This window comes from Ochotona princeps, chromosome 10 (genome assembly GCF_030435755.1).
Source record: "Ochotona princeps isolate mOchPri1 chromosome 10, mOchPri1.hap1, whole genome shotgun sequence".
Classification (NCBI taxonomy): domain Eukaryota; kingdom Metazoa; phylum Chordata; class Mammalia; order Lagomorpha; family Ochotonidae; genus Ochotona; species Ochotona princeps.
Genome location: NC_080841.1, coordinates 67,397,921 through 67,469,350, shown reverse-complemented (window position 1 = coordinate 67,469,350; position 71,430 = coordinate 67,397,921). Strand labels below are relative to the sequence as shown.

The window sequence follows — 71,430 nt, the reverse complement described above, 5'->3', positions numbered from 1 at the left end:
AAGGCTGCATGCTGGCATCCTGGGAGTAGAAATGGGGAAAAACGTGAGATGGAGCTCGTTATTTACTATGAGGCCTTTCACAAAGTCTTATTTTAAAGGTGTCATTCCCGTCTTCTCAAAACTGATTTCCCGAGGCCTGCCCCCTCTCCAGCTCCCTCTTGAGACAGGAACCTTGTGCTTTGGGGATAGGAAAGGACTGACTCCCACGGGATGGATTAGTGGAAGGAACATACAAGATGTATTGATTGGTACATTGCAGAATTACCCTGAAGACTAGGAACTCAACAGTATAGCACTGTGTGTTCTGAGGCCCACATGTTGGTTCCAGGGAGTGAGGATGCTTGGTCCTACTCTTTGGTTTCTTTGGCTTTTGTGGGGAGGGTCTTGGGGGTGGCTTACCTGGGACCTTGCAGGCATGAGTTACCAATGCACCTGGCTGGCCGTGTGACATGTTATCTGTGTTCCAGGGACAGTGTGCAGACACATACCAGGCAGGTGCTGGGGTGCCCTTTCTGCCCCGTTTGGGGAGCCCCATGGCACCTCTCTTACCCTACTCCTCCCGAGATAGCTGCCAGGAGTTACAAGGGTCTGCCCAGGTTTAGGCACGATGGCTTGGCCCCTGTTCTCAGTGTAATTTGTGTGCGGGCTGGGGTGCTGGTTGGTGCTGGATGTTCAGCTCTGGAGGATCTGGCTGCCTCGTTGTACTCTCTGAAACCACAACTTCCAATCTGGTGCCCTCTCCTCTTAGGCAGTTAGGATTCATCTGATCCAGGTCTTCCAGATTGTTTCTGCCCCTTCATCCACTTTTCTTCTTCCAAAGTTGTGTGAGTGCCTTTTGCCTGATGGCATTGCCACCCTTGCTTTGTCCTTGTATACCTTTCCCCTTCACCTAGTAGAGTTTTGGAAGGACCATAAATGTGTTTTCCATGTACATTTAACTTGAATCTCCCCATTTCTTGTATTCTTATTTTTACTTAAAATTTTTGCATTTATCTGAAAAGTAGAGTTAGACAGACAGAAAGAGACGCAGAGCTCTTTGATTGACTTATTTGCTCCCCAAATGGCCATAACGGCTGAAGCCAGGAGCCTGAAGCTTCCTGCGCGTCTGGAGGATGGCCAGAGACTAGGCACTTGAGCCATCCTCCCTGTTTCCCCAGATGTGATAGCAGGGAGCTGGGCTGCCTACAAGTGGGGCAGCTGAGATCCCCTGTCTCCATTTTTACTTGTTATGTCTTTGTCTTGATCTGATTTTCAAGAGGTTTGTGAATTTGTTTATTCCTCCCTCTACAAATTCTTGGCCCTTTGGATTCATTTTATTGTATGCTTTGTCGGCCCCCTTACCTCCACTTAGTGCCCGAGCCAGTATAGCTGCCAGGTGTGAGATCTGTGACTCCTCTTGGTACAGACTTTGTTGTAGTAGTTGGTGCTGTTAGCCGCGCTCTCCTTCGCTCAGACTCCTTCCTCATGTCTCTTTCTCCTACTCTTTCTAGTTGTCCATCTTGTGTCCCCTCTCAGGTTTTCCTTTCTTGGGCCGCCCGTTAAATAATAGTGTTCCCTGCAGCCTGGCTGCCCATTTCTTCTGGCTCTGTGCTTCCTTGGAGTATCTTGCTGCACATCGGCAAGCTCTGCTTCTGCTTGCTCTCACAACCTTCATCCCTGGTGTAGTTTCTGAGCTGCAGGCTGAGAGGCCGACAGCCTGCCTGCTTGGTTGCTGGAGGAGTATCTCAGGCTCGGGGTGGCATGGGTCTGTGTCAAGGCAGTGTGATGGTCCCCTTCAGGTGGCCGTGGGAGCCAACGTGCTCTTGTCCCTTTGTGCCACCTGGTGTCTGTCCTTCTGAGGGCCTTTGGTGAGAGGCCTCCTCAGCATCTGCTCCCATTGGTCTGATCAGGGTGTGAGGTGGGTCCGCTTCTGATCCCTGTTTGTGTCTACACCCCTGCCAGTGCTGTTTTACTGCCTTGGCCTGTTGATCATTTTGTTTTTGTACCTGGATTTTCTGCCCCACTCTGATCTCACCCTTCCCTCACCTTTTGGAACTAGAGGCTTTGTTCCTAAAATTAGGACCACACTATCATTTTTTAGCTTAAAATCCTTCAGTGAGTGCCTGGCACAATAGTCTGGTGGCTAAAATCCTTACCTTGCATGCATTGGGATTCCATTAGTATGCCAGTTCATATCTTGGCTGCTCCACTTTCCACCCAGCTCCCTGCTTGTGGTCTGGGAAAGCAGTTGAGGGTGGCCCAAAGTCTTGGGACCCTGCACCCATGTGGGAAAACCAGAAGTTCCCGACTCCTAGCTTTGATTCAGCTTAGCTCTGGCTGTTGGTGGCCACTTGGGGAATGAACAAGTGGATGGAAGATCTTTCTCTCTGTTTCTCCTTCTCGCTGTAAATCTGACTTTCCAATTAAAAAAAAATCTGAAAAACTTGAAAAATCCTCCAATAAGTTGTCATCATTTTCAGATAAAATAAACTCCCATGCATTTGGCACACTAAGCCTTAATTTTCTCCATACACTGCTTTGTTCTACCACCTGCATGTAGCTGCCATTCTAAACCATTTATTTATAAAATTTTATGTGAAACCCAGAGTTACAAGAGAGTGGTGGGGTGTGGAAGTGAGTGCACAGGGGGAAAGAGAGATCTTCCATCTGCTGGTTTTCTCCCCAGTTGGCTGCAACTCCATCTGAGTCTCCCACATGGATGGTGAGGACCCAAGTGCTCGGACCCAAGTGCTGCTTTCCCAGGCACCTCATCAGGGAGAAGGATTAGAAGGAGCACCTAGGGCTTGAAAAAGGCACTCATATGGGATGCTGGTGATGCAGGGTACAGCTTAGCTTGCTTGCTGTTAGCTTTCCTGCCCTATGTAGGAGTTCACCCTACCTTAAAGGGAATGAAGAGATGGGCAAGGGAGGAGTCATAACTAAAAGCGGTGTGGGTGGGCATTTGATGCAGCAATGAGGATGCTGGGTGGGGCACCCATATCCTGCATTTGAGTCCTTGGAGTTGAGTCCTTGCTCTGCCTGCATTTCTAACATCTTGATGATGCACACTCTGGGAGGCAGAAGGGGATGGATCGGGTATTTGGATCCTTGACACCCAGGAGGAAAATCTGGATGAGTTCCAGTTCCTGGCTTTGACCCTGGCCCCACCCTGGCCGCTGGGGGTTATTGGGAAATTAAATGAGCAGATGGAAGATCTTTATTTCTGCCTCTAAAACTAATTAAAAATTTTTTTTTCCTTACCAAATAGTTGGGGCAATAGTTTGAGGCTTTGCATTGTAGCCTAGAGTCATCACATCCAACTAAATTCTGCAGAGGGAGAAGGAGCCTTAGGGCCTAAACTCTGGATACTTAGTTGCACAAGGGCTGCTATTCCAGAATGGGAAACACAGACTCATAAAAGGTTTATGTAAAATAACAAAATGTTACTAAAAAACAAAAGATTTGATAAAAGCAAAATAGTGAATGACAAAGTCTGGAAAGGTAGTTAAGAGAGAGATACTTCTACAGAGTGTTTGACTAGGTTCTTCTAATGTGAGATGCTCACCTTGGGCAGCCAAGTGGTTGAGCAGTTTCTTCCCAGTTCCATAGGCAGAGTTTTTGATCTGTTTCTCCCAGGCATTTCTGTTTCCTCTGCGGAGAGCCCTTATCTCTAGCTGGGAACTGCATAACTGTGCACTCAGGGGGGTAACCATGGAAGCCATCCTGGATTGTAATAGAGGGCTTCTCAAAGTACGGTGGCCACCCGGCTCTTGCAAGGAGGAGGATCATAAGGAATGTTTCCCAGCCAAGGAATTCCAATTGAGTAACTTGAAAACCTGCCTTCTGCAACTGCTGGGTGGGGACCAGTCCCAATCCTTCCCTGAAGCAGCGCATGGAGATACTCGGATTTATGGTGGGGGTCTCTGAGAGAGCCATCAAGCCATGGTGCTTTCTGGCTTTTAGCATTTCACTGAAAACTAAATCTCAAGATGACGCAGCAGCTGCCTTTGAATAGGTGTGGTTCAGTCTAGGTGTGTTCCTTGTTGACTTCAAAGTAGAATCAGTGGTTTGAAAATTACTATGCTAACTTGTTTCTATTTCTGCTTTAAGTGAAACTGGAGTCCAGAAGTATGTGAAAATGTTATTGACTCAAAGAAGCATTATGATTGTTCTGCTGAAGTATTTGAAGTGATTACATGTAAATCTGATTTTAAAGTATTTGCATCATTTTCTTTTTCAAAAGCCTTGCCAGCGAAAGACGTAGAAGAAAAACCTGAACAGCAAACCAAAACGAAAGAAACTGACAAGTTACCCACCAGTGTTGTACCCCGACAACAACCAAGTGCCTTATTTGCTAGAGGAAATAGGAAAGCTGCCAAAAGTCCCCAAAGATCAAGTAAAATAAAAGAGAATAGGCACCCATTTGCTCTGTATGGCTGGGGAGAAAAACAGATGGATACAGGAAGCCAGAAGACTCACAATGTCTGTGCCTCCGCTCCTGTGCATGAGGTGTGCCCTGGGCTGCTGTGTTTCCACCTGAGGTTGGGGCTGTGCATCTGGCAGTGAGAGACATCCCACAGCCATTGGGATGCCACGGGCCCAGAGGGATCTCAAGGGATGCTACAGTGTACAAGGAAGGCCCACACTGAGGTTCTGACTGACCAATGGGATTCTGGATGGTGTTTGCATGGAGAGCAGGCTGCCCTGCAAGGAGTTAGATGGTACCCAGAAAGCTCTATGACACTGAGCCAGAAGGTGTAAAGGATGGAGTTAGGGTTCTCAGAGGAGCACAGATGGTCCTGGGAAGCTGTCCGTCTGGATTTGCCACTGGCCTCTTGAGAGGGTTCAGTTTCCTTGTCTTGGACAACCTGTTGTTTTCCTGACTCCTTTGTTCTTGGTTTGATTGTTGATAGCTGCACATCTGCCATAGGCCACCTTTTCACTCTTCCAATTAAATTCAGATTGCCATCTTTCCCATTTGTTTGTAACCAATGCATTTTAGTCCCAGGAGCTCCTCTGACTTAGCCATGGTTTTCCACCCAGTGTCAAGTCCTGAAAATATTTCAGACAAGAAGACTCTCAGGTCTGGTAGTAACAAAACAGTGGTTTCTTTTAACATTAATACTGTTATTATAGCCTAAAGCCATGGATACATTAAAAGATGTATAAACTGCAAGTTATATGAATTGTTTAAATACTGTAATCAGAGTTTGAACAGACTTCTGAACCCTGGCAGATGGTGTTATCTGGAGTGATATTTGAAACAACAAATTTGTTGCTTAACCAAAGATTTCTGACAAGTGCATGGGATTAATTTTAATAGGATTTATCCTGGAAGGAATAGAATGGGGAAGTCCCATGACACTTGTATTTAGTGTACTGCTTTAGAGATTCTTTAATGAAGTATGTATTCATGCTTAATGCCAAGCAGCTCCCACAATTTTCCAGTGTCATTTCTAGAAGCACACACAAATCAGTTGCTTGCCATTTCTGTCTGAAGCTGAAAGTTCTGTTGCTTAGTTTCATGAACATTGATAATGGGTAAGCCACAGCATCACGTGGAAGGAAGTCTACGTGCAGGCAAACTACGCACGTGACAGCTTGATGCTGTTTTGGGTGACGGGGTGGGGGTGGTTGTGATTGTCAGTACACGTGCTGTTGAGAGCACAAAAGCCACGCGAGTGATTAGACTTTTGCTTTTGAACTTCTCTTAGATTCATGAGTCAGCATTGCGAGCCAAGAACAGAAGACAGGTGGAAAAACGGAGACTGGTTGCTCAGAGGCAGCGTGCTCACTCTGTGGATGTGGAGAAGAACTGCAAGGTGAAGCCCGCCTCCTCGGAGAACCCCTGGATGACAGAGTACATGAGATGCTATTCAGCCAGAGCTTAAAGGACAGTAGCCTGGACAGCTTCTCACAGAAAAGTGTAAATGACAGAAAAGAAAAACCATCAAATGAAACTGGACATAGGTTTTAAGAAACCACCTGATTATGCAAGGTTTTTCTTAGGGAATTTCCAAAAGATTGTTTATTTTGATGACTACTGGTCACCTACCTCAGCAGTAGGACAGACAGTTGAAGCCATAGACACTTGATTATTTATGAAGATGATTCCCTAAATCTTTGGTATTCTTACAAGGGTTTTAAGGCATCTTAAATCTTTTAAGATTGACACCAAATGCCTTTAAATGGCTATAGATGCTTACCACTCAGTATTCTTTTCCTAGTGGAGCCCATTTTCATTCCTGTCCTGAATAACTTTTCATATTCCATAGCTGGTACATTCTTCCCACACTGCAGCCTAAGACTCATTTTCCTTTTGTGGAGTTCTCTTTGTGAAAGAATATCAAGTCAGGCATGATGTTCGACACCATTCATGATCCCATTTATGATGCAGCTAGGACTTCCTGAGAAATTAGATGCCTTTCAGTTCAGCATCACCTTCATGTACATTGTGACATTTAAGAACTGCCTGGGCTGGGTGGGGGGGGTCACCCTTTCCCTTGAAATTGTCTTCTAGGCACTTATTATTTAATAGCTCTATAGTTCAGATACATTCCAGTAATTGAAGTGCCAGTACAGTATGTGCTGAGGATAGTAATGAATTCAAGACTTACTTTAAAAAAAAATTTTTTTTTTCAGAATATATAGTATGCAATCAGTCACTTGACAGATTGGCATTTTGTTGTGTGCCCTTGTGGACTTCTGCCCCTTCTAGAATAGCTGGCAATGACATTTAGAATTTACAATCTGAAATTACATTCAGCAAATTCTGTTTAGTCCACTGGGAATGAGGGATTGATACTGATACCCAGTAGGCATTGCTCTCCACTCCCCCCACCCGTTGTCCTTTACAGACTTAGCTGCAGAGTCTGGATGAGGTATAAAATTCAGACTTCAGGTTGGAACTTATTACTGTTGGATTCCTGCTCAGTAGCTCCTCTGCTCAATTTGATGTCACAGTACAGTAGGATGTGTATAATTACAACTGTATTTCAACTGTACTATTTCCCTTGAGCATGTTTGCTTTTGGTGGGTAGAAGAGTGGCTTTATAAAAAACAAACAAAACCCACAGGTTTCCATCAAATGGGTCAAGTCTTGTCTAACCTGAGAAAGATGAGTGGTAAGTTATAACAGAAAGGCCCCTTGGCTGTGCTAGCCTAGCACCTGAGGGAGGAGCACAGGTGAGACATGAGGATGGGCACTGCCCTGATATTGTTATTCTAGGTCTTTGAAGTATGAGATTCAACTTTTACAAAAAAAAAAAAAGCGTGTTTTGTTTCACATAAAATTGCCACACAATGTCATTTTATAGCTCTTAAGCTTTGAAAACATATACTAAAGAGCAGTAATTTAAAAAATAGTTTGAATAAGTGCATAGTTTTGAGGTAAGCGATTTTACTGAGAGCGCTTTCCCAATCATTGAGCTGTGTATTTAATGAGAGGAGAATTCAACAAGTTGTCCAAAACAACTCTGCTGATAATTCTGGTGAGTTTGGGTGTTATCTATTGTTACAGTCTTTAAACATTGCAGGTACCTGAGGGTCACATTAGTGTGGCGATTGTGATGGTGTAGCTGACTGTAAATTGTTCCTTTAAAACCAGTTCTTGCAGGTTTGGTTCTAGCCGTTCATTGTAAGGGTCTGTGTTGCATCTGACAATCTAAGGAAGGATGGCCGTGGGGAGCAGCATAGGCCCCATACTGAGGGATGACTGCCTCTGAAACTCACTTCCTCCAGACCAGGAATAAGCCACAACTCTCCTGTTCAGGAATCAGACTTTATTTCATGTGCTTACCATTGAAAACTTCAGTGATTAAAAACTTAGAAGGCAATCATGGCCATTTTTTCCACCCTTCTTTTTAAAAAGATGACAAATGAGTTCAAAGGCACATGGAAGGTCTGAATCAGTGTGAACTTACTGTGACCGCCAGCCCTTAGTTACTTAGGGTTTTTTCTTTTTTCAAAAGTGTGACAATTACCTTTGCCAAATTTTTTAGATTTCAACCATTTGATGGTTCTACTTCTCCACACCCCCCTTCTAAAGACTAGTGTGGTAATAATCATCTTTCTAAATCTTGGGACAACTTGAAAGACAGTGATAGTTTAAAATTGCTTTTTGTGTTAAAAACAAACAACCTGGAACTGAGAATCCAGTGATACTTAAATGCTACAGAAATCTATAAAAAAATTCTGGTTTTAAGTTTTTAGTCAAAACCATTTGCCATAAACAGGTCTTCTGCAGTTACTTTTATTTCACATTAAAGGCAGAAATGGAAGATTAAAATAATTTCTAGTGCCGTTTTGGACCAAAGTGAATGACAAATAAGAAAGAATCTATTTTGTTATATGTTTGTAGGAGGTGTTGGCATACTTGGCACTTGTAGTTACATGTATGTTCTCCTCCCCCCATGGATCTTCCATGCATATTTTAATACATATATGTATATTAAAATACTAAAATATGTGCTCATAATGTAGTAGGCACATATTTATGTCATTTCAGATGTGCTGTTGTTGTCATGAAATTCCATCCAAGACCAGTCACTGAGGTAATCTGAAAGGTATGCACGCTTAGGTCACCAACAAGGTTGCGAGAAAGAGCAAGTAAAGATGTTGAGTTACTGGAAGTCTTCATTTCCAAAAATGCATTTTGTCTGTGTCTTACAAAAAAATCTTTATGGCCTTTCCTAATCCCTTTAAAATGATTATTCTGTACCAGGCATAAGCTTTGTGAATGGACTGTTAGAGTACTTGAAACTTAAAATGTTCAGAAGCACTACCAGCAAACAGAGAGAAGGAATATACCCTATGTAAAGTAAAAATAATTTTCTTATTGACTGCTTTAAAGAAAAAAAATAGTTTAATGGATAGTTGTACATTTAACTGGACTAGATAAATGGTGCTAATATTTATACAGCTTGATTCTGTAGTTGGTTTGGTATCAGATAACTGCTAGTGCCTGACCCTTAGATGTCTTTATTATAATAGTCTTTGATCAGTTATGTAATATTTTTAAAAAAGTGATCCTAAAAATATGACCAGGTCATTTACAAATGTTTGAATTTGAAGTGGATGTCCTTTACAACAGAATGAATACAGAGTCATTCAGTCTAACTATAGTTAGTGTACCAAACCCTATGCAAGAAACCATGTCTGGATTTTTGTCCCACATTCCTCCCTGGATGTCGGCACTTAGTGTGAGATGGAAAAAACATTGCTGATCCTAGTAATACTTATTTCCACTTTCAAATTCTAGATGTCTGAACGAACACAGTAGAGGCCTCCTTTGAGTTTCTTTTGTGATAACAGAACTAGTTAGGTGAGGTTTCCCCAGGTAATTTTGTTTTGAGCACTATGTTCACTTTACAGTTCTGAAAGAATGAAGGCTGGGCACTAGCTGATCACGGAGCTCAGGCAATGCGAATTTGGGGGTTGTGTTTTCTAAGAACTATGTATTGTTTTTAGCTTATATTTAATACTGCACTTACTTGGAACCATGTAAATAAACTTAATATTAAAGGCCAAGACTTCTATTTTGTGAGAAATAATTCTGATTAGTGTAAACAGACTGAAGATAGTATGAATGACACAGACTCTTAAATGGGTTTTTCATTATATGTTTAACATGTATAGGAAGAGGTGAGTTCTGTGTATGTACTTTGAGTTGAAACATTTTCTCCCTGGTTTTACTATTACACTTTCTTATTGTTTTGAAGGTTATACAGGTAATAGTGTATGATGAACAAATTCAACAGTAAGTATAAAGAAAAAGTTCCCTTCAACACTGCCTCAACAAAATAATCTTGGTCAAAACCAGTGTTATATTTTCCATGTAAAGTTTCAGACTTTTTCTAAGCACTTATCTGTGGAAATAAATTTTTTTTTTTGTATAAAGATGAGATTGTACTATATACACATAATTTTTTCATTTTTTTGGTATAAAGATGAGTGCTATACTCATAATTTTTTCACCTAATAATATAAGATGAAATGTCTGCTCTTTTATCCTCATTCAACACAACTACAATAGCTAGACAGAACATTAAACAGTGGTTTGAGGACTCTGAAAAGTAAATAGTAGTGCATACAATGGGAACAGCAGGATCCCAATACCATTGATGGGGCAGTGAGCTTGTCGCCGTGTCTGAACACAGATCACAGAGAACCACAGGTGAGCACTGCTGCAGTACCAGGAAGCCCAAGGAGCAGGAGAAGGAACAGCTAGAGCTGCTTTGGGGTCAGGGAAAGGACCCTGTTTTCCCTATTTTTTCACACAGAAACTTTCAGGAAATTTGGTTGCCAGTGGGAGCCTGTACAAGACCTGAGTGGGGAACGCCACAGATGTCCATTTGACACACCTGAGGAACCAAGAGGTTGGTCATGAGCGGATTCTTCCCTGGTACACTCACTCCACTCCCATCCCCCACTTTTTTCCTATCTGAAAGTCAAGGCTCAAATACAAAAGTGAACAGTTTCAGGCTGGAGGACCAAAAAGAAGGGACCTCAGGAACTCCACTGTACCTGGATGAAAGCAGAGAAAAATGGCTTACGAAAGTGACTCCACAAAAATTAAGTATGAATTTCTGGCTTTGACATGTTGACATTATGGGATGGTTGACATTATGGTGCACAGCACAGTCACTGAAAACTGACTTTGAAACCAACAAACAGGAGACATCTTGAAACTTACAGGCTGGGCCTGGAGTGATGAGTCAGTGGATAAATCCTCATCTTGCAAGTGCTGGCCTCCCATATGGGTGCTGGTTCAGATACCTGCTGCTTTATTTCCCATTCAGATCCCTGCTTGTGGTCTAGGAAAGGAGTTGAGGAAGACCCAAGGCCTTGGTCCTTTGCAGGGGAGTTTTCAGTAATATTCATTGTGCCTTTGCCTCTTCTTTTGCTCTTGATCATTGTACTTCTGGTTAGCAGAGTTTTCTCCTTGGGGCAGGTTTCTAAGCTGTGTCACCTACAGGTCTACAATGCGATTTTACTTATTGCAGTTGGTACACAACTTTTTGCTTGCAGCCACTTGTGCCACAATCTCCAGCGAGTTCCAGGTCTGGGTTCTTATGTCAGATTTCCACCATAGTCTCCACAGCCCTAGCTCCTGGCTCACCACTCTCCACCTCCTGTGATACCGTGCTGAGGCTGCATCGTTGTCTCTGTAACCTTTCTCCCACTTCCAGTTGGAGCAGGTCCCAGGATTAGAGAGACACCAGGTGTCCTATATAATTAGGTTGTTGGTGGTGCTGATCTTTTCAGAACCTGTTGGATGTTAGGTCTGGGTGCCACGTGGACCTATTTTGGCCAGTACGATGCCACAGTCGGTATTATTTTCTTGCAGGACCAGTGCAATGCACTGAGCTCAGTGAGTTCTCGCGAGCTCAGCACATGTGCAGTTCACTGTTGTCCCCTGCAGTTCCAAAGCTATTGTGACAGTGCCCAAAATGGCGCCTGATGTGCAACCACTACAGTTCTTGATCTGCTGGCCGTCCGATCCGGGGACTACCCAGGCCTGTTCTGGGTGGAACCCGTAGAATGCCACTTCGTTGCAGTTCACCAAGTCAGAAATGAGCTCACTCCCAGCTCAGCGCATGCTCCATCCTTTCCCCTGCCCTTTCCCCCTTACACAAAATGGCGCCCAATTCAGCTCTAGGGGGCTGTCGGGGCTGTAAAATCCGCCCTGTTCTCGCACTGCCTGTCTGTGATCTGCTGCTCTGTCTCTGCTCCTGGTCAAATCAAACGGACCAGCAGGACGGACAGTTCTTTGTCTGGGTTCACCTCCCAAGCTCCCAGTGAAAGTCCCTTCCCACCTGGTTTCTGGTGGAATTCCAGCTGCTGGTGGAGTTCAGATCACCGTGCTGGAGTACCAGTCACTGCAACACCACACTGCTGTGCCTGCTGCTTTCCTGTGTCTGTCAGTCTCCAGGTACCCCTCTGCTGTTGTTCTGTCCTTTCCTATTTCCTGAAATACGTCCTCTCTGCTTCATACTGATTAAATGTGTTTTCGTCCATTTAAACGTGTCCTTACCCTATTCTGCCATCTTGACTCTCCTAAGACCCAAGGCCTTGGGACCCTGCACCTGCTAGGGAGACCCAGAAGAAGCTCCTGGCTGCTGGCTTTGGATTGGTTCAGCTCTGGCTGTTGCTGGTCACTTGGGGAGTGAACTAGCAGATGGAAGATCTTTCTGTCTGTCCTCCATAAATCTCATTTGCTTTTTCAATAAAAATAAATGTAACTCTTAAAAAATAAAGGAAAGAAACTTACAGGCTGAATTTAGCTCATCAACTGCCTGATGAAGCAAACAAACAAAATCAACATTTGTCTACAGGACAAAGCCTGCATCTCACCACGTAACATTCACCATGTTTAGCATACAAACCTGAAACTTTTCCAGTGTGAAGAACCACGAAAATAATACAGAAAAAGACAACAGAAGCCATTAAGATGTGAAAGTAAATATTAAATAGTTCAAAACAATCACAGTGTCTTAAAACATTAAAATAGAAATTGCCAGTAAAGGGAGACATAAAGAACCAAAGGAAAGTATTGGAACTAAGAAATGCTGTAACTGAAAATCACACCAAAGAGGCTGAATGGTAGAATGGAGATGACCAAAGAAAGATAGAAAACATTCAGTCTGAATACCAGAGCAAACAGTTTCATAACACCTAAGGGACAACAGATGATCTCACAATGAAGCTACAGGAAACTTAAAATGGGTAAGACGGTGAAGTGCATTAAAGTCATCTCCCATCCTGGTCTCCCACATGGGTGGCAGGGTCCCAGGTACTTGCTTCATTACCCATTGCCTTGCCAGGTACATTAGCAGAGAGCTGGATCAGAAGCGCAGCAGCCGGATCTGAACCGGGGCTCCAATGGTGAAATTTCAAGAAGTGGCTCCTTAAAGTGTTGAAATAACTGTCAACTAAGAGCTGTACACTCGGTGAAATCTCCGAGAATGAAGCTGAAATGAAGACATTTTCCGATGAAGGAGAACTAAGAAACTTGACCTTTCCTAGAGCAGTTGTTAAAGGAAGTTGTTCTGTTAGAATAGAAACTTGAAACAGGAATAACAAGCAACAGAAATTCTAAGTATTTGTTCTCCCAAGTTCTTTTAAGACATCTGGATGGTTGAAAACCTACAAGAGATAAACCCTGTGATAGAAGGTTTTCAATGAATAGAAATGTAATTACTTGACAGCTGTACTAGAAAAAGGGGCCAGTCAAGGGACTTGATAGACGTAAGGGTTCTAATTTCCAGTTCAAGGTATAAATTGTTCCAAGTAGACTTTTCTATAAAAAAAAAGTTATATATATGAGACATAGTCAAAACCAGAATATTAAATTCAACCCCAAAGAAAGCAGGAAATAACAATCAGCATGCACACACACACACACACAAAGGACAAAACCCTGAACATATTAAATATAAATAGTGTTGATACATCAATTTAAAGATAGCATTAAATTTTTCTAATTTATTTCTAATTTTTTTTAGCTGTTTCTGAAACAAATAAGCTTTATTCTGAATTGGTGATGAGCTACATATGCATTTGACAGTTTGACGTCACAATGATCAGTTCTCTCTTTGGAAGCTTAGATGTAGCCTTTTTCCTAAATATTTTCTAAAAAAACATTTGAAAGCAAATGACTACTCTAAAGACAAGGCCACAGTTCTCTTTACCCACCCTGATTTAACTTTCAGATTACAGCATTTTGATGCAAAACCTCATTTTTCTAAAATGTCTGTAGGAAATAATTTTGAATGCAATCGCAGGTGGAAAAAAAGATGGAAAAGTATGATGCAAAGTTAAAAACAAACAACTATTGTAACAAAGGTGATTTTGGAGCAAATGAAATTACCACTGACAAACAGGGTCGGGGCTGTTTATATGATGGTTTTGCATTTATGCTCAGAAAATGCACATTATGAAAAAAATGTGTGGGTTTCAAATTTCTTTTTACTAGAATAAACCTAACAGTTCTACTTATCCATGAACTTTTGAAGTGCCCATATTGAGTCAATTCACCTTGAAGACAAAGGTATTCTTAGTTATATATGGCTCCTAGGGCTGGCATGGTGGGACAGTACACTAATCCTTTGCCTCCAGCATCGCATATGAGTGCTGGTTTGAGTCCTGCCTACTCCCCCTATGATCCACCTCCCGCTTGTGGCCTGGGAAAGCAGCAGGATCTGGTTCGCTCCACAATGGACATCAGATTTTTAAACATTCACAGGTGGTTTAAATAAAGTCCCTTCAAAAGGACACAAAGATGACAGAAATTTAAGAACCACTATTTGCTGTGTCACAGTATAAGTTACAAATCATGTTGGTTTCTAATTTTAGCATCAAATTCTTTACATAATATTTATCTGTTAAGCATCAATGTTCCCAAAGCTTTCAGCAACTCTTATGAAAGCCACAAGCAATTAAAAAAAATTCCCCAAGTTTCATAATATAATTTTCAATTAAATGCTGAACTGCAAAAAAAAAAAAAAAAAAAAAATCAATTAGTTTTAAAACTAAATGGGTTTATAATCTTTTTTCCAGGAAGACTGAAAATTACTTTTCTGGCAATCTGCATTAAGAGTTTCCTGAAAACTTAGTAAATTCTGGGAACTGAATACATACATTTATCACTAGAGTCAAACTCATTTCAACTTCAAAGCAGAAGCCTTCACTAAACCACCATGACTTGGTTCTCCAGCAACTTTTATTGGTCAGAAGACATGGAATGAGATAGGGTAATCTGTGGTTCAATTAACAGGCTCACTTTTAAAGCAACTTTACATTTATCTTGAGAATTCCTCCCTTTGAATAAACTACTGTGCTAGAATGTACACACTCCTCTCCCATGCCAAAAGCTGTCCAAAAATGAGCAGTCTACAGAACCATCACAGGTGAGACACGGATGAAACATCCTTTTGGCGAAGTCCACCAAGTAATTCAGTCTAAGAATGGCTTCAGGTTGGTTTCAAAATAAAATAATCAAGGCACAAGGAAAACAAAACTTAAAATTATCTAATACAAATACATACTGATGTTTTTATCCAGGTCACTTCTCTGTCTTGTTTGTCTCCGGGCTCTGTCAATTCAAAAAGCACGAGGCGGCTTCCAGTTCCAAGTGACTTAACTGTGTCAGCCTCAGCGACAGTGTCACAGTGGAAGAACACACAGAAGTGAAGAATGCTCAACTTTCAGACTCAAATAATACTGTGTTGCAGCTTTAAACAAAGGTTCCATTGGAGTTTTTTTTTTTTGCATTGGCTTTTTAAAACATAAGAACAAATCTTTGTAGTACAATATACATTATACTTCAATATACCATAGGTGATTAAAAACATGTCAACTTGGTAACTACAGTAAGGCATTTTAAGTATTCGGCAAAAGCTATAAAGAGATTTCCTCTTTGAGTGTTTTTAATATTTTGTAGATTCAGAAGAGTTACTTAAAATGAACACAAAACAATAAAAGATTTCAGAAAGAGGCAGTGATGCCATTATGTTGAATTCCAAGGGAAAAAAAAACATAGTAGCAAATAATGTATTTTCTAGCAGAAGGCAAGGCAGACCAACACAGACCAGCACACTGGAAACACCTGAGCAGCCCAGCCTACGTGGCGGTGGAGGGTACCTCTAGGTGCCTCGGAGCTCAGCATCCTGAACGCTGACTCTGCAGCCTGGACCAGGGCAGGTCCTCCAGGTGTGTCTCCTGGGCTGCCCTGGATAAGATGCTTTAAAAGATCCCTGTGTTCCATTTTATTTTAGGATGTGAGTGCATGACTACTGACCGAGCATTTCAAGTGCAGATCAGGCAGAAACAGTGTAGAATGTGGAAAGCAGAATTCAACAGGAAACACACTGGCTATCAATGCCACAGTCTTTGAACATCAGGTCGTAAGTATAACCAACTGTGCAATAATGACCCACAGGATGAGAAAAGCATACCTCACAACGAACCAATTTTAGTTCTCATGATTAAAAAACATAATAAACCGCATTTAGTGCAACATTCTAGCATATCATACATCAGATACATGCTGTGGAGATGTCCTGGGAGACAGCATATACAGTAGAGGAACATGTGAAACTCAAGGGGAAAGGAAAAACATGGAACAGATGTTTACACATATGTATACATCTAGTGGTGCTGTCCACTGAATTATATTTACTATATAGTTTGCTGTGCCATGTCTACTAGCTTGCATAACACCCCAAATCATGTCCCCCAACAAAGTTCTACTTCTGTAGAGAGTAGAAAAAGATGGTGCTAAAAAAACCCAAAATAATAATAAAAAAACAACAACAACTTCAGATTCTTCAAGCTTCCACAACTGTGTCCCAAGCATCACTGCATGAGCACCTGAAAGATATGAAGGACAACTCAGAAATATGTGCTGCTGTTACAAGAGCAAAAACAAGAACAGCTTCAAGTGCAAAAGGCAATGCGGGAAATACTTTATTTCTCATTTCATGCTCAGATGAGCCTATCAGCTGATGTCGGCTATAAATCACAACGTCTGGTGTGGTAAATGTGGACAGAGAGGCAGCTTTGGGAGTAGGGACAACAGCCAGTTTTATAAAGGAGGCTTCTATTTCGGCAAAGGGCACATTCATTCGGCCGCAGCTCATCCTAGGATGTCTCCTCACAGGTGCTGTCGCTGTGACTGAGGGCGGCAGGACTCCCACGGAAGTGAGGTCCTCCAGGGAGAACGTCCAACTCACACCTGGGAGGTCACTTCCGACTTCCCGGGGCGGACACTCACCGTGTGCTCCTCTGGGGCTCCTAGCAGCCACACTCCTGAGCGCTCGGGGCCTGGGCTCGCCGTGGTGACCTCAGTTGTCTCAAGGCAGCGTCTCCATACTGAATCCCTGAGCCCATTCTTTCTGGGTCCAGCTCACCTGACGACCAAGGAAATCTTCTGTGAAAAAATTCTGTTAGCTTCTGTGACCCTCAAAATACATTAGGTGGGAAAAGCACAGTGAAGACTCCTGTATGCCACCATGTTGAATTCAGAGGAAAACATACATGCATATGTCTCATTGTGCGGGCATAAAATACCTCAAGAAGCACAGATGAAGAACCAATGATAGTGGCTGAGGTAAAGGAGGGCTGGATGGCCAGAGGCCAGGGGAGGATGGACACAGAGGGTGACTACACTGTGCACTCTTCTGTCCTTAATTTGAAATTATGTGAACATACCACACATATAAAAACATACAAAAAACACAGGGGCCTGCGTTCTGATGCAGTGGGCAAACCAGCTGCCTACAATAGCAGTGTCCCATGTCAGAGCATCGGTTTGAGTCCGAGCTGCTCAGCTTCTGATTCAGCTTCCTGCTAATACAGTACGAAGGCAACATGTCCTAGGAACCCTGAGACTCCTGTGGGAGTCCCAGATGGAGTTCTGGGCTCCTGGCTTCAGCCTGGACCAGTCTGGCTGTTGCAGTCATTTGCAGTGTGAACCAATGGATGGAAGATCTCTCCATTACTCTGGCTTTCAAATAAATATATCTTTGAAAAAATTCATATCAAACTAGAGATACCATTTTTCACTTTTACAGGTGTTGAAAATGTAAGTATGATAACACCCCCCCGGCCCCACATGGACATAGCACTACTGAATGAAGCCTTCTGCAAGCCTGTCCTGAAATCCTGTTTCTGTTCTTTAGCCTAGCAATTGCACTTTTGGGAATTGTACACTCCTGCACAAGATCTGTTACTGTAGTACTGATAATAATAGCAGAATCTTAGGAACACCCTAAAGGCACAATGTTAAAAGTCTGGTATTATATAAATGAATTAGGTCACAGTTCACACCCAAGATGAATACAAAGAGAAGCAAAATGTGCTTGTGCATATATATATATATATATATACATAGTATATATATTATATAAATATATAAGTGTTTATACACTGATATGTTGAAGTAAATAGGGGAAAAATAAAGAAAAAACAGGATGCAACAATTTTTTTGAAAAGGGAAAGGGAACAATGGTGTTTGAACCATATGCATGACCCATTTAAAACAAAAGGGTATGACTGGGGCCAGCATAATGCTAAAAGGCTGCTTATCATGGCAGCATCTCATACGGGAGTTCCAGCTGCTCCACTTCCAATCTAGCTTCCTGTTAACGTGCCTGGGAGGTGGTTCAAGTACTTGTGGCCCTGCCATCGCTGTGGGAGAGCGAGATGGAGTTTTTGGCTTATGCCTCTGGCCTGGTACAGTTGAGGTTGTGGCTGCCACTTGGGGATTGAGTCAGTGAATGGAAGACGTCTCTCTGTTACTCTACCATGCAAGCAAATAAATAAATTAATCTTTTTTTTTTTTTTAAAAAAAAAGGTATTGCTTGGGGACCTGAGTTTACACTGGATTTAGCTGTCCGCACCTATGTGGACGTTTAAACCTCGAAGTCTTCTGTTGATGGTTTTAATGGATTAAAGGTGGATTGAAGGTCCGCAGGCAGGGCTTGGATCGGGCTGCCGGGATGGAGCCCCAAGATGGACTCAGTGATGGCTTTGCCCCTCTGCCATTCTCTGGTGCCTAACCAATCCTCCACCACCCCAGGTGTCTAAAGCAACAGGACACCAACGCTTGGATCCTGAGCCTACAAACCACAGCAAAAGCAGACTTTTTAAACTGCTCCCCCTTGTGGTTCTAGTGGAAATAATAAAAAGCTATTGAAGGAACAAAGACCTATTCCTAGATTGCACATGATTTAATTTCATTAATACAAATTACATGTATTCGATAAAACAAATGATTCATTTAGTACATACATAAAATGCCCCACAAGTTTATTATGTTAGAGCAAAGTCCTCAATAACTCGCATGGAATGCTTAAAATTCTGTGATTTGGTCTACCTACATCCCTAAGTTTTAAGAAAATTCATTGCAGTATATGCTTAAATATAGGTAAGTAACTTACAGAGAATGAGGCATTATGAATAAAAACATATCAGTTAATTTACTGGGTACAAATATATATTTAAGGGCCCATCGTGGTAGGCTAGTGGCTAAAGTCCTTGCCTTGCATGCGCTGGGATCCCATATAGGCACTGGTTTGTATCCCAGCTGCTCCACTTCCCTTCCAGCTCCCTGCTTGTGGCCTGGGAAAGCAACAGAGTACAGCCAAGTCTTGCGACCCTGAACCTGCGTGGGAGACCTAGAAGAAGCTCCTGGCTCAGCCCTGGCTGTTATGGCCAAGAAGAAGGAAGATCTTGTGTCTCTCCTCTGTAAATCTTTCCAATCAAAACAAAAGAATTTTTTCAAAAAATAAATATATTTTTAAGTATTTAAAATTAAACATGATTTGCTTTTTTAAAAAAGATTTATTTAATTTTTCTTTTATTGGAAAGTCAGATACACAGAGAGGAGGAGGAGACAGAGAGGAAGATCTTCTGTCTGCTGGTTCACTCCCCAAGTAGCCACAATGGCCAGACCTGAGTCGATCCGATGCCGGGAACCAGGAACCTCTTCCAGGTCTCCCACGCAGGTGTAGGGTCCCAAGGCTTTGGGCCATCCTTGACTGCTTTCCCAAGCCACAAGCAGGGAGCTGGATGGGAAGCAGGCTTGCCGGTATTAGAATCAGTGTCCATATGGGATTCCAGCGTGTGCAAGGTGAGGTCTCCAGTTACTAGGCTATCGCACCAAGTCCCTGATTTGCTTTTTAATAAAGCAGCTAGTTAACACTTTAAAAAAGCTATTGAATACAATGTTTTATCATCTTGATATAATTATCATTTTGGTGATTTAAGATCAAATGTCTTGAATGTTTTAGAAGAGTCAAGTTGTAAACGCCGCAATCATGATACAATATTAAAGAGTGGCAAGATCCTCTAAATAAAACCTCAGGTTGAGCCTCAGAACAGTCAACCCCAAGCCAAACCTAGTGAGAAATATCTATATCAGGAGTACTTAAAGATGACAGTTTGGCAGTAGCTTGGGAATTTTTCTTTCATTTTCTGATTTCAGAAGACAGAAAATGAAGCGACCACTCCTGCTGAGACCCAGCCCTGCTCTCTGAGCCTCAGACCTGCCCTCCTCCCACCCTGCCCAGCATGCTCCTCTTCCCCTTCTCTCCCTTCTGCCGCTCCTCCTCTTTTGACGTGTACCCCTTCCATCACCCAAGCTGGCGATTTTAAACCCTTTGCACTCTACCGTGCACACTCCCTGCTCGAGCGGGGCAGTGGAGCTCATTCTTTCTCACTTCTTTCTCGATTGGTGATTTCTACCTTCAAAATTCTGCTGAAACCCTTGGCAGAGATGCGCTTACGGATCACACGCCCCTACACATTTCCTCATCTCATCCCTCCGCCTGAGACCGCCCTCTCTTTCATCTCACAAGAGCACTTCCTTGACTCCCTCGTATTTTCGGCTTAAATCATCCCCTGGTATTACTCTCACATCTCTGACCAATTCCTGGCTCCTGCAGGACCCTCATCCTCTGCTCGTCCCTTCCCTCCAGGGGTCAGCTTGCCATCATCACTGCTCTCTGGGTGATCTCACCCTGTCTGTGGTTGTAGCTATTCCTATGCACTGAGGGCCCCGAACTTACACTGCCAGCTCAGAACTCTCCTCGTGGCTTCCTGGACACCAGTGTGTGCTAAGACAACAGACCCAAGACAAAATTGCCTCCATTCCCTCGATGCCTTGCTCCCTGAGCTCATGTTGGCTCCCAGCTGAGTGACACAGCACTACTGCCAAATATACTTTAGTCCTATGCTTCCCTATTCTTGTTAAAGCTTTATTCAGCCTTCTTTGACCAAGGTTATCCAAAAAATGTATTAATTAGCCATCCTGACTCCCAGCTCCGTTTTCCTTTCAGTCCGCCCTCAATGCAGCCACCTGCACACAGGATTTCTCTCGGGTGACACCTGGTCCCAGCATTCCCCTGCCGTCCTCCTACCCCCTAAGCAGTGGATCTCACTCCTGAGGACCAGAATCGCAGGAGAGAGCATTATGAAATGCTAACACCTAGACTGTCGTCTTCAGGCTCCAAGTGTGTGTGTGTGTGTGTGTGTGTGTGTTCAGATGTGTTAGGCCTAGAGTGTCTAACACATTCCAGGTGATGCTAGCCACATAGCCGGGGGGAATCAGTGACTTTCCAGAGAGAGTTCCAGTCCTTGATGAGGACCAGTGGCCCGGTTCCTGCCTTTCTTCAATCTTCTTTCTGCCTAGTTCTTTCCTTCTTAGGCTTCTGGCTGTCTCACGCATAGTTATTTATTATTGTTACTGTTATTATTATTTAAGAAGCAGATAGAAGGAAGGAGGGAGAGAGAAGGAAGGGGGAGCAAGCCATCCCCTGGCTCACCCCAACAGCAACACCAGGAACTCAATTGGGGTCTCCCTTTGGGTGAAGGGAGCCACCTGCAGCTGCCTCTCAGGTGCGCATTTGCAGGGAGCCAGAATCAGGAGGAGGAGGGACTCCACCCCAGACACTCCAAGGTGGGATGCTAGACCAAGCACCTGCCCCTTTTCCTTATATTGTAAAACATTAAGCTCAACAATCATCTCCCCTGGGAAGTCCCCACTCCCACCCCAACACCACCTCCTGCCTCTCGCTGAGACAGGTTCTCTTGCTTTGTCTTATCCTGAAAGTCTGAGCAGCTCTCATTACTGCAGCCAACTTACAATATCATAATTATCTTTGGATTGTCTCCAATGAAAGGCTGTGTCTTGAGAGCAAGCGTTATGATTTATTCAGTTTTAGATCCCAACATTGACGCTCAGATATATGAATGAATCGGTTAAAAGGTGAATGTCTCCATTATCATTTTGGTACTATTTAAGCAAAAATCAACCTTAAAAAATGACGACTGCATAGTATGTTTTAGCCGCCTGCCGACATCAGTTATTCTGAATTATTTTTACTAGAGTAGCAAATCTAATGAGGCAGATCACCACTGAGGTATGTTTCATTAGCTTCAGAAATAAAATAACTTCAGTGAGCAGGTATTTGGCCTGCTGGTCAAAATGCCCATGTTCTCTATCCGAATACTGAGGTTCAACCCCTGGCTCTAACTTCACCTCCCTGCCAGCGCAGACCTTGGCAGACAGTGGTGATGACTCAACTAATTGGGGTCCCTAGATTGAGTTCCTGGCCCAGCCCTGGCCGTTGTGGACATCTGGGGTGTAAACCAGCGCATATGGACTCCCTCGATCTCTGCAGTGCCTCTCAGACAATTAATCGGAACTAGTAATTTTTAAACAAGGAAATAAAATGACTCTGGAGTACACAGTTCCATGATACCCAGATGGAAACTACAAACTGTGCTTGTAATCCCTTTTATGTCACAAAGCTGCCACTCTGGCCATCACCAATGCTCACGGGTCGCTCAGTGACACAGTGCATGAAGGTCCTGCTGTAAGTGCTAGGTCCCCATTACTTCAAGGTTCTGAAACCTGACTGTTGTTTGACAGTGAACTCAGGTGGTCTGCCAAGTCTCTCCCCACTGTGGAAACCATCCTGACTAAGGGAGACGTTCCCCTCTGTCACTTGAACCCATTTTCACACCCGCAAGTGGCAATTTCAGGTTGCCAGGTGCCAAGAGGATATTCTCAAAAGCTGATACTATTGAGCTAAACTATGCAGAAAACAGAGTTTATTAATGGAAAAGGTGTTTACCTGACTCGATTTTGTTAAGTATTTTTCTTGCACACTGCACAAAGGCCTCTTCTACATTCTCCCCTGTTAGAGCACTGGTTTCCAAAAACATCAGCTCTGGAATTGACATCAAACAAAATATAAAACCATAGTTAGAAGGCAATCATAATCTCCAATTACCGAAAATCTCTTTCAAACAGCAGGCAAAATATGTTACAAACTGAAATCATGTATTTCTGCATAAGTAAAACCAGTGTATGCCAATGTAACTAAAAATACGAAGAGTTTGATCTTTTCTGAAAAGTAACTTTTGGTGTGGCGCTCACTCTCACTTGGGTGAAGAGACGAGCAAACACATCTGACTGGCACACAGCAGGTAGAGGCAAGTTGGCCCTAACGGCCCCGCTGCCAACAGAAGGTGGAAGACCAGCTTCCTTCTCCAAGGCCAGCCTGCCAGTGTTTACACTCATTAGGGGCCCACACTGCCATCTGTCCTGGGGAAGGTCTTCCAGGGATGACTGCACCTTTCCCAGCACACAGTCCTGCTCTGCTGACTGGCTGGCTCAGGGGGACCACATCTCTCCAGCCTCTTGTGTCTTGGCCAGCCAGAGTGAGTGCATTTTCCACGATCTTTAAAAGCCTTGGGGCTTTCATGTTCTAAGTTTCCGTATTTCTAGGGACTTTCTTTACAAATTCAGGGTTATTTTCTTAGCAGGAGAGAGTATAACTTGGTGTTTCTGGAGTCTACTCAAATATCACTATCAGAATACTCTAATATTTCACTGGTTCCAAAAACTAAAGTTATTTCAGCTGTTTGAATTTCACCATTCTGTTATCCATAAGCAGCTATTATTTTTATGTGACATTCTCAAATACTCCCTATGGAAATTCAGAGAAGTTTCAAAGTCACCTATAACCAAATGACTTAAACTGAGCATAAGTGAAACCAATAAGCCACATATTTCTTCTCTTTCCTTTTCTATTTAGTACTTAGCACTTTATCAAGTTAGCAACATATGCTTAAAAAAAAGGTGTCATAATCTAATTAGGTCCTTTAAAAACCTGTGACCTCTAACAGTCAAATGTCCTAGCCTGAAAATTCATGACAGAATGTTGGTCATTTGCTTTTACCATCGTAGCAACGTCTATACTGAGGGCGACCCATGGAAAATATGAGAAGTCAATCTAAAACTGTAGTAACAACATTTGGAGCTTCTACACTTCCTAAATATCTAACTTTGGGAACTTGGACAGATGTTTTAGACTCCCAAGTCTGCCTTTTGAAGAGCAGGGGGCAGTAGAGAGGTCACTTGCCGTTCTCCTGGGCGAACCTGGAGGCTTCCAGGAAGGTGACCTCGCGGTCGGCGTCCAGGTCCTTCTTGTTTCCGCACAGGATGATCACAATGCTCTGACTCGCTAGCATTCTGGCATCTGTTAACCAATTAGTAAGCGCATTGTAGGTTTCTCGGCTGCGTAATATAAGATTGTGAGAATAATACAAGCATTTTATAAAACTAGCAACTCTTTCCAGTCACTCTCACCACTCACACCACTTCCCAACATATCAGAGAACTGGCAACAAGATCTTTAAGGTAACTCAGGCAACATGAAGGCACCAAGTCTGTACTGTCTCCGTTTGGTTTTGGTCTCAGAAAATGAGATGGCAAATCAGGTATCTATTTGTTTTGTTTGCCCAACCAGCCTGTGCATGGCACAGAAGCTCTCTTGCTTCCCAGATATCTTCTGAGCACTTGGCACATGCAAGGCATTGTTCCTGGCTCTGGGAAGCAAGATTTACTCCTTGGGGTCAGTGCTGCTACACAGCATGGAGAGCCACTGCCTGTGGTGTCCACTTCCAATCCAGCTCATTGCCTATGTGCTTGGAAAAGCAGCAGAACATGGCCCAAGTATTTGGGGTCCTGCTCTCATGTGGGAGATCTGGAAGAGCTTGGGCTCTGGCTTTGGATTGGTCCAGCTCTGGCTATTAAGTCCATTTTGGGAGTAAGCTAGGGACAGATTTCGCTGTCTCTCTTCCTCTTCTTTTTCTGTAGCTCTGCTTATCTAATAAAGAAATCTTAAAAAAAAAAAAGGTTTAATCACAGCTCACTGTGGCCATTTAATATATCCTGGCAAGGTTCCCATTTTTTTTTAGATTTATTTATTTATTTATTTATATTGGAAAGTCAGATTTACAGAGAGAAGGAGAGATAGAATGATCTTCTGTCTGCTGGTTCACTCCCCATGTGGCCACAAAGGCTGCAGGCAAGCTGATCCTAAGCCAGGAGCCAGGAGCTTCTTCTGGGTTCTCCGATACAGATGCAGGGTCCCAAAGCTTTGGACTATCCTCTACTGCTTTCCCAGGCCACAAGCAGGGAGCTGGATGGGAAGTGGAGCATCTGGGTCACAAACTGGTGCCCATGTAGGATCCCGGTATTTGCAAGGTAAGGATTTGGCCACTAGGCCATCGTGCTGGGCGCAGCCTCCTGTTTTATGAGAGATTTATCACGTTGTCCTCCATGGACACAAGAAACCTGGGGCTTGAGAACAATTAGGGCTGTCCAAAGTTATACAGCAGCCAGTGCCAAGGCCATGACTGACCACATAAGTAGGACTGGACTAGGATTGTCTCCCTCCAAGCCTAATTCCTCAGACCTGCTATTTCCAACAACCCTCCCATATCTAGAGACAGACTTCCTCCAAGGCTGCTTTCATTCCCACTGACACCAGCCATTCACAAGCCAGGGCTGGGCAAGTAGAGTGATCACTGCGCCAGAGCTGCCCGCCTCCCTCAGAACACGCAGCTCCAGTTCCACAAGCTAGAGCAAGCAGCTGGGTGACACGATCTCACCCGACAGGTTTTCCCATACGACAGCATCCAGACGACATGTGTTCCTAAGACAATGTTTTAAAACACTGAGACCAGTGCTGTGGGGTGGGATTTCTTCAAGGACAAATGTGGTCTCACAAGGGGTACAAACACATGTTGACTTCTGAGCCCACAACATGTGGCCAGTGCCACGTGTTTCAACTGAACTATGCTATGTGGCTAGTAGCTTCCACAGTAAGTCCTTTATATTACCCTAATTTAAATCTTACCCAAACCTGAGGGTTTTTTCTTCCCCTTACTATTTCATTTTACGTATGATGAAACCAGGGTCCAGAGAGCTAAAGCACCTCGCATGTGGGGTTCACACAGCTAACAACTGGAACTGGGATCTGGGCTGAGGTAATCTCAGGCCAAGTCCGCATCCTTCACCTGTCGGCTCACTTTTAGTGACCTGGCATACAGACAGCTCTAGTGGACCTGAAGGCAAGGGTCCTGGCATCAAGGCCTGGAGCACCATGCTGTTAAAGGACTGTTCCCCCAAGAAGCCAGACCACCAAATGTCTGAGGACCCCGAATCTCAGCTGTTCTTGCTAGACTGAGCATTTTGCAGAAGGCGGACTTTCTGTTGAGACTGCAGGCCACTTTGCCGACACAGCGTGCCTGGAGAGGTGTGAGGCATCCCATCATCTTCCCCTTCCTTTAGTGATTGGACGTATCTGAGTACCAAGTTGTTAGATTTCTTTTCTAGTTAGATCTGTCTGTTTACCAGTATTGGTTCCTGTAACCCATGTTTATTTATCCTGTTGCCTGAGATCTGGTGATGGTTTTCCAGATCCCTTGTGATCTAATGTTAAGAGTTACTTGTATGCTATTGAGTCGTTAGCTACTAACCTTTATTCGACTGCTTGCCCTGCAAGAATTATGGTATAAGTTGCCCAGTAAAATTCAATAATGTGTGCATTGGTTCATCTTGCCTTTGCATCCCATGTGTTCCGAATTTTTCTTGGTACAGATGTCACACCTCAAGTCCCAGTCCCCATTAGAGGGATCCCTGAGACCATGTAACAGGAGGGATAGCTTCTCCCTACCAAGCACCGGGCAAAGGGTCAGGGTCAGAGGCCTCCAAGACCCCACATGGATGGGCTCAGGAGCTTCCTGGAGGCCAGCGAAACTACCCGCCCCCCCCCCCCCCCCCCCGACACACAAAGCACGGACACACTGTGTGGAGGGCACCTTGCCAGATCCGGCCTTCAGGATGCAGGGCACTGTGTGGCCTCCTCTGGGATGGCTGGTGGCATTCATTACCTGGTGATGTCATAGACAAGCAGGGCCCCGGCTGCACCTCTGTAATAGCTTCTGGTCACAGACCTGGAAGAACGAGAATGACAATGGCTTCAAATGGAAGCAGTGGAGGTTCTCCCATGGAAAAACATCTAAACCATGAGACGGGGATGGTCGTTGCTTGACAAGAGAAACTATTTGGAGAGGCCTGCATCTGGGTGGGAGGAGTTGGCCTGCCTAAAATCCTGTCACAGAAACGACAGGAAGTGCGGGTGTCAGGCAAAGACAAGGTGGAGAGGAGGTGCCAGCAGGTGGAAGGTGGTGTTCCTGCCCCCAGGTGAGCACAGAGAAGTGCTCAGAGGAGAACCAGACATGTGGTCCACACTGCCCTGCACGCACCTGCGTTCCCCTCGTCATTGCTTGAAGGGATGCCTGCCTCAGCTGAGCACCTATGCCCCTCGGCCTCTCCCTCTTTGCTAGGTTTTTCTCCACCAGCAAAATAAGACCAGTTCTGGCAATTCCCTGCTCAAAATGAAGGCAAAACAGCCACACAATCCTCCAAGCTCTTGGCGTTCACGATTTGCTTTTCCCCATGCCCAGGTTTCTCAAATTTTCTCTCCTGCTGCCTTTCTGTCACCCCAACCTGATGGGCATCTCTGCACCTGCTCAACAGCCCAGCCAGATGCCCAGCCTCCGTGCAGCAGGGGTGAGGGGGGCCTCTTTGTGCTCTCAGCCCTACCCTGGGCTCCAGTTCACACAGGGTCTGCAGTTGGACCGCCTCCATCTTCCTTCCCTTTCACTGCCATTTTTCCAGCTCTGGATACAGAGCTGGCTGGAGCCTAGGTTTCCTTGTCTGCTAACATTCCAGTGAAACTTACTTTGTAACTCAGACTACTTTTGGAAGATGGCAGCCATGGCTCTAGCATCTGCATAAGGCAACCTAACAAGCATGTCAGGCTTCCTGTCCATGACACAGAACTCTCTCATTCCCTTGGGCCTTGGCCTGGGAAGAGGTAGCACTATCCATCCAGTATCTAAAACAAACCATCCCCACACCCTATCTGCCCTCCACTCCTGTGTCCCCCTGCACACCTGGCTGTCAGCTAAGTCCTGTCGCTCACACCTGACATGGACCATGAGGATCTCTCTCCATCAGCATCTCACACACACACACACACACACACACACAAATTCAGTGAGAGCCACATGGTCAACTATGTGCTCACATGAAAAGGAGCTAGCTTGGGTTGGGTCTGCTTCTTCCAACGCTGACATCTGGATGCTAAAAAAAAAAACCCAAAAACTAAAAAACCACCTCTGGAGCAATGGATTTGTGTGCATTCAAGCTGTGAACTGCTCCCTGCAACTCCTGTACTTGTCTGGGAGAGCTCAGCAGATTCTGGGGTTCTGGTTCTGCCACAGGTTCTGCTAGAAGGCAAAGCCCTTGGGTGTTGGCAGGTGGACAGTCACCTCAAAGCAGTGTATTCTCCCACATCATTTGGAACATTTCCTCTGAGGATGTATCTTTCTCCCATCTTCTCATGCATTCTCTCTGCTTATTTTGCATTTGTACGTCTAGTAATAAACCAATTAATTCAGGATCTGCCTTAGCTTCACTTGGTTTCACATTTGATAAGATGAAAAGGACTTGCATCCCTTGACAAAACTACACTTTTCTGAGGGTGAATTTGTCCCTAGACGTTAGAGGAGCAGATGCCCCTGTGGCCTAGGTGACAAGCTGAGGCCCTGTGTGAAGCTAGAGACTGAGTCTTCCAACTTGTGTGTGCATAAACACTTCAATTTATTCCTTTTGGAACTTGACACTCCACATCCCACCTTTTCTGCGGCTCAGTCATTCGAACAGGGTTCTGAGAAGTGGGTGATCAAAATTAATCTACCATGTTTAATCAGTGCTTGCTGAAGAATGCTGGTGACTTAAAGATGGTTGCAGTATTTTTGGAGACAACTTGAGCATTTTATGTACAACTTTAATTAAGTGAAATGTGTGTGTGGGGGTGCAAATTTCCCTGAGTTTGACTTCCCTGAATCATTAAACTATAGTAACTTTTATGCTTTTTCTTGCGCATCTGTTGCAAAAGACACAGGCCAAAGGTGAGCTGATTTATCTGGTTTATTAGTTGCAGAAGAGTAAGCTGCAGTGATCTGAAGTCACCATTCTAGATTCGTATTATGACCATAATATAGCAAAAGTATGGAGCAAAGCGTTTTAGTGGAACGGATATCAACCTCTAGAATAAATCTGGTTAATGAGCAAACAAACAAAATTCTCAGAGGTTTTAAAAGAATTCTTTAAGAGGGAATGTAAGGGGATTGGCATGGTGATGTAGCAAGCTAACACTGTATACTCTACCTGCGGCACTGGCATCCCATATGGGCACCCGTCTTGCATTCCAGCTGCTCCAATCTAGCTCCCTGATTGTGGGGCCTAGGAAACCAGCAGAGGACGGCCCAAAGCCTTGGGACCATGCGTCCACATGGGAGACCTGGAAGAAGCTCCTGACTGCATTGTTTTGGACTGGCCACACTCTGGCTGTAGAACTGATCAGATGGAAGATCTCTGTCCCTCTTTCTATAATTCTTTCGGATAAAACAGATAAATCTTAAAAAAAAAAAAAAGGTGGTTGGGGAGAATATAGGGTCTGGTGTGGTAGCCTAGTGGCTAAGGTCTTTCTGCCTTGCAACCACTGGCATCCCATATGGGCACCGGTGTGTGTCCTAGCTGATCTACTTCCCTGTCAGCTCCCTGCTTGTGGCCTGGAAAAGCAGTAGAAGAAGGCCCAAAGCCTTGAGACCCTGCATCCATGTGAGAGATCTGGAAGAAGCTTCTGGCTCCTGGCTTCGGATCAGCTCAGCTCTGGCAGTTGCAGCCACTTGGGAAAGTGAACCAGTGGATGGAATAGTTTTCTCCTCTGTCTTTCCTCCTCTCTGTAGATCTGTCTTTCCAATGAAAATAAATAAATCTTTTTTTAAAAGGGGAATATAGACAAATACCTTATACGATTACTTTTATTTTTATCTGAAAGCAGTCAGTACCTTTCACAGTACTGCATCTTCCCATTTCGGAGTTTGTCTCTGAGTAATGACACAGTCACTCTGAGATCATACTGTGGTTTACTGGATCAGTGCTGCATGGCGCTCACTGGCTGCCTTCTCACTGAGAGCTCTGAGAAGTCTCTGATGTCAGTGTGTAGGCGTGTGTTCTGTGTGTGTGGTGGGAGGGGGATGCAGGAGAGGAGGGTATTAGTGGCGTGAGGCTCCATCTGTTGAGACAATAGAATTAGTAATTTAAAATTGAACTTCTCAAACATTTTTTTAATTAGAGAAAAACCTACCTGAATCGTTCTTGTCCTGCTGTATCCCATATCTGTAACTTTACGTATTTGCCACCAACATTAATTATCTTAGAACCGAATTCTACTCCTATTGTATGATTTGAATCATCTTTAACTAAAAAAGAAAAAAAACCCAACACATTTAATTTTTTTTTTAATTGATTACTTTGCATTATGTGACACAGTTTTATAGGCACTGGGGTTCCCCCCACCCCTCCCCAAGCCCTCCCCCCATGGTGGATTCCTCCACCTTTAGTTTTAAAGAATTAATATAACAGGCTTAAAGGTTTAAATTAGTAACACTAAAATCAATGGAAACATAAACGGAAAAGTAATGGCTGTAGCCACTCATTTCTCCAATCGCCCGTTGATACGTAGCATTACTATTTTCAAGAGTACACACAGTACCTAATCTCACAGAGACAACAGAGCTTTTTCTTAGCATCTCCAAACAAATCACGCATCTCAAAGCCTAGGTCTGGAGGTGGCCTGCCCATGTCTGCGCGTTAACCAGCTATCTCCTGATAGAGAATTCACCAATCGCCTAAATTCAGGTGTCTGCTCAGCAGGACTTAACGCCCACCAACAGGCAGGCAGCTATTAAATAATGGGGTGATGACAGGGACGACAACTTGAACAGATGAATACTCCAAGGAAACAAAATAGCATAAAGGGAGGAAAAGCACTATAGCCTACAACAAAGGAAATACCACAGACACCAAGACTGTGAGAAGAGGAGGGAAACAAGGAAGTCCCAAGGCCCCCAAACCAAAGCGCTGTGCATCTTACAGGTATTGAGTTTCCATGGATTTTAGTGTTGTATGGCAGTACTCTGTAATCAGCTCCATTGGCTTGGATGGGCAGGAGATGTGCAAGTAGGTACTCTGTTCAACCCAGTTGGAATACACTGTAAAACATTCCTGTGATGATGAAAGGTCAAGTGAACTCTAGAAGTATGGCTACGGACTAGCTGGTACTTTATAAGCACAAAATAGCTGTTTTCGGAGTCAGGGCTGCCATTCGGCAATGGCGCTCCTAAGGCATGGGTGATGCAATGGCAAACGGACTGCCAGTCTGTCTCACACACAGATGGTGGAGATCTCATATGGGAATTCCACTAGTGTAAGCCACCAGGCAAAACCTGGGGCAAAAATCTTCAAGAGGAATCTACACAATAGCTCAACGGGTTAATCCTCCACCTCCAAGCGTCAGGATTCCACATAGCCACTGGTTTGTGTTCTGGCTGCTCCACTTCCCTTCCAGCTCCCTCCCTGCTTATGGCCTGGGAAAGCAGTGGAGGATGGCCAAAAGCCTTGAGATCCTTCATCCACATAGCAGACTTAGAGGACGCCCCTGGCTCCTGGTTTCAGAGCAGCTTAGCTCTGGCTGTTATGGCCATTTGGAGGGTAAACCAGCGGATGGTGGAAGATCTTTTTCTCTGTTCTCCTTTTCTCAGTAAATCTGCCTTTCCAATAAAAATACATAAATCTTATAAAAAAATGTCTTTAACAGGTGATACCTACAGACCAGGGTGGCCTGATTATAACATGGCCACAAGAGAAATAAAGTGAAGCCTTTTAGTGCCTCCAGGTGTTGTGAGGACTTAGACAGCCGACTTCTCTAGAAGTCTGATGAGGAGAGAATGACTTCCTAGGTTGGGTTTCTGACCTAACCTCTGCTGGATATTCTTTTCAGGATTGGTATAATGCAAAGTCTTGGCAACTTGTAAGGAACTAATACGTTGTGGGTCCACATCATTCAACAGTACCAAGAAGTTCTTGGTTGATGAAATAAACTGCTAGGATTGCATTCTTCCTTAACATTATTTACAGTGTTTTTAAACAGTGACATTTCTTTCCTATAAACAAGTCTGAGAGGCATTCTCACCAGACATGGACAGAGGAACGACTGTGTCAGATCACTTACATTTTTTTTCAATAAACTGATGAAGTAAGCAAGATTTGCCAGTTCCCGCATTTCCAATCACCAAGAACTTAAACAAAAAATCTGAAAGACAAAAGAGAATGTGAAAAATAACTTCAAAGTGGATGTTATGAATCTATTTTTAAACTATGATCATTTCATCTTAATTGCTGATAAGTAAGAGATAACTGAAAAGTTTGTAAACATGCTGACTTACCTTCTCATATCTGAGTATTTTTGATGTTTTGCTTATTAGTGGTTTTCTAAACTATGATCTTGGGACAAGTTTTGAAGTTGAAAAATCGAAAACTACTCTCGTAATGAATAAAATTGTCCCTTTGTTAGCCATTACTCACAATAATAGGCACATTCAGCTACAAGCAAAAACAGCCAAAAATTTTCAAGTGAAATTTGCACAAAAGATAAGCCAGGCACATACTGAAAAGACCACTTTTTTTTTTTTTTTTTAAGGAAAAAGGAAGGGAGAAAGCATTTAGCCCAGAGGCTAAATTTCCAGTGTAGATGCCAGCATTCTGCATTCCACACTGGGGTACATGAATATAAGACCCAGCTCAGACTCCCAGTCCCAGCTTCTTGACAATGTAGAGGCTCAAGGCAGCAGGTGACAGTTTAACTGTGTTTCTGTTACCCATCTGGGAGACCTGGATTGAGTTCTTGGCTCCCATACTGGCCTTGGGTTTGCATTTGGGAAGTGATGGGAGCTCTGTCTGTCTGTCTCTCTGTCGAAGAAGAGGAGGAGGAGGAGGAAGAGGAAGAGAAGGAAGAGAAGGAAGGGGAAGAGGGAAAAGAGGAAGAAGAGGAGGAGGAGGATGAGGAGGAGGAAAAGAGATGTCAGTTTCACCCGTACTTACATATCTGTGTGTGTAATTTTCTTTCTAGTCCTTCTTCCACAACCAGTGGGAAGAAAAAAAAAAACCTAAGCCAAGCTTGGGTCAGCATTTCAACTTTGTTTGATTCAATACAGAGAAGAAATTCTCCATTCTTCTTTATGCATGCTAGCACTTTTAATCTGAGACAATATTTTCCATGACCGGAAATAAAGGATTCCCCAAACTGAGTTTGCTAATTAGCATGACGAAGCATCGCGGCAGCCCATATGTCCCCGGTGATGATTCACTTTGCTTTTTGTGGTAAACAGACAGCTTTAACTGTGCTTGGCTGAGCAGAGCTGGACTTGAGAGGCAGTTCAACATCAACCCCCTCACCCTTTCACTACAGTGCCAAGTCCAACCCTATCCTCTCCAATCCAATGCCTGACTCACTTCACCACCAGCACCTCTCAAAGTGTTACCTCTACATTCCTTTGCCAGATCAGACCAAGCACTCTCCCATCCTGGCTACCTTCTCCAAACTAAGGTCAAGCAGTCTGTTTCTTTGCTTGGTTTGGCCTAGTTCAGTCATGTGTTTCTAAGAGCTACATATTCAGCCCCTTTGAAAGAAGGACATTCTGGAGGAACTCCTAATGTATTCTGTTGAATTATAACCCAATTACAAAAGGACAAATATTGTATAATTCCACTTACATAAAGTTTGTCTAGTGGTTAAACTTAAACAGACAAAAAGTGAAATGACAGCTGCTAGAAACAAGGGAGGAGGGTAGCAAAGAAACACTTCATAGGCAAGAGTGACAGCTTGGAAAGATGAAAAAGTTACAGAGATGGAGCATGTTGTTCATTGTGTACAACAGCGTGAATGCATCTAGTACTGGGAAAAGTACAGATAAAACAGTTTGATATACATATTTTATAATACACAAGTCGCACAAAAATAAAGTGAACATGCATTTCATTGAACAGCTTTTACAAACCAAGAAAGTGAAGGCATAATATTGCCCAGACTAAAAAGACTGGAACTTTTCAATCCTGTTCAATATTTTCTTCTATTTCAAAAAATAAATCTCAATGTATTACATAAGTTATAAATGGAAGATAAGAGAATCAGGTGGAGAGGCTGGCAATAATATGCAGGTAGCGATGTCTTGGGAGAAAAGGTTATGAATAACATGAAGATTCAATGCTTCTTGGACGCAGGGACATGACAGCCAGCTCTTCTAGACCAGCGGGGGATGTCGACTGCCTCATCGGAAAGCAGAACAGATTGGACAGTTCTCCTGGTCAAGCTTTACAGCATGTTCCTGGGTCTGTGGATGCATCATCAGGTGACTGTCTCCCATCCCCAGCTACTGAGGTAGTTTGACATCAAGGAGCAGCCCCCCTCCGTACTCCCCTGTGGACACAGGAGAATAGAAAACAGCAACAAAAACTGGAACTTTAGTCCCATACACCTTCACCCTGCACCTGGACCTCCCCACCCTTATCAGAGGATCTCTCAACTATGCAAATAATGTTAAGAAGAAAATAAAAACAATAAAAAAGGATTTGATGCTTTTATACAGAGGTACACAGAGGAATGTTTTCCAAGCTCACCCATCCTAGACCTTCCTTTCACATAGCCAAGCGAGGACATCAGTTTAATGCTGATGCACCCTCACCTCTTGCTATGGCTGTTTTGCTTAAATGTGCTCTACTACAGTAACTGCTATCCAGCTTGCACTGTAGCCGCAGTTGGCCAGACGGTAGTATCATTTGGACTGTACCTTGCAGGATAAAAGACAAATGATACGTGCAAATTTCATGTCTAATTCTTCCAACAAATACTCATTCTGAATCTTGAAGCTCAAGAAAGACTTTATATACAAGAAACCTTTTTCTTCAAAAATCTTTTCCTAGAACTGTTACAAAAAATAAATCATATTTGTAAAAATGCACAGCTAAATATTTAAGGAAGAACAATTTCCTGATGTTTGGGACTGAAAAACTGAAACCACAAAACCCACCTAGGATTCTGGGTGGGAGATCTTCCGTTTCCAATTGCACACATGTGGGCTTTGATAACTGCGCAGGCTAAGAAGCAGGGGACCTTGTATCAGTGTGAAGGAGACAGCGCATAGCTGGTCTATGCCAAACCTCAGCTTCTTTGCAGAATGGGAAAAACATTTTCCCTTGAAATTTCATGATGAGAGGGCCCAGTGCTGTGGCCTAGTGGCTAAAGTCTTCGTCTTGCAACCACTGGCATCCCATATGGCTGCTGGTTCTAGTCCCGGCAGCTCCACTTCTCATCCAGCTCCCTGCTTGTGGCCTGGGAAAGCAGTAGAGGATGGCCCAAAGCCTTGGGACCCTGCACCCACGTGGGAGACCTGGAGGAAGTTCCTGGCTCCTGGTTTTGGATCAGCGCAGCACCAGCTGTTGCGGTCACTTGGGGTGTGAATCATCGGATGGACGATCTTCCTCTCTGTCTCTCCTCCTCTCTGTATATCTGACTTTGTAATAAAATAAATCTTTAAAAAAAGTTCATGATGAGTTGGTATCACAGGTGAACTTGGCACTCGAATTGTGATGTATCAGGCAAAGCTGAGTTCCACTGCCCCACTTCCCATCCAGCTCCCCATCAATGGTCTGGGAAAGCTGCTGAGGAGAGCCCAAGGGCTTGGGCCCCTCCCAGCACACAGGAAGTCCCGATGAAACTCCTGATTCCTGGCTTCAGCCTGGCCCAACCATAGCCATTGTGGCCATTTGTGCATTAAACCAGTGAATGGAAGATCTCTATCTTTTTGCAACTTTTTCAAACAACTTAAGTAAATGTGTATGTATATATATTTTAAATTTACTTATTTTTATTGGAAAGGCAGATTTACAGAGAGAAGGAGAGACAAAGATCTTCTTCTGCTGGTTTACTCCCCAGAGGCTGCAATAGCCGGAGCTGAGCCAATCTGAAGCCAGGAGCCAGAAGTTTCCTTTGGGTCTCCATGTGGGAGCAGGGACCCAAAGCCTTGGGCCATCCTGCACTGCTTTCCCAGGCCATAAGCAGGAAGCTGGATGGGAAGTGGAGCAGCTAGGACATAAACCGGTGCCTATGTGCATTCTGGAGCTTGCAAGGCAAGGATTAGCCAACTGAGCCATCATGCTGCACAGCCCTTTTAAAAAAGATTTTATATATATATATATATATATATATATATATATATACACACACACACACACACACACATATATATATATTTTAACTTTATTTATTATTTAAGATGATGCTTAGATAGTTGATCAGGGTAGAAAGTATCTGAGGTTAGAGAAAAGTGGGTGTGATCATTGTTTCCATATTTTCTATTTCTTCCCATTTCTGAATGGAGGAGAGAGATAAGGGGAGAGGCCAGACCCAGCCTTCCAACCATCCCAGTACCTGAGGATGGGGAATGGCTACCCAATATCAACCCAGGATCTCAATGTGGCACATGCTCTGAGGGTTCTGGCCAAGTGTTTTAGATAATTCTGAAATGCTGTCAATCTCACTGATCTATGGATGAGGAATCCCTTCCAATGTCCACTGGCCGACACAGTTGACCTCAGAGCCTCCAATCAACCAGATATTTGCTCTTATCATTTGGCTCAAGCAGTTGTCCTTATGTTCTGTTCTCCAATCTCTGCTATGATACCAGATGTCCTCTGCAGGTCTCAGTAGGTTACCATGTCCTCAGTGCGTACCACGGTCTGCCGTCCAGCACTCTATCCTCTATCCTGAGGAGGATCAATTCTCTGAGGTGGGTTCATGGACCTGTGCCATGTGACCTGGGCCCAGCTGGATTCCCAACCCTGTGGCTCATGAACTCAACACCCAACACAGAGTTTGGCTCTAGGACTTGGGCTAGGTGACCTGGGCCCCCTCTGGATCCCCGACCCCTGGGGCTCACAGATCGAGCACCCACCATGCAGGCGAGCCCAAGTACCTGGGCCACCAGACTGGAGATCCACTGGAACCCCCACCCCCGGGGCTCTTGGACCTGACACCCACCACACAGGTGAGCCTAAGAACTTGGGCCAGGTGATCCAGGCTCCACCAGGCTCCCCACCTCTGGGGATAAATATATATTTCTGAAAGATTTATTTATTTATTTATTTATTTTTTATTTAAAGGCAGTTACAGAGAGGAGACACAGGTCTTCCTTCTGCTGGTTTACTCCCCAAATAGTCGCAACCAAATGACTGGAGTTGAACTGATCAGAAACTAGTAGTCAGTCAGTTGCTTATTCCAGGTCTCCACAAGAGTGCTGGGGTCCAAGGACTTGAGCCATCCTCTGTTGCTTTTCTAGGCCATAAGCAGGGAGCTGGATCCAAGAGTGGAACAGCCTACTGTTACTTAGTACCAGCAACAATCGTTTTTATTATTATATTTTTTAAGTGACAAAGGCAAACTTAATTAAAGGAAGGCAGGACTAGGTATACTCACATCGATATCATGCACAGACTTTAGAGCAAAGAAAAAGATCACAGAAAGGAATGTTAAAGGTGTATACATCAAAAACTGACAAGCAAAAACTGAACTGCAAGGATTCTCAGATAACCCTTCAGCTGTAGCTGAGGAATTCAGCATTCAGACGTTAACTGCCACATGACTCAGCAACTCTACTCCTCAGATTTATCTCAGAAAAAGGAAGACAGCTTTACATAAAACCTTAAAATGGATGTTTATGGCAGCTTTACTCTTACTAGTAAAAAGCTAGGAACAACTCAGATGATTTTCAACAGGTGAGTGGTTAAACAAACCATGGTCTATGTTAGTTATTTAAAAAGATTGCAGAGTTCTAGTTCATAGGCTATTACGATATTATTACGATATTATTACGCGCAGCTAATTCCCACAACCTGGTTCTTTACCGTGAGCTGAAACACACCAGACACAACGAGGTATCTTAGGAGGTTTATTCCAACGGGGCAGGAACGGGCAGAGGTGGTGAAAATCAGGAGGAGAAAAGGGGGGAAGGGGAGAGAGAGAGAGAAGAGAGGGATAAGAGCGGGGTAAGAGCGGGGTAAGAGCGGGGTAAGAGCGGGGTAAGAGCGGGGCAAGAGAGAGAGAGATAAGAGAGCGAGCCGCACCTGGGGGGCCTTTTTGTCGGCCAGGTGTAGGGGGCGGGGATTGGGAGGGATTGAGGGCAGGCCCCCAGGGGATTGGCGCCTGCAGGTGAATGCCTAGGGATGATTGGCAAGTGGGCGGAGTTGGGGAGGGGGCTGGAAGATTGGGAGGTGGGATTCAGGTGGAATGCCAGGTTACATCCGATTGGTGGATAGCTAGGCCGGCGCGAACTTCATGAGCTGTGAGGAAGAAGGAATGGCGCCGGGTCTCCCACACAGATTCAGGATCCCAAGGCTTTGGACCATCTTCTACTGCTTTCCCAGGCCACAAGTAGGGAGCTGGGTAGGAAGTAGAGCAGCCAGGACATAAACCGGTACTCATATGGGATGCCGATACTGCAAAGTGATGGATAAGCCTATTGAGCCATCATGACAGCCCCATCTGCTCCTCTTCTTCAAACTATAAGTGTACCCTCAGTCAACGACTGTAAGTTTGTTATGCATAGGCCCCAAACTGAGGGGACTACCACTTCAAGAAAGCAGCAGCATTAGAAGGGGCAGCGGAGAAGCCATGCTGTCCCGTGTATTATTGTGTCAGTGACAGGGATCCAGCTGCATGAGGAGTGGCACTCAGGGCTGGATGACCCAGATGTCACGCCCATTGTTCTGGCTGCAACACCAAGGACTCTGTTTCCCCCTAACAGGGTGTTTGCTGGTTGACAATCACTCCACATGTTGTGCCGCCAAACAGAAGTGGTAGTCATTGCACAGGTTAAGCCTGTTTGTTTTTATAATGCGACTTTCTTCTTTTTCTTTAGTTGAAGGTAGATGATATCATACACTATGTTGTATGCACTAAGTGTACAGTGCTTAACAAACACAGAAAGGTCTAACAGAGGCAGGTGAATGGCCATGTTACAGAGTAATTAATGGAGAAAAAAATCTCTAAACAGACTGCATAACTAAATGTGAACTGGTTAAATAATATGTCTAGTTTAATTGGATTTGGTGTTTATTATGAGTGTTAACTTGAGAGCTTGAAACCACATAAAAATTCCTTCTCCAGTCATAATTACATTCTTTGGATAAGCCTCCAGTCCCAAAACGAATTAAACTTCAAAGCAGGAGGGGGAACCATGTCCAAAACCAGAAAAACTAAAATGGACATATTCCACTAATGTGTTTTTAACTTTTTCATATAAGAAATGGCAAATGAGCTATGATAAGAAAGGCATAAAATAATCAGAAATCCATGTCAGGCAAACATTCTCCATTCAGGAGTCCAGCAGGAGAAGAACTGAGGAAAACCAAGAACAAACAGCCAAGAATTAATTCTGCAGGGGAGCCAGTCCTGGAACAGACCGGCTCGTCTGACATTCGCTTCAAGCAGCTTCTATTTCCTAATTTCCCAGGCCACGGCAAATCAAAGCCTGAATGTACTAAAGTAGGCCAGTGAGCAACGGGTAGAGGCAGCTGCAGACAGCAGCGATGAGAATAGCACGGCACATTTTGTTCAACAATTCGTAGCCAGTGACGGCCTGGAGCCGTGAAGAAAATTAAGCCATATTCAGTAGACAAGATGGCCTCTTTAATCCTAGTCTGTTTCCCTAAGTGGTGGCTTTGCTTTTGGGAAGCACGGACGGGTGGCCTTTTGGGTGCAGGATTCCATTCCCACGTCTCTCCCTAAGTGTAGGGTATTGGTACAGAGTGTGTGTGTGTGTGCGTACGTGTGTGTGTGTGTGTGTGAGATGCAGCCACTCGGGAAAGGACTTCCCAGCTTCTGGCTTAGGGTCTGTGATACCAGGAACAGACACAAGACCCTAAAGGTTCTGAGGAACAGATTTTGAGACCAAATAATGAGTTGCAAATTCAGAAAATAAACTGGAAATACTGAGTCAACATAATGGAGATCCTGGGAAGCGGTGCTCGGAAGGATGGAGTATGAAAAGAGAAGCTGGTCCCGGAGTGATAGCGTAGCTGTTAAAGTCCTCGCCTCGAACACGCCTGGGATCCCATATGGGGGCCGGTTCTAATCCCAGCAGCCCTGCTTCCCATCCAGCTTCCTGCTCTGGCCTGGGAAAGCAGTCAAAGACAGCCTAAAGCTTTGGGACCCTGCACCCACGTGGGAGACCTGGAAGAAGCTCCTGGCTCCTGGCTTCGGATTGGCTCAGCTCCAGCCGTTGCGGGCGCTTGGGGAGTGAATTATCAGACGGAAGATCTTCCTCACTGTCTCTCCTCCTCTCTGTGTATCTGACTTTGCAATAAAAATAAAAGCAGTGGTTTGTCTTAGCCAGGAGGAGCGGCCTCCCTTCCCCAGGGAAAAGGCTGAGGGCGCGCGTGTGACAGACGAGTCTGTGGGCTATAGAAAAGGAGGGGGAGAGTGGCCTTATTTCCTTCCATCTGCTGGTGGTCGTCTACTGGGGCCAAGACAATGGAAAGGTCTGAAACAGCTGACGTGGAGAAACGGGGAGGTCAGGATAAGAACACGGTCTGCTAAGTGCTCCTGAGTATCAAGCTGAGACCATGCTTATCGCAGAAAAACGGCTATGTGGGGCAGCAGACAAGGCAGGTGCTCAGGGGGCCTGGGCTGGAGCTTTAAGCAGGCACGTGCCAGGCCATGGAAGGACAAAGGAGGAAGGGATGCAAGGGAGGGGACAGGTTTCCTGTCTGGAGAGGGTGCAGCTCATCACCCAAAAACAGAACAGGTGGGCAGGTACGGGGAGCCTGGGGCTCTAAAAGGAAGGACTGCATGGACAGTGAGAGTAGTCAAAATGCCTCAGGTGACAGAGCCCAGGGAGTTGCCAGGGAAGCAGCACCCAAAGAGGTGGCAGAAAACAAGGTGAAAACAGAGCTGCATCGAGAACTGCCAAGCCTTGCTGCTGACCGACCCATTTATGTGGCCACTGCATCATCCAGGATCACCTGGGAGCTGGGCAAGGTTAACAACGGAGGACACCAGACAACAGCAACACAGAGGAGTGTGTCTATGTATAAATTATTCCTCTGAGGTGGAAAACTGCCCAGAAAAGGAACCAACTGCAAGCGCAGGACACAGACACAAAGATGAAAACAAGCACCCTGAAATAGGAAACAAGTTTTAGGCACATTTAAGTCATACACAATGGTTAATTTGATACAGAGGTGTGAGAAGCTAAAGCCTGCCAGACCCTCTATAAGGAAGTAAGCAGTCTGTCAAAATGTTTTAGAAAGTGTTCCAAAGTAAAAAGGTGAATTGCCTTATTTTTTATTTGAAGCTACAGCTGGTGAGGGTCTTCCAGTCACATCCCAACACGGAGGAGGGACCCACAGGCAGGCAGGCAGGCAGGCACGCAGGCATGTGGGAGATGGAGAGAGGGGAACGGGACTAAACCTGCCCTTTTGACCAGAAACTCACCCCCTTGACAGTGGTGTGAATTTATCCACGGGGACAGAGTCCCGCCTCCCAACGCTGTGGTGATTCAATTTTAGCGTGAGCTTTGCAGACATTATGACTACAGCAGGCCACAAGGGTAGTCTATGTCCTTCTGAACTGTGACTGTGACAGAATGTATTTGTAGTTTTAGAGATAGACGCAGATCAATGAAATCATCCCTCACTTGCAATCACAAGTGTTTTGCATTAGTTCAGAAGTTGCAAGCCTCAGTGTCCAAACTCCCACTCTCGGTTTTTGTCCCAAATTCCTGGAAAGATTCTGCCTTTGTTTAAAACATCCAGCGATCATGTAGGGTATTCATTAGAGCAGCGGGATTTAGGGGGCATCAATCTGAGTCACCGCCGGCACAGATGTGGTAGACCTGAGCCTCCTTCACTACTTTCCCAAGCCATAAGCAAACATCTGGATCAAAGTAGAGTAGACGGGACTTGAACCGGCACCTACTTGGAATGTAAGTGCCATAGACAGAGGATTAGCCTACTACACCAGCATGCTGATCCCAAAATCTGTTCTTTCAATTTTGTCCATACAGTGCCAAATTATAAAGTTACTAAGTATGCAAGGATTTGGACCAAAGGGAGTTCACTCAACAAAAATTGAATACCTAATCCAGACATCTGAAACTCTAGTAACCACGGATTCAGATCAGTCAACCTGTCAGGCACACTCAGGATGTGACCAACATGCGCTGGGCATGGTGAGTCTCTCCAGATGGACATGACCAAAACCTGCCTCTGGGATTCTTCCACAGCTGACCACCTCCCATGTGGTCAGGTCAGTTACAGTAAGTCCAGCAGCAGTCAAGGACAATGGCTCCCGGAGCCAAGGCATCTCAGCAATTCTTGAGTTCGATGCACAATGACTGATTTCATGTTTGAGATCTCACAAAGGAAATTTATTGTTCTTATCTTTTAAGCTTTTAAAGGGTGTCCTATCCGACCTCTTCAATCCAAACAACGCAGAGCCAGGGTCGTGGTGCAGCGGGGTAAGCCATGCCCTGTATGGGCTCTTGTTCATGTCCCAGCTGCTCCATGTCTGACCCAGCTCCCTGCTAACACCTGGGATGACCCAAGCGCTTGGTCCACAGCCACCGACAGAGGAGACCTGAGTGATCTCATCCGTGGCTTCTGGCTCTGGTCTGGCCAGGAGGTTTGGCCTAGCTCCAGCTATCTGTGCCCATTTGGGAGTGAACCACTGGATGGGAGATTCACAAGTCTCTTGTTCTCTCTCTGCAACCATGTCTTTCAAATAAAAATAAACAACTGCAGTCTAGAGAAGAAATTTAACTAGAGCTTTGTTTATACTGCATGCAAGGTAAAAAATGCTGAAACTCTTAATGCAAAGAAAATAATTAGATTATGCCTTGAAGTTAGGTTTTTATTGATCCTGGCCTTTCTTTTCTTTTTTTTTTCTTCTGTGGCTGAAATGGAAATACATCACTCAGATGGAATGAAATCAAAGGCTTTCTGTGCACTGCCTGAAAGCTGAGTGTACGCAGGAGCAGCTGCGAGCACCAGGGACAGAGCGCAGCCACAGCAAGCTCCTGCTTTCAAAGAACTCACAAGTCGGTCCTGAATCAAAGACTTGCTTTCATCCGGATGGAGAGCTGCCTGCTGCAGCACATGCCTGCACAAGTCCCTGCACGCACTGCAAAGATATGGTTGTTTATTTTACGAACAAGAGAAACAACTGTGCACCTGAATGAGCACACTGCATACGGGTGTGCAGGGTCTTCAAAAAGTTCATTGAAATGCATATCATGCATTTATTTAAAAAAAAAAAAACATTGCGGACCCAGCCTGGTGGCCTAGCGGCTAAAGTCCTCACCTTGCACACTCAGGGATTCCATATGGACACTGGTTCTAATCCCGGCAACCCCGCTTCCCATCCAGCTCCCTGCTTGTGGCCTGGGAAAGCAGTCGAAGACGGCCCAAAGCCTGCACCCATGTGGGAGACCTGGATGAAGCTCCAGGCTCCTGGCTTTGGATCAGTGCAGTTCTGGCTATTGTGGCCACTTGGGGAATGAATCATTGGACAGAAGATCTTCCTCTCTTTCTCTTCTCTCTGTAAATCTGACTTTGCAACAAAAATAAAAGAAACCTTTAAAAAAAGATTACATCAAAATAAGCATCTCTCTTAATTCAGCTCCTTGAACTTCTTCAAGTTTCCCTGCATTGTAGTATATTTAATTATAACAAGAGAAGCTTTAAGCTCTCAAATTCTTTCCTGCATGATAAAACCCTCACACTTGAAATCACAAGGACCCATCCTCTCATCCCTAATTTATAAGCATTTTATGAATGATATCTTTTCCTTCCCCCAAAACTTGAGACTGAAGCAAAAAAAAAAAAAAAAAAGAAAGAAAGAAAGAAAGAAAGAAAGAAAGAAAGAAAGAAAAGACCGAAGCGATGGCGACAGTGCAGCCACGAGAGGGAAGAAACGAGATTACTAAGTGTGGTCCTATATGAGCTGTCACTCTGAGTAGGGTCCAACTACTTCTGCCTGTGACATAGTTATACAAAGCATTATTTCCCTGCACAGCATGCCACCATCCTCATGACGTCATCTGCAATGGTCCAACTTCCTTCAGCAGGAGCTTTGTTTTAAAGGGAGTTTCAAAGGAAAAGCTGTGTGGACACAGAGTGTTTGTTTGATGTATGTTCTAGACTATCATATACTGTCCTTTATGCGTTACTCCTTGTAATCCATCCGTTAGATAACAGGACCCTCTACATCACTTTAGCTATATAGATAACTGAGAAGCAAATGCCAAAGATTCTTCAAACACACAGGAGACAGCCCGGTAATGAATAAAGACTGGCACAGAGAGCAGTGCCATTCAAAGGCAAGTGCTCTGACTGTACTCTTTCGGTCTCAGGTTGCAAAGAGGGTGGGCCTGCTCCTCCTGCGTTGACCCTAGCAGACGCCACCTGCCTTCCTGCTGTCCACCAGGAGCGGAAGCAGGCCCTCAGGGTACCAGGCTCTGGGATTCTCCAGCCTCCACAACCATGAGCCAAAATAAACCTTTTTCTTTATAAATCACCCTGTCTAAGGTATTCTGTTATACAAATAAAAGATGGACTAAGATGTGTAAATCAGAGCACACAGAGCTCAGAAATCTCCCTCAAACTACTTCCACTGGCAAACATCCCAGCAGTCACAGGAACAAAGATCAAGCCTTTCACAGCAATCTGATCAAACTCTAGAAGAGTGCTTAAGAGAAATAATTTCACTAATTAGAAATTCAACTAACAGCTTTCCTCTTGTTCCAAAGAAATATTTACTGTAAAGATCACAAACATGCTTCCCTAGTTACACATGGTAAGACTGAATCTATAGTACTGAATCTTACACATGAATTCTCTTACAGAGAATTGTATAGTAAGGGCCACAAATAGGAAATACTTCTTAAAAAGTCAGGGGTTAACTGGCTTCATACCACCCGTGTGGCTTGAGCTGCAGGCTCCCAGCTGCAGCCTGGCTGACTTCTGCCCATTGCTGTGGGCACTCGGGGGTCTGAATCAGCAAATGGGAGCCCTCTCTCATCACTGTTTTTCAAACAAGCAAACAACAACAACAACAACAAAACCCAGTAAAGTCAGAAAGTGGGCACCTGGCTCTCTGGTTAAGATACATGCATCTACACTGGAGTGCCCGGCTTCAATTCCTCCTTCCCCTTCCTGACTAGCTTCCTGCAAATGCACACCACGGAAGCAACTGTGATGGTTCCAGTAATCAGGATCCTGCCACACACGGTGGGAAGACTGGACTGGCTTCCTGGCTCCCAGTTCTGCCCCTGGCTAAGCCCTGGCTCTTGTTGGCATTTGGGGAGTGAACCAGCAGATGGGAGCTCTTTCTATTTGTTCCTCCGACTTGCAAATAAAATAAGTAAATACTTTTGAAAAAGGTGGTATTGGCATTGGGCCTGGCACGATGGCTCAATTAATTAATAATTCCCTTGCAAGCACTAGGATCCCATATGGACACCAGTTCGTGTCTTGGCTGCTCCACTTTCTTTTTCTTTTTTTAAAATTTATTTATTATTTTTAATTCATTAATTACGTTGTATTATGTGACACAGTTTCATAGGTACTTGGATTCTCCCCACCCCTCCCCAAACCCTCCCACCATGGTGGATTCCTCCACCTTGCTGCATAACCACAGTTCAAGTTCAGTTGAGATTCCCCCATTGTAAGCGTATACCAAACATAGAGTCCAGCTTCTTATTGTCCAGTCAAGTTCAACGGCTTCTTAGGTATACCCTCTCTGGTCTGAAGACAGAGCCAGCAGAGTATCATCTCGATCTCCACTTTCCATCCAGCTCGCTTGTGGCCTGGGAAAGCAGAGGAGGATGACCCAAGTTCTTGGCTCCTTGCATCCATGTAAGACACTAGGAGGAAACTCCTGGCTCCTGGCTTCAGCCTGGCCCAACCCAGGCTGTTGTGGCCATTTAGGGAGTGAGTCAGTGGATGGAATAACTCTCTGTTCTCCTCTCTGTAACGTTGTCTTTCAAATATAAATTAAAAATAAATATTTAAAAGAGAAAATATTCTGATCATTGTCAATATCTGATAAATATTACAACAGTGTGCAGTTTTCAAAATGAAGCACAAAATAAAAACACTAAGAAGACAAGGTAATTAAGGTTAGCATGGACCCAACATGCTCGAGTTGTTTCATAAATTGTTCCCATTGTAGATGTCATGAATTGCACAGAGATTTGCCCTGGATTTTTCCTTAAACTGCTTTAACATTTAATTTTTTTAAAAAAAGAATTTTGGCATTTCCCCACCACTTTACATTTTAGCACTTCCTGAACGCTGTTTCTTGGCACCAGGCATTACCAGGCCAACGTGTGATCCCCTGGGTCTCACAGCTCATGAGGAGTTCCAGGGAAGTCCCAGGCAACACTAGCAGGCCAGCGCTTTCAGTGAATCTGAAAACACTGGGGAGAACCTTGTTTCAGGTGAGTGGGCCTCACAGGGAGCTTTCCAAGCTGCAACCTGTTGAGGTTTTCCATGGCATGACAGTATTATTGAAACGAAAGCATCTTACTCCAGCGGCTGGTGACTTCAGAGTAACACAGCACTGGGTGCTACCCAGTCAATGAAAGTTGAACAGCAGGCCCAGCGTGATAGCGTAGTGGTTAAGGTCCTCGCCTCGAACACGCCTGGGATCCCATATGGGCGCCGGTTCTAATCCTGGAAGCCCTGCTTCCCATCCAGCTCCCTGCTTGTGGTCTGGAAAGCAGTCAAAGACAGCCTAAAGCTTTGGGACCCTGCACCCACGTGGGAGACCTGGAAGAAGCTCCTAGCTCGTGGCTTCGGATTGGCTCAGCTCCAGCCGTTGCGGCCGCTTGGGGAGTTAATCATAGGACGGAAGATCTTCCTCACTGTCTCTCCTCCTCTCTGTATATCTGACTTTGCAATAAAAATAAATAAATCTTAAAAAAAAAGGCCAAGCACTGACCGCTCGATGCGTTCATCAACAGGTTCACCTCGCTCACTGACATTTGCAGCACTGAATCTTTATTTTTCATCACATCCCTGTTAAGCTACAAATGGCCTCCCTTTACAGGAGAGGGAAAATGAGTACAGGATACAAAAGGGATTAGAAGTTAGGCAAACATTCCTTTGCTGGATAAGGTCCAGTAAGAGGGAACCTGTTTGACTTTCAGGTAACAATGCTGGGCAAACATGGCCAATGATAAGTGAAGGTGACAGTCCAGCTCTTAAGTGACTTGTATTTTAGGTTGGGAACCTCAATTTCCATACTTGCTCTTTCTAAAATGAACATTCTCATAATTAGTTTTCACTAGTCTTTTTTAAAACTGAGTTTCCTCTAATTTCTTTTATTGGCAGAAAAAAAAAAAACAAATTCAGAATTAGTAGAAACAAAACATATTGTGTAAGGTGCATGAAATAAACATATAAATGGCCCAAGTCTGATAAAGGAGGGTTAAGTTAATTCATCCGCAGTGCTCAAAACTTATGAGCCATGTGTGAAGTAAGGCCGAGCTAGCAAAGGTGTGCTCTGCTTTATCAGCAGTTACCACTTTACACAACAAAAGTGCAATCTGTATAGGCTGTTTCACGAAGTCACTTTCCACAGCTCCCTAGAATCGCTTACTCAGGTCAAAGAGGAAAAAAGCGGGCTAATTAGCACTAGAAAGCAAACAAGTGCAAAGACATAGCCAGAATTAGAGAGCAGGTTTTCCTTAACACCTTTCTGGAAGCTGGCACTGTGGTGCAGCAGCTGAAGTTACCGCCTGCCATGCTTGTATCCCATTTGGGCACCGGTTCGAGTCCTAGCTGCTCCACTTCTGACACGGCTAGTTCTCTGCTGATGTTCCTGGGAAAGCAGCAGAAGATGGCTCAAGTGCTTGGGCACTTGCACCCACATGGGAGACCCAGATGAAGCTTCCAACTTTGGCATGACTCAGTCCTGGCTGCTGTGGCCAATTGGGGAGAGAAGCAGGGGATGTAAGATCTCTGTGGCTCTCCCTCACCCGCCTCCTTTGTAACTTTGCCTTTCAGATACGCAAATCTTTTTTTTTTTTTTTATAACTATTTTTGACTGTGATTCTCCACACACAGCACTCACAGGCAGACTTGAGACTTTGGCCTCACTGGTCCTACCAAACCCTGCAGACTCCCTGGAGGATTTCCTAAGCTTCTAAGAACAGCGTTCCTGCTCCATTGTCATCAAGAACCTGGCAGTACAGTGACAACAATCGCTGAAGTGGGACCCAATGCACTGTGACCCCAGGGGCAGACTCCCTTGCAAGCTTTCCCACCTCTCCTAGGAGGCAGATGGAGTCCTCCTATAAGGCCCCCTCTCCTTCCAAAGTCCAAATCACAATCCCCCTCCTGAAGCGCCCTTTGCACAAGCCTGGGCATGGGCAGCTACATCCGCCTGGCCACCTGCTCCCTGCCCAGCTTGGGTCAGCTTCAGACCGAATGTGCACACACAGGCACATTCCTTCAGGACTCCTGCCTGGCCTTATTTACTCAACAGCATCCTAACTGGATTAACACTGTGTTTCCTACCAGGCAGCAAAACTCCAAGCCACCAGAGACAGTCCGCTGTGTCTCCCGGAATTTACAGCCTTCCTAGCTGCTGCCTGCTACACTCAGCTACACTCATTATCTGTTGACGGGAAGCAGCAGCATGCCGGGAGAGATGGCGACAGGCTTGGGGTATACATTTTCTTTTGAGCCTCCCTCTGGGGCTGTGAAACTCCAAATCGGTTTTCATCTGATAAAGTACACATTTGAAAGAGTGAAGGACTGACAAACATCTATTCAGCCCCAATAAAAAGTACAGGCTGTACTTTTTCTTCTATGTGGGCAGGGGGAAAAAAGGTAACACAGTATAGGAACTGACAAGCTTTCATTTAAAAATTGTTTCTTGTTGTGTTGCACTTCCAGGTCTGAGTGCTACAAGAGAGGTGTTTATGATATTAAAATGGAGACAAGACCCCTTGTAACTTGCCAAATGTAACCTAGGACAGGCTAAAACCCGGAGACAGGGAAATAAAGAGTTCTCTGGAAGAAGAGAAGATAGTGCTAACTCCTTCTTGTCATCCCAAGGCAAAGAAAGGAATTCCAAACCAGAGAAGGACAAACTGGAATATCCGAGGAACATACTGAAATGCAGCCGTCGCCGCCAGCCCTTTACATCCCTCGCAGCCGCGAAGTGAACCTCAAAATACCCTCTCGAACGTGCAACTATTCAAATCAGATCAAGAAAGGAAAAACGCCGAAAGTGCAAGCGCGGAGAAAACGCCGCCAGAAACTTGGAAAAGCAGATCACATAAATGCACCGTTCACCGCCAGGCCCGCGCCCCCCGCACTCGCGTTCTCATGCCCAAGACCCCGCGCCCAGCGCCCGCGCCCCGCAGGTCCGGGCCCGAGCCCCCAACGCCCCCGAGTCCCCCAGGGCCTAGGCTCGGCTTCCTGCGCCACGAGGCCATCCTGGAACCCCAGCCCACGCCCGCTAGCCCCCCGCGGCCTCCTACCGTAGGTTTCGGACATGGCCGTCTGCGACATCTTGGGAGCGGCACCGCCTCTGGCCGGGTCGGCTGCAGCTGGCGGGAAAGCAGGGCCGGGGTCCGTCTACCGCGTCGTGGTGGGCAGGGGCGTGGAACGGGGAGGGTAGGGTGGGCGGAGGAGAGAGGAGTGGCCGGACCGCTCCTCAAGGCAACCGCTCACCACCCAGCGACTGCGGCCCTGCCGGACTCCGGCTCCGCGCAGGCGCACGGCCCTCGGCCCTCGGCCCTCGGCTCCAGGCCCGTCCGGACCCGGAGGAGGACGACGAGGAGCCCGTGGAGCGAAGAGGTGAGCAAGGCCCGGCCCTGGCCGCGCCCGCGCGTGCGCACGGGAAGGCCGGGAGGAGCGCGGGCGCGCGCGGGTGCACGAGGGGGAGCTGGACCCGTGCGCTTCGCGCTCGCCGAGGGCGCAGGGGCGCGCGTGGAGGCTGGCCAAGTCCGGACTGGGGACGCTGCCAGGTTAGAGGATGACGGAGTCCAGGACTGGGGCGTGCAACCCTTGGGCGGAGGAAGCAAAGTGCTTGCCTTGCGGGTAGAGATGCTGCTGGACGTGGGCGAACAGTTGAGGTTGGCCGTCACTGCGCCTCCTAGCCAGAAAAAAAAGCTTGCTTTAAGCTACCAAGGGCCGTTGTTGTGTGACTACAGAGGGTTTAGGGGTCTGGGATCCCGCTTGAAGAGGGTATTTCTGGGAGCGTGGCATGAGGGAAGGATGGGGCTCCCGACCCTTGACTCAGGATGTATTTCATCCTTTGTAATATTTTCTGCTTTGATTTGTTTAAACTTCTTGAAATGATCGATTTGTGAGGTACACACGGAGATGGCACCCACTGGTTCGCTCTCCAGAGGTCTGCCATGGTGGATGGAGGCTGAGCTGAAGCCGAGAGGGCAGCCAGAAACCCAGTCCAGGCCTCTGTGTGGGTGGCTCCCATGACTGGGACCTGCCCTCACAGGAAGCTGTGGTCAGGAGCCACAACAGCAAATGGAACCTAGGTACTTTCCTATGGGTCCTGAGCATCTTAACCAGCGACTTAACCACGCGGAAAACTGCCTGTGTAGTTGTATTCTTCGCACAGGAATCAGGGTGTTTGGGTTTATGGGGCAAAGCTGAGTTGAAAATCCCTAAGTTCTGTTGGAAATGTAGAGGTAACCGTTTACCGAGGAGGGAACTTTGGTTCTGTCTGAGCCGAACGTGGTGTGTGGTGGTGTTCAACATACACAGAATACTAAAAATATCCTTGGCTGAGCTCCCAAGTGGCCTGGCTTGCTCACTTGGTTCCATCCCCTTGCTAGATTGGCATCCGACTCTGTTTTTTCTCCAGTGGTTACTTGGCACCACATTCTTCTTTTTCTTTCTGATCTTGATGTCAAATAAATGTTTTTGCTGTAAATCACAGGGCCCATGCTGCATAATTGGGAGTTAGAATGTGCTATAACTGGTTTGTGTGTTTTCTTGTCGCTTACTTCTCTGGTGGTCTGGACTTCAGGCTTACACGGGACTTTAGGAGAATGACTGCAGTTAAGGTCGTTTGGGAGGAGAGACAGATAGGAAAGAAGATAGCCTCCCTTGAAGACCATGCCCATTGTCCTGCTAGAAACTGCTGTGCCTGAGAGAGACATTACTGGCTGCAGTGTGTTATCAAAGAAAACTGGACCCTCAGGTCCCCCAAAATGGAGAAGTGAAAATCATGCTGCCATTTCAAAGTTCTGAACAGGGAATATTCAAGGCATGAAGTTTGGAATATCCAAACTTGCTTGAAAGTAATATGAAAACCTGGGCTGCTGTCATGGCTTTATAGGCTACTCCTCCACCTTCAAGCACTGGCATCCCATTGGGACATCAGTTCATGTCCTGGCTGCGCCACTTCCCATTCAGCTCTGCACTCATGGCCTGGGAAGGCAGTAGAGGTTGGTCTAGGTCCTTGGGGCCCTGTACCCACATGGGAGACCCAGAAGAAGCTCCTGGCTTTGGGTTGGTTCAGCTCCAGCCTTTGCAGCCACTTGGGGAGTGAACCATTGGATAGAAGATCTTTCTGTCTCACCTTCTCTCTGTAAATCTGATCTTTCCATAAAATAAATATAAAAATATATAAAATAAATATTTTGTAAAAAAGAGAATATTACAAAAACGTGCTTCATTTTAATGATGTTGGATATTTGAGAAAAAAGTTTCTGCTAAATATTCTTAGAGATTTCTTTGAAGTATTAGGGATTGAATGAAAAGTTATTGTAACATTAATTTGTGTCTTCTCATTTCTCTTCTCTTTGAGGGAAGGCTTATGGCAGAGGAAAAAATAGGTCTCCAAAAGTAGGCACCCTGAAAGTTTGTCCAAGGGAAAAATGAAGAGAGAAGAATTTAGGTCCCACTCATTCCTTCCCAGGTCAGTGGGTCCTTCCGGTGTCTGAAACTTTCCTTCCTGCTCTGTGACAGTGATGTGACAAAATTCAGTGTCAGCAAGGGGCCTCGTAGCTTGGTAAGCTGTGATGCTTGCAAGTGTTGCAGGAAATCCAGAGAGATGAGGTCAGATTCGTGTCATGGTGTTGATGACAATTAACGAGACCAGTGAGCAACGGTGACAAGAGAAGTAGTTTTATTTGAGTAAGAATCAGAGAATCTCTGGGAAAAAATGGAGGGGCTGATAGAGACAGACCAGCATGCTGAGGTCTTACAGTTCAGGAGAATGTGTGTGTCTCACACATCATCTACAAAAAGCAAATGTGGTTATACATTAGCTACTGTGAAGACAGAGGCAGTCTTAATGGAACCTTTTCTCACCTGGTTTTTTTTTTTTTTCAATCAAACCCTAAACTCTGTTGTCCATTGGTAAATATTTGTTACAATGAACTCCCATTCTGATTTGTTTCATGTGTACGTTCTGGCAAGGAGCTGTGGGATGGAGTTTGTCTGCCCTGCTTCCAGGGTAGAACTAGGCTTGGTGGAGGACTCTTATCACAGTCTTCGTGGCGTGGTGAGTTTCCTTGATTCTTGGAGTTAAGAACATTAAGTGGACTCGTTGTGTCCCTGCACCTGGAGACTCAAAAACACCTGGTTAATCCTCTGCCTGTAAGCATTAGCATCTCCTATGGGTGCCACTTCCCATCCAGTTCCCTGTTTGTGGCCTGGAAAAGCAGTCAAGAATGGCCCAAAGCCTTGGGACCCTGCACTCATGTGGGAGACCCTGAAGAAGCTCCTAGCTCTTGGCTCCTGGCTTCAGATCGGCTTAGCTCTGGCATTTGCGGCCACTTGGGGTAGTGAACCACTGGGCAGAAGATCTTTCTCTCTGTCTCTCCGTCTCTAAGTCTTGTTTTCCAATAAAAATAAATAAATCTGGAAAAAAAATCTATCCAAAAAAAAAAAGAAAAGAAATACCTGGGTATTACTTTGGGAATGACCTTTATTCTACACCTGGAAGTATAAGGAGGCTTGAAAATATGAGTTCAGTTAAACACTGATTCCGTATAGCCTGTGGTATGTAATGTCTGTCTTAGAGTTCGAAGAGACTTCAGAGGCCACAGGGCCAGTTTGGCTTTCATTGCCAAAAATTTTGTTATTAAGGAGTTTTTAATAACAAAGGTCACCCAGTTTCACCTTTGACTGACACAGCAGAGTCCATTTTTCACTTAAATGACCTTCACAGTCCCTCTGGTAGAGAGACATGGCTCATGATGGACCCTCATAGCATCAGGTAGGGTAAAATTTCATCCAGGGGCTGGTGTTGTGGTGTAGTGAGCTAAGCTGCCACTTATGATGCTAGCATCCTATATATGAGTGTTGGCTAGAGTCCCAGCTGCTCCATTTCCAATCCAGCAACCCATCCAGTAGACAGTGGCCCAGGTACTTGGACACCTGTACTTGTACAAGAGATCCAGATGAAGCTCTTGGCTTCTGGCTTCAGCCTGGCCCAGTCCAGGCCATTGCAGCCATTTGGGGAGTAAAACAGTGGATGAAATTCCCTCTCTCGCTCTTTCTTTATGTAATGTTGCCTTCAGATAAATGTAAACCTTCAAAAAATCATCTGAGTATCCTTCATATGGAATAAGCATTTAGTTCAGTAGCTAAGATACTGGTTAGGGCACCCTCATCCCATATCAGCATGTTTGGATTCAAGTCTTGTCTTTGCTTCCAAACCCAGACTCCTGCTAACACACACCCTGGAAGGCAGCAGACGATGGCCCCAATCAATGGATCACTGCTGTCCTCTTGGGAAGCTCGGGTGGAATTCATTTCCTGGCTGCAGCTAGACCCAGCCCAGGTGTCACTGGCATTTGGTGAGGGAACAAGAAAATAGAAGTGCTTTCTCCCTCTCTATCTTTGTCTCTCCCTCTCTCCTTCCCTCCCTTCCTTTCAAATAAAAATAGAGATAATGAAAAACAAAGTATCTCTCTCACAGGAAATATAACAGCTGATACATCACCTAGGAAAAAAAATCTCACTTGTAATCTATAGAATGATTTCCATTTGCATGTCCTAATCCAAAACCAGGCACATGGCCATACCCAGTCTCCAAGACGACAGGGAGTATAGCATTGTTATGTCCCCATGGGAAGGTAGAGAATCAGGATGGGAAGACCTTGTGATCACCACCAGAGTTCTCACCTGTCCAGGCAGCTGTTTCTGCTTGTATTTGTAACAACTTTCTTTAGGTGTGATGGACATAGTGGTACACGTTGGAAGTCTATGCTTTGATGCATGTGTTCCCCTTTGCTCAGCGCTTCTGTTTTATCTTTTTGTTTGTTTCTCACTAGGAATAACTCTGGTGAAGTCATTTTTAGTGGTGGTTTTAGGGTTTACAGGTCTTTAGCGTGTCGTGGTCTGCTTCCAAGTGGTATTGCATCAGTTCACGCAGAATATAAGAACCTGTGACAACACACCTCTGTCTACTGCGCCCCCCCCAGCACACTTGTAAATACGCTGTACATCCCACATATGTTGCTGTTATTTTTACTTCCAACCATCATTTTCTCCACTTTTAAACAGTTAGGGTAAAATGTGCATTGCATATATTTACCACCTCAAGCACCTGTACGCCTGCAGTCCTGTGGCATGAAGTGTATTCACATTGCTGTGCCTCCAGCACTACCACCGCTCTCCAGAACCATTCTCATCTAGCAGCTGAGCCTCTGTGACCATTCAGCACCGGCTCCTCATACCTCCTCCCCTACCCCCTGGCAACTAGCACTCTGATCTTTTAACTGTAGGAGCATTCTTCAAAGCTTGACGTATTGACTTTGAAAGTCAGAGTTCTGGAGAGGAGAGGCAGGGAGAGAGAGAGAATGAATGACAGAGAATTCATGTGCTAGTTTACTGCCAGGATGGCTGCAACAGCCAGTGCTGGTCCAGGCTGAAGTCAGAGGTCAGTAGTAGACAGAGCTTCATCTAGGTCTCCCGTGTGAATGGCAGGGGCACAAATGTTTGGGCCATCTTTTGCTGCTTTTCTCAGGCAATTTGCAAGTGGAGCTGCTAGTCCATAAACAGTGCCCTTATAGAATACTGGGGTCACAGGTGGCAGATTTACCTTCTGTGCCGCACTGCCAGTCCCCAAAACTTCTGTTCCTTTGTACATGACATGCCTTTTATCTCTGATTGCTTTTTTAAAAATAGATTTATTTATTCTTATTGGAAAGTTAAATTTACAGAGAGAAGGAGAGTTAGAGAGAAGGATCTTTTGTCCACTGGTTCACTCCTCAAGTGGCCACAATGGCCAGAGCTGAGCCGATCCAAAGCCAGGAGCCAGGAACCAGGAGCTTCTTCTGGGTATCTCATGGTGGTGCAGGGTCCCAAGGCTTTGGGCCATGCTCGACTGCTTTCCCAGGCCACAAGCAGGGAGCTGGATATAAAGTGGAGCAGCTGGAACATAAACCAGCACCCATATGGGATCCCAGTGCATGCAGGGCAAGGACCTTGGCCACTAGCTACCACTTTGGGCCCTCTGATTGCTTTTTTAAAGTTTCTGTGTTTATCACTTCGTTTAGGCAAGCTGATTAGGATGTGCTTTGGTGTAGTTTTTTTTTTTAATGGTTTTTCTTGAGTTTCATTAAGTTTTTTTTGTACTCTGAAGTTATAGTTTATTTTAAATCAGATTTGGAATTTTTCAGCCATTCAAAAACTTCAAAAATTTTTCTGTTCTTCCCTTTCATTTCCTTTGGTGGCCCCCATCATACCTATTAGGTCTGTGGGATTTGCCACACAGCTAAATAACGTGTTGTTCATGTCTTTTTTTCCTCCTGTGTTTTACTTCACATAATGTCTATTGCTGTGTCACAAGTATTTTCTGCAGTGTTTAATCTGCTGTTAATCATACTCTGTGTTTTTCTCCCCAGGCATTATGGTTTCATCCTAATAAGTTCAATTTAGGCATCTCTATCTGTATATGTGAGCATATTGTTTATGTTCAGTACTTAACATTCCAAGTTTCTCTAGGTTCTTAAGCATATAAAACAGATTTAAAAATATTTTCCTTGTCATTTGGCACTAATTTTATCATCTACATAATTTCTTTTTTTAAAAAAGGTTTATTTATTTATTTGAAAGCCAGAGTTACAGAGAGTTGGGCAGGGGGAGAAAAAAACATTTTTGATTGCTGCTTTACTCCACAGATGGCTGCTACAGCCAAATAATGGGAGAGCCTGAAGTCAGGGGCTAGGAACTTCATCTGGGTCTCCCACATGGGTGGCAGCAAACCATGTACTTGGGCTACCTTCTGCTGCTTTTCCCAGGCCATGAGCAGGAAATCCGAGTGAGCCCTGCAGAAATGAGCTGCTGCGGCATGTTAAGCTGGTCTTTGATTCAGACTGATGGGTGGCTTCAGAATCTACGTAAGAACTGGTTTGATTGACCTGTTATGCCGGTTTATTCTGATTCGATTATGGAATCAAACAGACAGTAGAAACCTTCAGTCCTGTGTCTATGGAAAGAGAAAAAAAAATGCCCTTCCCTGTTTAAGGTTGCTTATAGCCTGGAAAGCGGAGTGGTTAACTTTGTACAATCCCAGTTTGCAGGTGAGGAGGTCTTCCGATGGACAGGCAGGTGGATAGGATTACATAGAACAAGAGAGATGTGGCTTCTAACTCATGATCCTGACCTAGCTTCCTGCGTATCCTATTTCATTCCCCCTGCAGAGATTTCCAAACCTTAACTCAAGGATTGTTAAAACAGGTAGATTCCTCACATCTTCTGTAACTACTTCCCTATAAACAATAGTCAGATTTTAAAGATTAGTTTCCTGTGACATACAAGATCTTGGTGTTTTATTAATTTTTGTTTTTATGATACAGTTCCATAGGCTCTTTTTACTCTCCCCATTCTGTCTCCCCCTCCCCCGCATTTTCCCTTATATAATTACAATAGTTTAGTCCTTCAACAAGTCACAAGTCCATCGTTCTGATATTTAAGTGTATCGTGACATTGTAGTCATTGTAGTTATGAACAATGATAGAAAATTCAGCATCTTATTGTCAATATCTAACAGTTTCATTATGTTAGGAAACCTCACTAAGGAGTTCTGCCTAGCCCACATTCCAGAGAAGGCGAAGAGAATAGGTAGGTAAAACACAACTGTCTTAAAGTGTAGCAGCCTTGACATAGTGAAAGCAAAAGCTATACTTATCTTTTTGCCTTTTGAAGAGGTGTTTGAGATTTTCGATTGGTTCAACAGAGTCAGAAGGCGTTTGTGAGCTTGGGTGTGTTCCTCTCTCTCTAACAACAGTCTGTAAGGGGGGTGGGTGGCCCAACGTGGAATGTGTGTACCGATGGCACACACCCCCCGAGCCCTGGTTCCTGAGACAGAGATGCTAAGACGTCTGAAGCCAGCAGAACTGAATGTACTGGCCACTTGCCAATGCCAAAGGTCATCAGAACAATTCTGATAAGGGCTGGGGTTCCTGGAAGGCTCAGGTGACTGGCCTCTAGGACATGTAGGGGACATGGGAAGCAACACCCTAGCCAGGCCCTCTTACTCCCAACAGGGTTGACCATGGTGGTGGGCCAGGACAACTCCTGCCCATGTGGCTGCCCAGGTCCTCTCTAAGGAAAAAAAAAAAGAAAAGAAGAAAGGAAAAATGGAAGGAAGGAAGGAAAGAAAAGGAGAAAAGAAAGGAGAGATAAAAATGTGTATGTGTGTGTGAGAATGATGTAATTTCTGAATGTATTGATAAGTTTTTCTCCTCTTTATGCATTATCATTTGCCATCTTACATGTTATATAATTTTTAAGTTTTAGGACAAGTGTTGAGCAGTTAACTCTCTTTCTCTCACACACATACACAAATATATATGCACTTCAAAAAGTTCAGGGAAAATTGAATTAAGGTGAAAGATGTATATGAGCTGAAGAGAAACCAGAGTATGGGAAAATGGAATTAAAAGATATTGTTTTGGTGCAAAATGATTTTTTAAAAATTTGTTTATTTTTATTGCAAAGTCAGATATACAGAGGAGGAGAGATAGAGAGGAAGATCTCCCATCCGATGATTCACTCCCCAAGTGCCGGTGCTGCGCCGATCTGAAGCCAGGAGCCAGGAACTTCCTCCAGGTCTCCCATGCGGATGCAAAGTCCCAAGGCTTTGGGTCGTCCTCGACTGCTTTCCCAGGCCACAAGCAGGGAGCTGGATGGGAAGTGGAGCTGCTGGGTTTAGAACCAGTGCCCACCTAGGATTCCGGCACGTTCAAGGCGAGGACTTTAGCTGCTAGGCCATGGAGCTGGGCCCACAAAATGTTTTTGAAAGTCATGTGTATGAGGGGTTCTCACAAAGTCCATACAGAGTGTGTATCATGGAAAGCTGTGTCTTATTATAGAACGCAAAGTGTGAGCAGAAGAAAGTTGAGTCTGTTTGGCAATGTACAGAGCAAGAGTTGAGAGTAGCATCCAATCCAGAGCTCCTTACTGCACCAAGATGCCAGTTTTTGATAGCAAAAATTCCCAGAGTGCTTCTATAAATTAAGTGTAAACTCAGATTGGCCTGACATAGCCAATTATATAAACATGGCTCTCTGGGCTTAAATACGAGTTGTCCCGCTTATCACCCACAAAAAGATGCAGACGTCTGGTTTATCTAACGGGAATATGCTACGAAGGCTCAAAGAAATAGTGTAGGATCTTAAGTCAAGCCTAAAGTTGTAGATATATTTCTTCATAATTCTCCATCTTCATGTTTTTGATTTGCAGCTTGGTAGCAGATCTTCCACCTGTTCTAAAGGCAATGCTTCACTGCTTATTTCTGTATTTAATCACATTTGTACTCCGTGATTACTCACCAGAGTCATTCAAATTTTTGTTCTGTGGTCAGAAAGAATTTTCTGTTTCCTCTTTTACGAAAAAAAACTCTCGTTTTACATATCAGGTGAACTATGTGAGGCTACAAAAATATCTTGTTTTTTTTCCCTTACTCTGTGAAAAGACAAGCACATTTCTTTCATTATTCTGTTTTCCACACTGTGTTTCAAATCAAACAGCCTATTTTCAAAGGGGTGTTTCTTGCTTGCTTGCTTGGTTTTGGAATTTTTCTTTTTATTTAATACCAAATACATCTAAATGTTATTTTATGGGTTTAAAACAATTCTCATCAATTGTAATGAGGTGTAATTTACATGTAGGAAAGCACGCCTATTTCCAGGGTATAATTCCAAGGGTTTTGACCAATGGGCACAGTCACACAACGACCACAGCTGTCACACAAAGAAACTTCTCCCTTGAAAGTTCTCTCCTGCCCTGTGGCAGCCTTGCTCAGCTGGTTTTAATAAGTTTAGATAGAGGACTATTGGATTTCACATGGGAAAACACCATATGCTTCATGAGATTGGCATGGGCTTTTCCTTCTGCAAAAGAAGAAGAATTCTCCAGGCCCTCTGGTATCCGTCCTTGTTGAGGTCTTTCACGTTGCTTCATTTGCGTTCCACCAGATCTTTATTTTTATCAGACAGTAGCCAGTACCATCTCCATGCATCAGCTTGTGGAAATGCGCTTCTCAGACTCATAAGGCCTAATAGCAGGAGCTCCCTGAGCTGACGGATGCTCCTCACAGAAGAATTCAGTCATGGCCATCAGAATTCCTTTCTCTGCTCTGGAGCTGGGGCACCAGCTGCCAGGCCTGTAGATGGGTGATGGAACATCACAAAGTGCTTGCCTTTCTGTGCTGGTCTGCTGGGGTGGCTCCAACAATGTGAGCAAGCCTGGTCCGCTTAAAGAACAGGAATGTATTGTCTCACCATTCAGAAGGCTGAGCCCAAGGTTATACACGGCCCTGTGGTGAAATCCATGGGGTTGCCTCTGTTCCAAGCCTCTGTCTTTGCTTGCCATTTTTGGAGTTTCCCAGCAACCTTGCTCAGGCCTCTGACTTCATCTCAATGTGGCCTTCACCCTGTGGTATGTCCATGTCCAATGAATTAATGACTTCAACTAATGATGTCTGGAATGGTCCTGTTTCCAAATCAGATTGCATTTGGAGCTACTGATGGTTATGTTTGCAACATAAGAATTTTGGGGGGTATGTAGTTCAACCCATTACACTTCATATCACCAGCTTGCCCCATGGCCATAGCACAGTGATGATGCCTCATATATGGACAGATCCTGTTGTGGAGGGAACCTGTCAGCTCAGCTGAGCTCAACCCATGTGAAGGCTACGTACTGGAACCATGCCCAGCGGATCTGCCACGGGGACGGGGCTCATGAATGGCTGCCCTGCAGCTGTTCCTTCTAACCCCCTTTCCGATAAGCCTCAGGGAATGTCACATTTTGTTTGGATAAGAAAGAGTCCTTCCTTATTATCGGCTTTTTAAAAATTGGAAAATTTTCTTGTGGGAGAAGGGATTTTAGAATGTGGGACCTTGTGTGCAGTGGGGTTGTGGGACGTGTTTGTGAGCCATGTGTGCAGAGGATGTGGGAAGAGTAAGGACAAGGAGGTGACAGCCCGATGTGGACCTTGTGTGCAGTGGGGTTGTGGGACGTGTTTGTGAGCCATGTGTGCAGAGGATGTGGGAAGAGGAAGGACAAGGAGGTGACAGCCCGATGTGGACCTTGTGTGCAGTGGGGTTGTGGGACGTGTTTGTGAGCCATGTGTGCAGAGGATGTGGGAAGAGGAAGGACAAGGAGGTGACAGCCCAATGTGGACCTTGCACGCAGATTTCTCTGGAATTGGAAATCACTTTCAGAGACAGGAGACACGTATCACCCTGCGAGCTTGGCCATCCTGCTCTGCAGCTTATTTTCCAATGGCTGGATGAGCTCACCAGAATTTTGGATCCAGTGAAGAGCCATTGAGCCCTCTGATTTGATCCTCCCTGGAATTCCAAAGAGATTCAAGGAGTTGGTAGATGGGCTGGCCATCCACCACTACGTATGGTGGAACAAGGGATTGAAAAAAAATTGAAAAATTCGTGATGACTTCTGGGTTAAATTTGAAGCTCTGGATTTAAGCAGTAGAGTTTAAAAAAAATAATTACAGGGATTGGATAGAAACACAGGTTTTTTTTAAAAATTATTTTCTGGACAAGTAGTGCCCCCTGGTGGACTCATGGGCGGATTCCTCCAGCAGGCTATGTGCTGTGTGCTTAGCGCTAAAGCCAACAACAGCAGGGTGATTACAGCTATGCCTTATACACGTCTGCTAAGGGAGGATGTCATTTATGAAATTTCTGTGAGTGGAATTGTGTTCTCCCCAAAGAGACACTGAAGTCTTTGGAATCCCCAGATGCGCCTGGAACAGATTCCATGTCACAGCCTTTGCTGGGAGGTCACCCTGCTGATACTTTGATTTGGGCTCCAGAACGGTGAGGCGACATCTTTCTAGTGGCTCAGACTTCTGCTCCCCGTTTTACTCTTTTGTTGTGGCAGCCCTATCAGACAGACTGAGCAGGCAAAGAGTCTCAAATTCTTTGTCAGAAGACATGGTTTGCCCATCTGTGATCTTGGGAAAAAAATGAGTTCAGTTCCTTTGCACCTGTTTTAGTAACTGCAGCCTGGAGAAATCAGAGGAAAGTGTCTGTTCTCCAAACCCAGGCTTCTGTAAGGTTCACATAGGATCACCAGGTAAAGGCATTTTGTTAACTGTAGAACACTGTTCAACATTGCACTGTTTTAACTCTGAAGCCAGTTTGCCTGAGTCCTTAATTAGAAATCTTAAAAGAGTTTTATCATGAAAACATGACTCTCATGGGAGCTGAAGGCAGTGATGCCCAGAAGGGGACTTGTCATAAATTTAAGGGATGAACCCATCATCCATGGCTCTGGAACAACTGGCCCCATGCACATTCCTGTGCATGCCAGTATGTGCAGCAGACTAGTCCAGTCTGTCCCAAATCCCATTCAACTCTCATACACATCAATGTGTGTTGGAGCCTAGCTCAGCCTGACCAACCCCACTATCCAACCCACAGTTATGCCACCAGGTGCCACTCTCCAGCCTGCCAGGCCCATCCCCAGCCCTAAATCCCATGTTCACCAGTGGGAGCTACAGCCTATCAGAAGGGTACCCACAATTTCCTTACTAGGTCCATTCCCAGCCCTGAATCTTGAACTTTCCATGACTTGCGCCCAGTCCCAGCACCTACCAGACGCCCAACCAGCCTGTCCTTATTCTGGCTGCTGTGTGCACCAGTGGATATGGTTGCTTAGCTCAGCCTGGCTCTACCCTAAACCGGCTCACATATAGGTCAGTAGGTTTTATAGCCCTACCGAGCCTGGTCTGTTCCCAGTTCCAGCTCTAATGCCCACCAGAGTCCTCGTTGTCTTCCTTCCTGACTTTTCACCTGAGTCTTTGGGGGCTGGTGGGTGCTGCAGCCCAGTCTGGTATATTTTGCCTCACCTCAGCATTTACCCATGAGTGATGCAGTCTGGCCTGGCCAGGTCTACCCCCAATTCTAGCTCATGTTGGTGGGTGCTGGTGCTAATGTGAACTGATTGGTGTTGTGGCCCAATCTGGCCTTCCCTGCACCCTGTCCTGGTTCTCACATCTGCCAGTGGGTGTTATGAACTGGCTCAGCTGGCCCACTCCCAGACCGGACCCACACGTTTTCTGGCAGGTGCTGTAACCTGGCCTGGTCAGGGCTATTCCCAGCCTTGGTGCTTGTGCTCATCTGCAGGGACTCTGTCATGATAGAGTTCTCCAAGGTCCTCTGTCAGGTCACCTTCCAGACACAGATCTTGTGCCTACTGGTGGGTTCTTGGCCCAGCCTGTCTTGGCTCACCTCCTGCCCTGGTGGGTACAGTGGCCTTGTCCAACCAGCTCACACCCATTCCAGCTTTGACCTTTGGGTGCTACAGCCCAGGCCTGCCTGGCCCACTCCCAGACCCAGGTCTTGCATGGTTCAGTGGGTGCTGATACCTATCCCAGCCTGTCCTACAAATATCCCCGGCCCCTGTGAGCATTAGCAATTTATAAGGAATTTTCAAGGTGGACTGTCAGGAAGCTTCAAGGCTTCCAGTCAGATCCCTAGAAATTTCTGTAAAATGGAAATACACTTGTAGAATTCTCCATTTGAAATTCTGCAGTGAAGGCTGGAATCCCATTGGGTTACCAGTTCTAGTCCCAGCTATTTCACTTCTTATCCAGCTCTCTGATAATGCACCTGGAAGGTAGCAGATAGGGGTCCACATATTTGGACACCTGTCATCTATATGAGAGACCTCAGTAGAGTGCCAGAGTTCTGGCTGCAGCCTGGCCTATCTAGCTGTTGTGATCATTTGGGGCGTGCCCAGAGATGGAACTTCCTCCAGGTCTCCCACACAGGTGCAGGGTCCCAAGGTTTTGGGCCCTCCTCGACTGCTTTCCCAGGCCACAAGCAGAGAGCTGGATTGGAAGCAAGGCTGCTGGGATTAGAAGCAACACCCATATGGGGTCGTGGTGCATTCAAGGTGAGGACTTCAACCTCTAGGCCACTGTGCTGGGCCCCCATGTTGTTATTATACCAGCTGTCTTCCATGTGGTATGTGGTTTTCAATCTCTAACTGTTATCCTTAGGACCCTGCAAGGAGTGAGTTTTGTTATTCCTGTTTTTATAGATTAAGAGATGCTCAGAGGTGAGTTGGGACGAGTCGCTGAGCTGAGGTGGAGCACGGGTGCCCACAACTCAAATCAGGCTCCCTGCTGTGGCTCAGCCACCTGCTCTCTGCCCCAACCCAGCTGCTGCTGGGCACTGTCCATGCTCCTGCTCTGTTGCTTCAGAAGCACTGGCCACTTCCACTTGTGCTACAAATACCTGTGTTTGGCACAGGGAATTGGTTTTCAGGGTATCTCTGCCCTAGGTCTTACCATCTTCTACTGTGCTGAACGGGAGCCAGCAGCCACATATCCCAAGCTGTATTTTGAGAATTTCCCGTAAAGGCATTTTGTTCCATACAGGGTGAGGAGAGAGACCCCCTCACCCCATGACTTGTGAGAACTCTCCATCTTTGAAGACTTCCTGGGAGATACACACACACACACACACACACACACACACACACATACACATATATACACACCAGCAGAGCAGTAAAAGGATGTGCATCAAAATTGTAATAATTATTTCATCTGTGTTATAGGATTTGAATCACTGTTTTCTTTCGTATTTGTGTTTTCTACTTTTCTCTGAGGTGTTTGAATTTCTTATGTAATTCGATTATTAACAGAAATCATTTATTTTTTTAAAAATATTTATTGAAAGGGAGAGTTACAGAGAGGGACAGAGAGAGTTCTTTGCTCCATTGGTTTACTCCTCACATGTCCATAGCAATTAGGGCTGGGCCAGGCCTGAAGCCAGGAGCCAGGAGTTTCTTCCAGGGCTTCCCTGTGGCTGCAGGGGCTCAAACACTTCTGTCATCTTCCACTGCTTTGCCAGGCATATTAGCAGGCAGCTGGATTGGAAGTGAGGAGCAGCTGGGTTTTAAACTCGCACCCATTTGGGACACCAATTTTGCAGGCAGTAGAAGAATTTGCTATAGCACCATGGTGAGGGGAGGGCACCATGGTGAGGGGAGGGCAGGAAAGAGAGATAAAGAGGAAAGAGTATAAAGTGCTTTTAAAAGTAAAAAATATAAAAAAATTGCTTTCATTTGTTTGAAACACAGAGACAGAATGAGCGTGGCATTTTTTTTTTAACCTGCTGGTTCACTCGCCACATGCCCACAACAGTTGGGACTTGGCCAGCTGGAAGCTGGGAACAAGGGGTTTAATTAGATCTCCCAGTCTATGGGCCATCACCTGCTACTTGCCAGGTTGAGGATGGGCAGGAAGCTGGGATCAGGAGTGGGGCTGGAGCTTGGACTGAGGCACACAGGCATGCTGTGACAAATGCCTGTCCCCAGTATGGGATCTTACAAGCTGGAGCCATTCGGCTCCTACTCTGAGATGCAGATGCAGAGAGACTGGGCATGAGCCTTATTCCAAAGAGGCCTTGGCGCTGCTAAGGATGTGTGGAAAAGAGACTGAGATGCAGGTGCAGGCCTAAGTGAGGAGGGAAATGAGGGCAAGTGGATGGATTCTGAAGCTACTTGGAAAGCATACTCCACTGGATTTGCTTGTTGATGAGAAGCAGGGTTTTGATCTCAGCAGTGAAGTAGATAATGGATGTATTATCAGAGAGCTGCAGGAGGAGCCAGAATGGGGACATTCTAGTTTGTCTGCTGCTGAGTCACAACCTCCCCACCTCCCTTCCCCACACCACTCTTAGTAGCTTAAAGCATCAGTGGTTATTAGATCTGCTTGCTGGTTGTCAGTCTGGGCAGATTTTTCTGGGAATGGTTGCAGGTAGCGTTAGTTGAAGTAGTTCAAAGGCTGGCTGGAGTCATCAGAAGCCCGTCGGTGTTGGCCAGGCCTGCAGCTGGATGTCAGGCAGAATTCTCTCTCTTCCTTAGCTGACTCTTGGCATGGTGGATGCTCCTCCTTTGCCCCGCTCCCCAAGGAGCCCAGGTAAAGTGCCCCTGACATTTGATTGCCTTCATCTTGGAAGTCCCATAGCCTTATTTCTTCTGTTACTTGAGGGAGTCATGAAGATTGGTGCAGGGTCAAGAAGTGGGGTTGTGGGCCCTGGTACTTCATAGGGTTATGTCAGTGTCGCATTATGGAGGAGTATGTTAAGTGGAAGATGTGACTGGTGCCCATCTCGGGAAAATACAGTGTTTCATGTGAAGTGTGCAGAGGTCCAGATGTACGAGGCATAAGCTACTTATTAATCAAGGGGATGTGGGGTAGGTGGGTGGATGTGTGAGTTAAGAGAGGTCAAAATTAAGAAACTCTGGAAACTTTTTGAGTATTTAAGACACGAGAGAGAGAGAGAGAGAGTGCTTCCACTTGCTGGTTCATTCCCCAGTGCCCACAAGAGCTGGCGCTTGGCCAAGGGGAAGTCAGGAGCTGGGAAGAGGAGGAGGAGGAGAAAGGGGAGGAGGGAAAGGAAGGGAATTTATGTGTGCTCAGGTGGGAGCTTTATTTTACTTGTGGGAGGCATTTGGAGAGTTTAGCGTAAGAGAAGCGTGTCCCTGGCCAGTCTAAATGGAAGTGGGGTTCATGCCATGTCGGCCCACAACTCGGCTCGGTTTCTGGCTCCGAGTTTGCAGGGCTCTCCCCGTGTGCTGCTTGTGCTGGCTTAGAATGCACAGCCTGTCCTAGGCTGCGGATGATCCAGCTTTCTCTAAACATAATGAGTTTTAGAAAACCAGTTAACGAGTTTTAGAAAACCAAAAGCCTTTACAGGGGGCAATATTGAAAAATAAAGAAATTACTCTGTTGTTAGCAAATTCGTGTCAGAGTCCTGGAGATCAGAGATCGTGGTGGTTAAATCAGTCACCAGAGATTACGGAAAGGAAGGAGGAAACCCCACAGCCGTTTTTGATCTTGGGAGCGGATGAAGTTGGTCCTAAATCTGGAGGTGAAAAACTTACTTTGTGATGTGATTACATGTCAGACTGTCAGGTGTAAATGGCACATAAATGTTCATAATCTGGCCTTTACCTTTCCGACCTCCTTTGCTCCAGCCCCCGTCAAATGATACTCCACTCCAAAGTCCTCCAAACACTCCATGCCTGTCCATCTTTCCGTAGAGGTTTTAGTCCCCTTTTGTATACCTGGCAAACTCCTACCCATCCTCTAAAGCCCGGTCTTTACATGTTATCCCCATCTACCTGCCTGGTGCATTAGCAGGCACTGGACTGAAGTAGAGCAGCCAGGACTGGAACTGATACTCCAATGTGTGATGTTGGTATTACAAGTAGTGAATTAATGTGCTGTGCCTCAGTGTTGACAGTTATCACCGTCATCACCTCCACCAGCACCGCCCCCCGTCAGTCTCACCACCACCCCCGTGGTTCTGTCATTGTCCTCATTTCCTTGATGCCTCCAGTGCCATCACCTCCTTGGCTCTCCCACTACCTCCACTCTATCTCCACCTTTACCTTCATCTCCATCATCATCACCGTTATACCTCCTTCTAGAATGCTTATAATGCGGCAGTTATTACTCCAAGCACCTCGTGTATCTAAGCTCTTTTAATTGCCACATCAAGCCTTTAATATAATCGTAGGTGTATGTATACACATCTTGATCTGACAGGACCCAGGGTGGGGAATGGTACATATGGTGGAGCTCTCTGGAGCTGTGGTCTGTGTCTGCAAGTGATACTCCCCCATTGAACCTCTTAATTCCATTTCTGTATTTGTTTCTGGGAAATTCAGCCAATTATTTATTCATGAAGCATTTATGGGCTGTGCTTCATATGGCATAAAGCCAGTAGTCATTCCTGCCACATCCCTGCTTTTTCTGTCCTCCATTCCTTCTATTAGGAGACCACAGGCCCTGGGCCCGGGCTCTTGTAGAGGCCAGGATTACCTAGGCTTTCACAGTGACTTGCTTTCCACTCCTCCACTCCTTCACTCCTCCATTTGGTAGGCGAGTGGTTTTGTGGCCCCAGATTGGGTATAATGACTCCATTTCTCTTTTTCCTACACTCTGAAGTCCTAAGATATTTGACCTATTGGAAATCATATAAACTCAAATTACCTTATTCTAGTTTCTCTCTGGAATTCATGTTTCTTTCTTTTAAAAATATTTATTTAGGGCCCAGCATGGTAGCCTAGTGGCTAAAGTCCTCACCTTGAATGTGCCCGATCCCATATGGACACCAGTTCTGATCCTGACAGCCCTGCTTCCCATCCAGCTCCCTGCTTGTGGCCTGGGAGAGCAGTCAAGGACGGCCCAAAGCCTTGGGATTCTGCACCCACGTGGAAGACCTGCAGGAAGTTCCTGGCTCCTGGCTTCAGATTGGCGCAGCACCAGCCACTGCGATCACTTGGGAAGTGAATCATCAGATGGAAGATCTTCCTTTCCATCTCTCCTCCTTTCTGTATAAATCTGACTTTCCAATAAAAATAAAATAAATCTTAAATTTTTTTTTTTATTTACTTGGAAGACAGAGGTACAGAAAGAAGAAGACAGATGGAGTGAGAGAGACTTTCTGTTTGTTAATTTACTTTGAAAATGGTTGCAATGCCTAGGGCTGGGTCAGGCTAAAGCCGGGGGCCAGGAGTTTCATCCAGGTTTCCTGCGTGAATACAGGGCTTCAAGGATTTGGGTCGTCTTCTGCTGCTTTCCCAGGCTCCTCAGCAGGGGACTGATCTGGCCCCCCTATAGGATGCTGATATCATAGAAAGAGGCTTAGTCTGATAAGACGAAACACTCACTCCTGGCATGCAGGTTGTTGAAGTAAGCCCAAGTCAGTTTGGCTTTGCAGCTGCTTTCTGAGTATAATTAATTGCACCACTTCCCACTTGCACACAAAAAGACTAGTGGTTTATGAGGTTAGCAGTTATACATCCACCTGAAGTTAAGAGACCTCACATCCAATTTTGCCATAGTTTCACCTGGCTTTGCATGTGTTGAATGAGAATAGTTCTCATAAATGTCATGGAGGTATATGAAAAATGAGAAGGGAATGCTTTGAACTTACTGGAAGAAAGCCACTGTAAAACCCCAGGCAGTTTATTATTGTTATTATAGTTTTTATTGTATCTGTTGGTCTGTAACAAAAGTATTATGATTTAGGTGCTGTGTAAAACTTTCTTAGATTACAATTTTGTAATCTAATGGTACATTTTTATGAATCCAGGGATTTTGGAAATGTAATCTCCTCTTCTGAAGATCTGAAGTTGCCTGCTCATTCCCCCCTTTGCTGCCTCCCCCAACCTCCCTCCCAGAATCCCTGCAACTCTCCATTGACAACTTCTTTCTTTGATTTGTACTTACAGATTTTTATTGTATTTGAAAGGGAGAGAGAGAGGAGATGAGGTAGAGAGAGAGAGAGACACCAAGACCCTATTCATCCTTATTCATCTTCTTTCATCTTCACTCCCCAAATGCCTGCCATGGTGAGGACTGGACGAGGCCAGGACCAGGAGCTGAGAATTCCACCTTGGTTTCCCATGATGGTGGTAGGAACCCAAGTGCATGAGTCCTTACCTGCTGCCTCTCAGAGTGAGCATGGGCAGAGAGCTGGGATTGGAAGAGTAGTAACTGGGACTTGAACTAGGACTTGAACACCAGGTATGGGATGTCGATGTTGCAAGTGTGACTACTGTGCCAGAGGCCCAGCCCAGGGGATGGCCTTTTGATGTAGGTATTGGGGAATTGCTGGGGACTCTTTCTGGGTGACAGAATGAAGCTGGGCAGCCTCGCTCTCTCCAGAACAGGAGTGGGGGCATTTCCTGTGAAGACCCATGAGGTACATATCTTCAGCTCTGTGGGTAGAGTGACCTCTGTAACCTCTCTTCATTTTGGTAGAGTTTTCTTAGGGTGATGTCAAGGTGGATACAGACATGTCCCTTGTCGAATAGCTAAGGAAAGAGACCTATAGGATCAGACGGTCAACTAGACATTCATTGAGAAACCTAGAAAGGAAGGAAGTGTCTGGAGTCCCCATCGTACCAGACCCTTGCAGTGGGTGGAGAGCACCAGGCACTGACCACTGGTCAGCATCCTTTTTTCTTTCTTACTGCTATCTACTTTTCTTCCTCTTCCATAGTGACCTTCTCTCGGGGTCGAGGGGGAGGGAAAGCTTTGTCTTCCCTTGAGAGTGGTCCTGAAGGAGCCAGCTCCATGAGATGGGAGGTGATTTCAGAGCCGGCAGCCAGAGGTGGTTGAGAGCTAAGGGTGCTGCTAATCCTGTCCACCTTCACCATGGTGCACCAGCTCAGGCTGGACTCTCTTTGCTCAGGATGGCTCCCCAGCCAATGCACCATGTCCTGCACGGTAATAATCCATGGGATCGTGTGACATCATCACTGCAGGAAGTAACTTCACAGGGTGCAGACTAGAGCAGAGGGTCCCTGTATTCAGTCACCTAAAAAGCCAAATTCATGATGCACCCACTGGCTCATCTGTGGTGACTCTGAGAACAGCTTTTCTTTGAGGACTTCTCACCACTGCTGTGATTGAACGATTCTGATTTGCTGAAGACTTTGCAGGTAATTCCCAATGTGCTTTTTATTAATAGTACCACAAGTCAGATAGTCAAGTCACTTGCTTGCATCCTGGATCAGACCATTGTAGACCACAATGCCACATATTGTGGTAAAGTGATAGATAGCTGGCAAACACCCACTCACCCACAGTGGACTGAGCTATTCATACTACAAAGCCTGATGAGTATGTGGTGGGAACATCAGATTGAAGGGGAGCATGCTGGGTTAGGAAGATCTGTTTGTTGGTTTTCTCAATCAGACCTTAATGAATCTTCATTTTAGGAAACTTAGAAAACACAGATAAATAGAAGAAAGAAAATGTAAGTGTCTTATTTTCCCACCAATTCAATAATAACAGACTTTCAGAGTTTTCCTACCAATAAAAATTATGGGAGGCCACCGTTTGGGAAAGACCTTCTAGTAGCCTTAGCGGATCATACCAAAGCAAGCAAGATTCAGGTGCCAATGCTCAGTGCTGCACTACGAGGGATAGATACAGAAACCGACCATGCTTTCCTGAAAACAGGTGGTTCTAATTGACCTTGGTCAGCCTAAGAACTTCCGCTCTGCTTAAATCTAACAAAAGATGTTATCTGATGTTAACCAATCAGTGCATTCTTTTGTTCTCACCTTGCACATTCTGGTACTGACTGGTGGTAGCTCTGATTCTGTGTTGTTTAAGAGAAAGAACCACCCCAGTTCATGAGTTGTGATCAGGAATCAATTACATCAGCTACATTTGGTGTCATTTTGACTTTGGGCACTATGTAGACTTGTGTATCTATATAAATGCATATATCCACATACTTTGCATCAGGTTGGTGAGTTGTTCTTCAGTTAGTATTTAATATGTACTGACCATTTTCCATGTCACTAGATATTTTCCCACAGCCTTTCAAAATTGATAGCCACGTCATAATTTCTTTAGCCAACATGCTAGAGCTAGACCATTAGGTTTTTCTGTGAGAGTCCCTTGCAGTAGCCATCTTTGCATGAATCAACTGGGACAGTTCTAAGGAGGGACAGTGAATGTGCCTGTGTTAAGGCATTGTGTGACTCCTGCCTAAGTATTTTCCATCCTCAGTGTGTGAGAAGAGCAAATTGGTGAGCAAAAGGTGACATTAGGTTTTGTTACTGTTTATTTTTTTTTGCTGTGGAGAGCTTGCACATTTTTAAGTTTATATCTTCTTGTATAAATCGATAGCTTCCACTTTTAAATCAGTACACTAATGTCCTGGGATTGCAGCTACCCTTTCAAATCAAAGTGCATGGAATCAGGTTTATTACCCTTTGAAACCTAAGCATCTTGCTCCAGACAAGATAAACATGAAGACCTTCCCAGGGTCGCCAATTCTCTGTTTATAACTCCCAAGGCTTGTCTGTCAATCTCTGGTTCTTTGACCTAGCTGTGTGGCCCAAGCACAGAATCACAAATTTATTCTTGTCAACTTCCCTAACCCAGCCCTGTGGGGACCCAGGACTATGAGAAATCTGATTTGTTTAGAACTGTGAGCTTCTAGGAAACCATAATGGAAAATAGAACTGTATCAGTGGGGCCCGTGCTATGATGTAGCTGGGAACCTTCCACCTGTAATGCCCCCCATCCCACGTGGAAACCAGAT

At 45.1% G+C, this 71,430-nt stretch overlaps 2 protein-coding genes across 3 annotated transcripts in view; one reads left to right on the top strand and one right to left on the bottom strand.

Moving 5' to 3' along the window:
- The window catches only part of CCSAP (centriole, cilia and spindle associated protein), a 12,697-nt gene extending 6,302 nt beyond the window's left edge, over positions 1 to 6,395 (top strand). The window contains exons 2-3 of the mRNA XM_036495346.2: positions 4,223 to 4,488; positions 5,694 to 6,395. Coding sequence (XP_036351239.2) covers positions 4,223 to 4,488; positions 5,694 to 5,870 — 443 coding nt within the window. The 3' untranslated portion in view covers positions 5,871 to 6,395. The remainder of the gene's footprint in view (positions 1 to 4,222; positions 4,489 to 5,693) is intronic.
- A 9,857-nt stretch (positions 6,396 to 16,252) lies between these two features.
- Positions 16,253 to 49,759, bottom strand: RAB4A (RAB4A, member RAS oncogene family). 2 transcript variants are annotated; one of them, XM_004588455.4, is made up of 8 exons: positions 49,360 to 49,759; positions 31,986 to 32,066; positions 30,060 to 30,174; positions 26,731 to 26,793; positions 23,913 to 24,067; positions 22,620 to 22,715; positions 16,754 to 16,889; positions 16,253 to 16,350 (listed from the first exon to the last, which is right to left on the bottom strand). In XM_004588455.4, exons 1-7 carry the CDS (start codon positions 49,388 to 49,390, stop codon positions 16,774 to 16,776), a joined length of 657 nt encoding a protein of 218 aa, XP_004588512.1. In that variant the 5' UTR covers positions 49,391 to 49,759; the 3' UTR covers positions 16,253 to 16,350; positions 16,754 to 16,773. The 2 variants fall into 2 exon arrangements, with proteins under 2 accessions (XP_004588512.1, XP_058525540.1); XM_058669557.1 differs by lacking the exons at positions 31,986 to 32,066; positions 49,360 to 49,759 and having other exon boundaries at positions 23,913 to 24,029.
- Between the last annotated feature and the right edge of the window lie 21,671 nt (positions 49,760 to 71,430).

Bases quoted from the DNA above. Each gene is read 5' to 3' on its own strand.
- RAB4A (XM_004588455.4), bottom strand. From the start codon at position 49,390: ATGTCGCAGACGGCCATGTCCGAAACCTACG. The intron at 32,067-49,359 runs GTAGGAGGCCGC...TTTGTCTTTCAG, and splicing joins GGCCATGTCCGAAACCTACG to ATTTTTTGTTTAAGTTCTTG. The intron at 26,794-30,059 runs GTAGGTTTTTCT...TCGTTCTTCCAG, and splicing joins GCAGGACAAGAACGATTCAG to GTCTGTGACCAGAAGCTATT.